The sequence below is a fragment of the Citrus sinensis genome, chromosome 3 (assembly GCF_022201045.2).
Source record: "Citrus sinensis cultivar Valencia sweet orange chromosome 3, DVS_A1.0, whole genome shotgun sequence".
In the NCBI taxonomy this organism is placed as follows: domain Eukaryota; kingdom Viridiplantae; phylum Streptophyta; class Magnoliopsida; order Sapindales; family Rutaceae; genus Citrus; species Citrus sinensis.
The window spans coordinates 5,138,864-5,204,174 of record NC_068558.1 but is presented as its reverse complement, the minus strand read 5'-3'; the positions used below and the strand labels follow the sequence as shown (position 1 = coordinate 5,204,174).

The 65,311-nt window shown below is 34.9% G+C and overlaps 4 protein-coding genes and 1 long non-coding RNA gene across 5 annotated transcripts; 1 reads left to right on the top strand and 4 right to left on the bottom strand.

The window, feature by feature from the left end:
- Positions 1 to 17,766: 17,766 nt before the first annotated feature.
- Positions 17,767 to 20,439, top strand: LOC102616585 (G-type lectin S-receptor-like serine/threonine-protein kinase LECRK4). The gene has a single exon (XM_052438753.1). The coding sequence runs from the start codon at positions 17,849 to 17,851 to the stop codon at positions 20,252 to 20,254; it is 2,406 nt and encodes an 801-aa protein (XP_052294713.1). The 5' UTR covers positions 17,767 to 17,848; the 3' UTR covers positions 20,255 to 20,439.
- A 1,299-nt stretch (positions 20,440 to 21,738) lies between these two features.
- Positions 21,739 to 25,686, bottom strand: LOC102612768 (ubiquitin carboxyl-terminal hydrolase 3-like). Its single transcript, XM_052438755.1, has 9 exons — positions 25,520 to 25,686; positions 24,985 to 25,116; positions 24,849 to 24,887; positions 24,474 to 24,579; positions 24,213 to 24,271; positions 24,002 to 24,076; positions 23,095 to 23,143; positions 22,890 to 22,966; positions 21,739 to 22,123 (listed from the first exon to the last, which is right to left on the bottom strand). Exons 1-9 carry the CDS (start codon positions 25,592 to 25,594, stop codon positions 22,037 to 22,039), a joined length of 699 nt encoding a protein of 232 aa, XP_052294715.1. The 5' UTR covers positions 25,595 to 25,686; the 3' UTR covers positions 21,739 to 22,036.
- Positions 25,687 to 27,772: 2,086 nt separating this feature from the next.
- On the bottom strand, positions 27,773 to 30,735 carry LOC102616294 (probable enoyl-CoA hydratase 2, mitochondrial). The gene is made up of 8 exons (XM_052438754.1): positions 30,445 to 30,735; positions 30,191 to 30,360; positions 29,800 to 29,874; positions 29,435 to 29,525; positions 29,301 to 29,352; positions 28,817 to 28,920; positions 28,610 to 28,686; positions 27,773 to 28,197 (listed from the first exon to the last, which is right to left on the bottom strand). Exons 1-8 carry the CDS (start codon positions 30,671 to 30,673, stop codon positions 28,021 to 28,023), a joined length of 975 nt encoding a protein of 324 aa, XP_052294714.1. The 5' UTR covers positions 30,674 to 30,735; the 3' UTR covers positions 27,773 to 28,020.
- A 623-nt stretch (positions 30,736 to 31,358) lies between these two features.
- On the bottom strand, positions 31,359 to 33,971 carry LOC102616015 (uncharacterized). Its single transcript, XM_025098389.2, has 8 exons — positions 33,899 to 33,971; positions 33,673 to 33,709; positions 33,400 to 33,557; positions 33,282 to 33,318; positions 32,962 to 33,194; positions 32,736 to 32,772; positions 32,380 to 32,648; positions 31,359 to 32,258 (listed from the first exon to the last, which is right to left on the bottom strand). Exons 1-8 carry the CDS (start codon positions 33,926 to 33,928, stop codon positions 31,554 to 31,556), a joined length of 1,506 nt encoding a protein of 501 aa, XP_024954157.2. The 5' UTR covers positions 33,929 to 33,971; the 3' UTR covers positions 31,359 to 31,553.
- Positions 33,972 to 54,421: 20,450 nt separating this feature from the next.
- On the bottom strand, positions 54,422 to 56,130 carry LOC127901437 (uncharacterized). Its single transcript, XR_008053584.1, has 3 exons — positions 55,702 to 56,130; positions 55,362 to 55,425; positions 54,422 to 54,679 (listed from the first exon to the last, which is right to left on the bottom strand). It is a non-coding gene; the product is annotated as an uncharacterized LOC127901437 (long non-coding RNA).
- Between the last annotated feature and the right edge of the window lie 9,181 nt (positions 56,131 to 65,311).

Sequence of the window (65,311 nt, the reverse complement as noted above, 5' to 3'; positions counted from 1 at the left end):
ACCTCACTAAAGAAGAATAACGTTTGGATCTTAGTTGAAAAACCTCCTAACAAGAAACTAGTTGGCAGTAAGCGGATCTTCAAATTAAAGGCTGGAGCTTCAGAGAATGAACTACCAAGGCATAAGGCCAGACTTATGGCAAAGAGATTCACACAAAGAGAAGGAGTTGACTTCAATGAAATGTTCGCACATGTAGTCAAATACAGCTCCATTAGGTTGATGTTGGCCCTCTCTGCATATTATGACCTGGAGCTGGAGTAGATGGATGTTAAAACTGCTTTCTTACATGGCAGCCTTGATGAAGAAATTTTCATGGCACAGTCAGAAGGGTTCATTGAGAGAGGATCAGAGGATAAAGTGTGTTTGCTGAAAGAGCTTGTATGGCCTCAAGCAATCTCCAAGGTAATGATATCTAAAATTTGATGAGTTCATGCTAAACTATGGATATTACATAACCAAATTTGATAATTGTATGTATTATAAATTCATATCCTGTGATAGTGGCATTTACTTACATCTTTATGTTGATGACATGCTTATAGCATGTAAACAAAAAGGAAGAAATAGAAAAACTCAAAGTTGAACTCAGCACTGAATTTGAAATGAAGGATTTGGATGTAGCTATAAAAATTATGGGCATGCAGATAATAAGGGACAGGGACTCAAAGACTTTGTATTTATCTCAGGCTGATTATGTGAAGAAGGTATTGACAAGGTTTAGTATGGAGGATTCAAAACCTGTTACAACATCTTTGTCAGCACACTTCCAGTTATCCAAATCCCTGGAACTAACAACTGATGATGACCTTAACTATATGAGGAAGATTCCATATTCCAGTGCAGTTTGCAGCATCATGTATGCCATGGAATGCACCAGACCTGACTTGGCACATAGAGTTGGTGTCATCAGTAGATTTATGGGGAACCCTGGTAAAGATCACTGGAATGCAGTGAAATGGGCACTAAGGTACCTTCGAGGGACAATAGTAACTGCCATTGTGTTTGGAAAAATAGATGGAGCATCACCTGAAGTTGCTGGGTTTGTGGATTCTGACTATGCAGCAGACAAGGATAGAAGAAGGTCTATTACAAGGTTTGTGTGTACTGTGTGTGGAGGTGCAATAAGCTGGAAGTCCTCACTTCAATCAGTGGTTTCTCTCTCAACGACATAAGCTGAGTATATTGCACTCACAGAAGCTGTTAAAGAGGCAATATGGCTGAGAGGACTGGTATCTGAATTGAGGTTTAAACAAGAAGTTGTTAAAGTTAGTTGTGATAGCTCAAGTGCTATTCAACTAAGTAAAAATCCTAGTATCATGAGATAACTAAACATATTGATGTTAGAATGCACTTCATAAGGGATGAAATTGGCAAATGAGTGGTGAATGTGGTCAAGGTTCCTTCTGAGGTCAATCCAGCTGACATGTTAACCAAGCCACTGCCATCAGTCAGGTTCAAGAACTTGTTGAACTTGATTGGAAGTGTTAAATTGTAATTCAAGTTTACAGTTGCTGATTCAGTGTAGGGGGAAGCATAAACATAATAGAAATAAGGTGGAGATTTGTGAAGCCATAGTTAGTTATATTCTGTTATGGGCTTGTTGAGGTGGCTGGTGAGCTGGCATACAAACGAGAGTAATTAGTAATAACAGCCTGATTCGTTAAAGTGGATACACACGTGAGAAGCATACATATATAAGCTGTCTCTAAGCTAGCTTCAGAACCAGAGAGAAACACTTAAGCATTACAGAGAGGAAACACTAATTGTAAAAGAGAGGTTTTAATCTGCAGTGAAAGTGTTCTTTGTAATCAGCCATTATAGTCAATAAAAGCTCTTGCCCTAGCTGGCATTTTACAGCCGTGGATGTAGGTTTCTCTGTGGAACTGAACCACGTTATTTCTTTGGTGTTCAACTGTTCTTGATGCTCTTGATTTCTTTCTTCTTGTGTTTAAGTCTTGGTTGATTCTTTTCTTGAGTAAGTTACGATATATTGCTCTGTCTTGCATAACAGTTGCCATATATAATAATGCTAGACAATGTTGGAAGAAGAGATTCCCCCTTGCCCTTAGGGCGTATGACTATACAAGAACAAGATTTACAAAAGCTCTCATCAAAGTAAGGAAAGAAGGTTTTCTTGTTGATTTTAATGGCAATACTGGTGGCAAAAAAAGAATACCAATCTTACAAGGAGCAGTTCTATTAGGTAGCTCTGTATTCTTCAATGGACTTTTGCTACTAGCAATATCTCTTCTCGTCTTTGTGTGGCGCAAGAGAAAAGATGCAAAAATCCCTCCCCCACATCAAGAACTTACATTGTCCCCAATGTAAGATAATCAAAGCTCACATAAAAATTAAAGCGTAAGGATAAAAGATTAAAGGCAAAAACTTCCCTGAATTGCGAGCTTTGATCCTCATAACGTCTATGGGCTTGACGGGAATGGTGGGATAAATCCCACACTCTTAAAGTATGCGGCCAAATTCTGCTCCATCTTGTCACAGATTTCGATTCACGCAGCTGGAATGCAGGTCGTAGGCTGGTTGCGGACTATTGCTGCTCGATTGGAGCTTACGGGTACACGGCTGCTGGTTCAATTGCGTGCGGATGGTTGTGCTGCGCGGGTTGGTGCTGGTTGTATTGTGTGTGCGGGTTGGGACTGATGCTGCGAACTGGTGACGCTGGATCTGCGTGCTGCGGTTGTTGCTGCGCACTGGGGGATTGCTGGTGCTGCGTTGGTGACGCTTGTTGCGTTCCGTGCTCGGGCTAGGGCTGGTTCGCGCTGCGCGTACAGCTGGGGCTGATTTGCGCTGCGCTCTTCTGAGGCTTGCTTTGAGGGTACTGCGCTGCGTTGCGCGCTACTGGGCTGCGAGACACGGGATGCTGGTGCTGCGCTCGCGGGATGGTGCTCGATGCTGGTGCTGTGCGTGCGGGGTGGTGCGTTTTCCGGCGGGCTGGTTTGTTGTTGGTGTGCTGCAAGCGGCTGGAGAAGAAAACAAGTTCTGGAAAATTAGGGATTTTGTGAACAGTAAATTTTTAAAAAATTTTTTTTTTGTGATGAATCACTTTAAGACACCAAAAATTTCAGAAGTACTTTTTTAATAAACACGTGGGCACGCCTTAAAACTATTTTACTTTAAAAATTACATAAGTACTTTTTAGTTAAGACGTGGGCACGCCTTATCAAAAATTTTCTTCTGGCCAAAATAAGCAAACACTTTATTTTTTTTAAAAAAAATCTGAATCAAAATTAAAAGAAGTTATAACAAAAACCAAAATAAATAAATCATTTGGGTTGCCTCCCAAAAAGCGCCTTTGTTTTATGTCTTTGGCTAGACACATTTATGCATCAATCTCCATAATTGGGACTCTCGAGAGCCACATCCTCCACAATATTCACCGAAAAATCTTCATAAAAAGCTTTTAAGCGATGACCGTTAACCTTAAAAACTTTGTTAGAGGTCGGACTTCGAATCTCAACTGCACCACGAGGAAAAACATTAGTAACAATAAAAGGTCCAACCCAGCAAGAACGTAATTTACCCGGAAAAAGTTTAAGCTTAGAATGAAAAAGAAGAACTTTTTGACCAACAGAGAACTCATTTCTCAAAATCATTCTATCATGAAATGTCTTCGTCTTTTTCTTGTAAAAAACTTCCTGCACTATAGGGTTAATAACATTCACAAAAAATATTGAATGTTCTTCACTAGGATATTTCATGGCATCATTCATATTGAATTCTATAACCTCTCCATCAAACTCCATAGTGAGAGTCCCTTTATGTACATCCATTTTAGTCCTAGCAGTCTTAAGAAAAGGTCTTCCTAGCAAAATTGGGACAAAATTAGAGGAATTATCATCTTCCATATCAAGTACATAAAAATCAGCAGGAAAAACCAACTCATTAACTTGTACTAAGACATCTTCTAATACCTCATCAGGATATGCATTAGACCTATCAGCTAGTTGAATTATCACGCCAATTTCTTTTAATGGACCAACATTCAAAGATGAATAAATGGAACGAGGTATGACATTAATAGAAGCTCCTAGATCTAACAAAGCCTTTTCAATTTTAACACTGCCAATTTTACAAGGGATAGTAAACATACCTGGATCCTTGCACTTAGGAGGTAGTTTTTTTTGAAGAATTGCTGAAACATTCTCCCCCATGTGAACTTTTTCATCTCCTCTTAATTTTCTCTTAGAGGTGTATAGTTCCTTAAGGACTTTAGCATATCGAAGTATTTGTTTTATAGCATTTAATAAAGGAATATTTACCTCAACTTTGCGAAATGTCTCAAGGATGTCTTTCTCTTGTTCCTCCTTCTTGGATTTTGCAAACCGGCTTGGAAAATGAGGAGGTATCACAATAGGTAAGGGTTTCGCTCTTGTGGGTTGCGCATATTGAGATTTAGGCATCAATTCATTCTTCTCAAGCTCATCTTCTACATGCTTTGTCACTTTCTTACTAGGCTCTTGCAACTCCTTCTCACTTCTAAGGATGACAGCACTAACGTTTTGCTTTGGATTCACCTCAGATTGTGAAGGCAATCTTCCTAATACTTGAGACTCCAGGCGGCTCACTGTAGTCGCCAATTGACTCATTTGGTTCTCCAAGTTCTGAATGCTTGCTGTAGTTGCCTGCTGAAATTATTGAGTGTTAGTCGCAAGTGATTTAACAATTTCTTCAAGAGATATACATGACTTGGAGTTTGACTGTGGAGGTGCTGGTTGTCTTGGTGGATACTGTTGTGGGAATCCTGCGGCCTAACTCCATAGCTGAAGTTGGGGTGATCCTTCCATCCCGGATTGTATGTTTGTGCATAAGGATCATACCTCCTCTGAGGCATGTCTGGAAATTCTCCAACTGCATTGGCTTGTTCAACGAGTTCTTCTTGAAGTGTAGGACACATATCAGTTGAATGACCCATATTGTAACAAATGCCACAAGTCTTCACCCGTTGCATATTACCTACAACAAACTTTTCCACAAGAGAAGTAAGTTTATCTAAACGTTGTTCAACAGAAGAAATATTTACCTCATTCACATTCCTTGAAGTGAGATCTTGCCTGCTGCCAAATTGTTGTGTGTTGGCAGCCATATTTGATATCAGCTCCCTTGCTTGAGTAGGGGTCTTGTTCACCAACACGCCTCCACTAGCAGCATTTATCATACTCCTATCAATTAATGATAGTCCTTCGTAAAAATATTGAATAAGAAGTTGATCAGAAATCTGATGTTGAGGACAGCTGGCACACAATTGTTTGAATCACTCCCAATACTCATACAAAGTCTCCCTAGGAAGTTGTCTGATCCCACAAATGTCTTTTCTGATGTTAGCAGCTCTTGAAGCAGAAAAGTACTTCTCGAGGAACTGCTTCTTCAAACCATTCCACGTTGTAATCGATCCAGGAGGCAAGTAGTACAACCAATCTTTAGCTAACCCATCTAAAGAGAGCGGAAAAGCACACAGCTTAATCTGCTCTTCAGTCACGCCTTGTGGTCTCATACTTGAACACAAAACATAAAACTCCTTAAGATGTTTATGAGGATTTTCACCTGCAAAACCATGAAACTTAGGTAACAAATGAATAAGACCGGACTTTAATTCAAAATTTACCTCCAAGTCTACATATTGAATGCAGAGTGGTTGCTGATTCAAGTCTGGTTCAGCTAACTCTCTAAGAGTTCTTTCTATAGGTGCAGCTCTATCCATCACTTGTTCTTCCGAATCGCTTGATGATTCAACTAAATCAGGCACCGTATCTGTTTCAGGAAGCAAAGGCGATGAGATCGTTGCTTAGCTCGCTTCATCTGCTGTCTCAGCTGGCGAGCTGTCTTCTCAATTTCAGGATCAAATGAAAGTGTACCTGTACGAGAATAACGAACCATACACCAAGTAAAACGTAAAAAGGATTAAATAAACGACACCAATTCCCAGCAACGGCGCCAAAATTTGATGGTTGTCGAATCCAACAAAAATAAATTTCTACTCTAAATAAATTGTGTATAATGATTGAGTAGGGTTATGTCCACAGAGATCGGTAATTATTTAAATCCTTTTGAAACGTAAAATGTAAAATGGGGGAATTGTTGACAATAATAAAAATCAAATTAAAATAACAAGAATGCAAATTAAAGTTGTAATTCAAATTAGAGAAAGCTATGGTTGAAGGAATTAACTCAGCTTGATTCGACTACTGATCATTGATTCAAATATAGATTATTATTACTTATGAATAGACCGGTTATAGCTACTGAGACCCTCTAATAGCCAATCTCTCCTTAACTAGTCGATAACCAAGGTACGACCGTTGGTTATTTCCCTAATCAATAGACAACCCTAGATACGATCATAGGATTTAATCAATTGACAGCCTGAAAGACCAGAGAGACCCAAATCCTAATCAACACATATGATGATTCATTTAAATTAGATTGTTTATTCTCATAACACAACTCACTGCTATGTTATTTGTCACAAACATTAAAATCTTCATACGATGAATCCTTTAATTGACAATAGATTAAGTTGATAATTAAATAGTGGCCAATTACCTAATTAACAAACATAATCATGAAACTAATTCAGAGAATAAACAAATACCCAAAAAGTAATAAAACAATTAAAGCATAAGAAAGATCTCACAGTAGTGATGAATCAAAGCTTCATTATCCTTCAACCAGAAAAATAGGTTTAGTTCTTCATAGAGAGAAGAGAAAAATTTAGATTTATGGTTTCTTTCTTTTCTCCCCAATCCCCCTATTTTCACAATAGATTCCTCCCTTAAATACTCTCTCTCTCCTCTCTTTTAGAATTCTATTTAAAATAAAATACTAATATCTGAAATATTAAATTCCTAATTACAAAAATAACCAAAAATACAAAACACGTTAAACTAAAAACTACAGGTCTGCAGTTGACAGCACGCGCCCACGCCTTATCAACAAAGTTCTTCTGCCGCTCATAATTTCTCCAAGAGAACCATCATCCTTAAACATCATCTTATAGCTCAATTTTATCACCAATCAATAGAATTGCACCTACAAAAGTAAAACACAAGTAAATCACTATTATTAAGTGCAAAACATCGATATTAAGGGAAGTAAACAATGCAAAACTAGTGCATAAATTGCACTCTAACAGATCATCAGAGAAGACAATATGGAAATCAGAATTAAAAGTTTTAAAGCATTTGCTAATGATAAAAATAATTAAAATTAGCTTCAGTATCATCCCCTTGAAATTTTGGAAAGCAGTTTCCAATATTGCGACAGCCCAACTCCATGATTTTTAATGCTTTTAATATATATCCAAAAATTACGAAATTAAATACAGAAAAACTAGACATAGATATATATATATATATAGTAATAAAATTTTTCAGAATTTTCCGAAGTCATTTGGATTACAAAATAAATTATAGAATTGAGGATTGCTGCTGAAAATTGAAAATTTCCAGTACTAGTATTCCAAATTTGAAAAATCAAAACAATTAATATACAATGAGTTATTGGACCATAAACATATGGATAGAAAGATAAAGATGTCTAGTTTAATAAGCTATGAAGTTTTATGCATGAGATTTAACGACAACAGCAACCATATAACATTGAACCTGCACTATTCACGATTTTCAGGATAATGTACACAAAATCATTCAATTAATAACCAAGAATCATACAATAGAAATTCAAAAGATTATAAGTACTTACCTCTTAAGAAGAATTTCACTCCATACTACACCTTTGAAACTTAAAGCTTTTGCTCAAACACTTCTTCAAAAATTTTAAACGCAAATGAGATACAACACCAAGGCTAGGGATGGCAAAAATCCCCACGCGGACGGGTACCTTCGGGGATTTTTCCCATTCGGGGAGGGTATGAGGATAATTTCATACCCAATTTCTTATTCGGGGAAGGGACGGGGAAATTTTTTTACCTAATTTTTTATTCGGGGAGGGGACAGGAATGAGGTGGAATCCCCATCCCCTACCCATTTTCCCATTTTAATTTTTTAAAATTACTAGTAAATAAATAATAAAATTTAAATTATAAATATTGGTAAAAATAAAAAATATCAAAATATTTATATCATTAAACTTTAGGCCTAATTAACTAAATAAAGTCCTAAATTTTTATTTAGGACATTAAAAAGACCGAGTAGATTCTATTAGCCCAAAATTTTTTAATTTTAATATTCTTTAATTATTTTAAACTTAAATCTATTTTTTATTTATTTTTAGATGTTATAATTGCCCACAACGAATCACAATTTTAATATCTAATCTAATATTTGCTCTTGATTTGCTCTGATTTAACTATTGTGTTGTAAAGAGAATAGTCCACATTTATAAAGTGTCCACACCACCATTGAAAAAGTTAATTTTGAATCTAAATTTGATTTTATTTGTAACAATTTTGTATTAGATTATTAATTTGTTCATGATAGTTTGTAAAAGAAGTTTGTATCCCTTGCATGCTGCGTTACTTACTAATTTAATGTATGTGACTTTTGTAATAGATATTAATGTAAGATATATTTCGAACTTTACTTTTATTTGAATTTTTTATTTTAATATGAATAACTCAAAATCGAAACAAAAAAAATTATTAGTTATTCTGGGATTGGGGACTCTCGGGGATCCCCTGTTATTATTCGGGGAGGGGATGAGAATTCTATCAAGTAATTTTGACGGGGACGGGGAGGGGACGGGGACATACGCAAAATATCGGGGATGGGTACGGGGAGATTGGTCCCCTCCCCTCCCCATTGCCATCCCTAATCAAGGCACACACGCAAGCCACACACAAAGAAAATAAAAAAACAACCAAACTCAATCATTAAGCATAATTACTCTACCCGAATTATCTCCACTTACCAAACATAATCATTCAACATCATTACTCCACTCCACCAATTTCTCCACTTAACAAACATTAATCATTCAACATCATTACTCCACTCCACGAATTTCCTCCACTTAACAAACATTAATCATTCACTTACATATAATAAATATAAAACACTCTATTATAAAATAAAGAAATGAAAGAAAAAGAAAAAAAAAAGAAATTTTTTTTAAAGCTTTACACTCTTATCTCATTTTTTTGATAATTTTTGGGCGCTATATTAGGAGTGATTATTGACCTTAGGTTTGTGCAAATCTTGGATGCTTCTGGGATACTGCCTTATTTAGGTATAGACTGTAATAAATTTATTGATGTAGTACGACTACATTGAACATGATCACATATGAGATTTAATTAATTTTGTAATAACTGTCAGACTTATTAAATCTCATAGGCATTGATTTTATTGTAATCTTAATCTTGAGTTAATTATGATTTCATGATTGTAATTGTTATTCCATTTGAATTACCAATGGGCATGACACATACTTGTAGTCTAGATTACCCAGTATTTTGGTGGGAGTATTTATGAGTATTAGAGTTATAGATTAACAATATAGAATTTGTACAACACATCTCTTGATGGGTTTTCGGCACTTGATCATAGAATTCTCTGGCCAGAGTGGGTCAACACATTTAGTATGTTGAAAATGATCATTAGAGAAAACCAGTAAGTATCAAGGAATAAGATGTTATTAAATTGATTGGACAGTTGAGATATCAATTTAATTAACGATGTGGTACAAAGGATTGTGCAGTAAAGAAATCAATGTGGCTTGGAACGAATTATTATTTGAGCATACAATTATGGAAGTCAGTTCCAATCTTTTAATGGAGTAGATTTGGAATTAAATTATTGGGCTAGTTTAATTACTGGCCTAATTATTGTAGCCACTATTGTATGTTCCCAAATGATCCACAAGTTAACTCATTTAATTGACTGCACCATTATTGGGCTAATAAGTAAGATAACTAGATATTTGGGGCAAAAGCCTAAATATATCATTTAGTGGGAGGCTCCATTTAATTAGCTTTTGTGTGAGGGGCCTTATGTTATTTTACAAGGTGGGTCCCCTATAAAAAAAGCAAGTAACGTGAGTTTTTATTTTTGATTATTTGGAGCCTAGGGTTTTCACTAAAGGGAGATATAAAAGGCTTATTTTCTCTAAAGAAAAAAAGAGCAGCCACTTCATACAGATCAGAGAAAAAGATTTTCTCTGTATTATTGAGAGAAAAATTTTCTCGTGCTAGTTGCTTTTGTAGTGATAAAGGCGCCCACACGTCAAGTGTAGATCGAACCTGAATTATAACCTGGAAGATCATTGGTGACACTTCGTGATCAAACAAACGTGGTGGTGATGGATCGTGATCTAACAGGAGTGGTGGTGGCGGATCGTGATCTAGAAGCCTAAATCACTTCAACGGAAAAAGCCAAATCAAATTTTCAACGTACAGTTTCTAGATTACAAATTCTTATATATTATATGAGAACGATCTTCAAAAGGTTTTATAAAAAATTTAAAAAAACCTGATTTTTCCCAACAATTCTTACAATGTGCTGCTCTCATTTAATCAAGAGAGAGGGTATCCACACAGGAAATATTCGGGAATTTTTCCTTTACTCGGCATCAATTTTCACTTTAACAACAAATCATCCTCTTATAGTTAATAGCTAACAATTTTTTTTGCGTTATTAGTGTATAAAGTCCCTGCACAATAATTTTAAATTTCCCTTAATAAGTCAAAGGAGGATACTAATAGCCAGATGCACAAACTCCTTTACTAGAGAATACAGAATGTGGACACGCTTATATCAACAGATAAAAATCATGCATGGCCAAGGGTCATAGATTCGATTTAAACTCAAGAACATGCCACGTTAATCATTTAATGGAAATCATTCTCTTTCTTCTGATTCAATTAATGAAAGATTAGTCAAAGACAAACTTCTTTGATGGACTATTTCAACAATTTGGAGTCCATTGTAATTCATGAGCGAATCATGTTAAACGAATGCTAAGATAGCTACCCTTATTAAATTATTAAACAAAACACTAATTACAGAATTCCAAAACATTAAAAAAAAAATCATTCTCCTTCTTCGGATTCAATTAATGAAGATTAGATAAACATACGTCTTTAAAGTACTATTTCAGCAACCATTTTAATTAATCACCGAATCATGCAAAGCCAATGCTAAGAGAATTTGATAAACAAAACAGTAATTACAGAATTCCAAACAGCATAGCTGAGCTGGCAATTTTGTAACTAACTTTGGCACAGTTGGCAGCCACATCAGCTGTTCTTGTAACTATATTTTAACCACACACATATATAACAGGTTCTCACTTTTCAGTAAACTCACTAGTTCTACTTATTTTCAACTGAAAACACATTACTTTTAATATAGGGTAGATATAAATATGTTAACTTAATTTTTTATATTTAAATTGATGACACAAATTCTGGTTCTTATATCAATTACGTTGATGCTAAATTTCGGCTTCAAAGAACAAAATTATAATTGCTACATGATACCGTAGTCGTAATTATAAAGTGTGCCCGTATTGTAGCTCTCAATATTCCTCAAATACTTAAGTAAGATGTGAGAGATATAGAGTCTTTAATGTAAATTTTAGGTAATAAAATAAAGCAAAAAATACTCCTAATTGGTTTGGCAGAAAATGTTATAGCAAATTATAGCAAAGAGAAAAAAAATCATGGACTCTCTTATCTCATTTTTTTTTATAATGTTTGGGCGCTATATTAGGAGTGATTATTGACCTTAGCTTTGTACAAATTTTGGATGCTTCTGGGATACTGCCTTTTTTTTTTTTTTTTCTATAGATCCGATTTAAACTCAAGAAACATCGAATTCATACATACATAGATCCCAAACCGCACCAAATAGAACCAGGTGGAAATAACTCTCAATACTCGCCGGGATCATCATCGCACGAGTAGAGCGGGGGAAAAGCCTCTCAATACCCGGCATAATTAAACTATCTCGTACGGGTAGAATAACCTAACTCTCAATACGCATGCTCAAAGTCTACAGGGAATGGTACATACATGGTGACTCGCAATCACATCTCATGACTCAATCAAACATATAATATGCATACATGTAATCATAACATGGTATTAAATCATAACATCAAACATAAATGCTGCACATAATACATAATAGTAATAATAGTATCCACTCACAGATCTTTTTTCACTCCAGGATTCGTTGGGCCTGTTATGGGTCTCTGGACTCGTGGATTTCTCTTAGAATACAGGATTAAAAAATTAATAGTTAGAACTGATATAAAAACTTGTACGTATAACATAAATTAAATCGTAACTACTTAGATTTCATAAATTTATTACCCACTAACTCACTTAATATAAATCTAAGTGTCTAGTTCTAATTTTCGTAATATTTCCTCTTAATTCCACTTCACCTCCCACGCTCGGCTTCTTTCTATTTCTTTTCTTTTTCGTTCTTTTTTTTTTCTTCTCTTTTCTCTCGGTTTTTCTTCTTTTCTTCTCTCAGTTTTGTTTTCACTTCGAAAATGGAAACACATATGAGAGCTGCTTTCAATTATTTCAAATTATATATACATGGCCACCAACTCACGAGTGGACCATGCAGAACTTGACATGTGGAGAAGTGGTGAAGCAGGCAGCTGGCTGTTGCTTTTGAAATCAGCCACGTTTGGCTCTTTTTTCTTTTTTCTTTTTTCTTTTTCCAAGCGGTGCATGACATTTTTTGACTTCAACAATAGTCAATAGCTAACAATTTCATTTGCGTGATTAGTGGATAAAGTCCCTGCACAATAATTTCAAATTTCCCTTATTAAGTCAAAGGAGGATACTAATAGCCAAATGCACAAACTGCTTTATTAGAGAATACAGAATGTGTACACACTTACATCAACAGATAAAAATCATGCATGGTCAAGGGTCATAGATTCGATATAAACACGAGAACATGCCACGTTAATTTTTTAATGGAAATCATTCTCTTTCTTCTGATTCAATTAATGAAGACTAGACAAAGACATACGTCTTTGACGGACTATTTCAACAATTTGGAGTCCGTTTTAATTCATCAGCGAATCACGTTAAACGAATGCTAAGATAACTGCCCTTATTAAGTTATTAAACAAAACACTAATTAAAGAATTCCAAAACATTAAAAATTCTCTTTCGTCTGATTCAATTAATGAAGATTAGATAAAAACATACGTCTTCAAAGTACTATTTCAGCAACCGTTTTAATTAAGCACCGAATCATGCAAAGCTAATGCTAAGATAATTTGATAAACAACAAAACAGTAATTACAGATTTCCAAACAAACATAGCTGAGCTGGCAATTTTGTAATTAACTTTGGCGCATTTGGCTGCCACATCAGCTGTTCTTGTCAACTCTCTTTCTCAACCCATTTTCAATTTTCAATAAACTCACTAGTTCTACTTATTTTCAACTGAAAACACATTACTTCTAATATAGGGTAGATATAAATATGTGAACTTAAATTTTTATGTTTAAATTGACTACGCAAATTCTAGTTCTTAAATCAATTATGTTGATGCTAAATTTCGGCTTCAAAGAACAAAATTATAATTGTAAGATGGCACCGTAGTTGTAATTGTAAAGTGTGCCAATGTTATAGCTCTCAATAATCCTCAAATACTTAAGTAAGATGTCAGAGACATAGAGTCTTTAATGTAAATTTTAGATAATAAAATAAAGTAAAAAATACTCCTAGTTGGTTTGGCAGAAAATGTTATAGCAAATTATAGCAAAGAGAAAAAATCATCGACTCTCTTATCTCATTTTTTTGATAATTTTTGGGCGCTATATTAGGAGTGATACTGCCTTTTTTTTCTTTTTTTTTTTTTTTCCATTCAATCACATATATGCGTCAACAAGTCATGATAATAGGCTGCCCATGCGGAAATAACTAAAGGGGTAATATGCAATACTCGAAGAATGCCAAAAACCTTCTTACTTTGTTTAATACTATGGTTAGTAGTTATTGGACAAAAATATAACATGTATTAAATCTTAATTATGCACTTGTGGATGTACATGAAAAAAAAAATTATAAAAAGCTCAGCTTAGCATTGGATATAAAATTTATTAGTTTTAGCTGTTGTTTAGGAGTTTATTTATTAGATAATGAGTTTGGGAAATTTTGATGCTTTCTTTGGGCGGCAGTACAGAACAATCAAAATAGTCTCATAGGGGTAGCTCAAAGCATTAAGCCAGCATACTTCGTGGATCTTTTGTGAAAGAAACAGAAATGGAGTTGTTTGGTGGCTCAAAAAATATCTGAGAGAATGTTCCAGATTTCTTATTTTTATTGCTTAAAACATTCAATTTATAGTCACTGCTTAGGCATCATTATTGTAACTAATTCATAACTAACTAAAATGATTAGCACGAGCTAAGTTTCAGCTAAGTGTACACAATGAATTGTAATAGACTTCAACAACTTATGCTGAGCTAGCAGATGAGCAATCACTTTGCTTACTATCATCTGACGTCATAGGCTTGTTAATATTTCTCGGCTTTAGCTTCTCTTTCTTCTTTGTACGGTGAGCTTCCTTAACATTCCGCATTATCTTTGATGACAAGCACATTTTTTTTTTTCAGAGGTAGCCGAAGATAAAACAATGAGTAATTAAAAATTTGCCTTCGAGGCATGTTGCAATTGATTAATTAAAATAAAAACACAGTCTGCAAATGATAAAAAATTTTAAATAGATGAACCAGAAAAAAGCGGGGTGGATGACAAGACGTCTATTTTAAAATCAATCAGACGAATTGTCGTAATGATGATGATGTCGGTCCATATATTCGACGACAGGACGTCTGCAAGAGAGAACTAAGACGACACATCATATAAATAATAAAAAATAAAGACGATAGTCGTCTAAGGTTTCAATGAAGAAAGGATAACTTTTCGAGACAGAACTTGTGAAATTATGAAGGCCGCCGGCTTCTCTGCCTTGCATATCTGGCATTATATTTACCCATTACCAAATTAAGAAGCTTGTTTTAATTGATGGATGTGAAGTCATTCTTTCTGTCAAGGTGCCGGGCAACATGGCGGTTTCGAGATGCACGTTCAGCTCATAAGCCATACGGATGATTTCAGTTTTGTAAAATGATGATTTTAGTCATTAGAGCATCTGATGAGAGAGTTTTTTGGCTGCTGGCCACTTATGCTACTGGGAAAGAATCAAAGAATATATTGACAAGCTGCACACAAAACTTGACAACATTCTCAGTGAGGAGTTGTATCATCAATGCTCAATAGTTTATTCCTCTGAATTCCTGCTCCGAATATCGCCTTGTTCAAGGTTCTTCATCTAGACAACTTTAAATTAGTAAGATTGTAGTTACTTCCAAAACATTATCAGGATGCGTATTAAATATGCATCAAAGCTAGCTTCCGTTCTTTTCTTTTTTGGGTGAGGGTGGGGGGCTCTGAAAAAAAATTATTGCCAAAAAAAAAATCTGATTCTATAAACTTGTAAATGAATCTTGGTCCATAATCAATTTGGTTTCCTGACTAAAAAATCTAGAGGCCGGATTTGGATCTTCTCTTAATTTAATATTTTCTAATCTTTATAAGAGATTTTGACGCGTAGTAATTAAATAATTCTATTGACAAGATTAAATTTATTCCTAACTTTTTTTAATAATCACAAAGCTTACCCCTTTTGCCTATATAATTCTAAACCCGGCGTTTTGGTCTAATTAAAATTCTAAACTGGCAAACAAGTAAACTGCCGTTGATTTTTTTTCTTTTCATTAGTCGTTCTTTTTTCTTTTTACTTTTCTTCAGTCGTTATTTTTACTTTTCTTTTGAATTTTCCTTTGAGCTCAAAATTGTTTCAAAAAGCCAACTTTCTTCTCAGATTTGTACAGGTGGGACCCGCATATGCCCAATTATTTTTTTTCCCAAAAATGTTGTCGGCACGAAGTCTTTGGGGGCAGTTTAATAATAGGACTCGCCTATGTTGCCACAGTTGCAACAAATCACGCTTTTTTGTCTACATTCAATACTATCGTTGGATGAAATCCAATTGCATCTAACGGTTGAGATGGACACTTTATAATTAAAGCAGCTGGTTGCCTCAAGTTAAAAAACTGTAGCAGACACAAAACACTGAAACAAGTTGTTTTTGGGTGTGTTTTGAGTGGCCATATCGAAATCTTATCCTCAACCGAAAAATTGTAATAGTTTTTTCCACACACAAAATTTCGATAATCCAATGGTTTCCCAGTTGAAGCGTGGTCGTCTCAGGCGGAAGTATATCTGATTTCGACATCAGATAAATTGAAGGAGAAAACAGTTATTACTAAACCACCATTCAACTGTTAATTCACCGCTAAAAAGATGACTTTTAATTTCTGAATCTTGAACTAATTATCAAAAGACTCTTTGCCCTCCGCAGTTATCTGGCGAGTCAATTTGTTTCTTTCCTTTACTTCCTTTTCGAACAGTCTCCATATTGGTTTGGTCAATTCTGAGAGAATCGAACTCCATTACAGCTCGATAAGTGGTTTACAAGTTTAGTAATAAGACCCGTGCAATTTCTAGAGAGATTAGCAAAGATTCTAACCTGCTTCAGGTTTTCAAGGTTGAATTTACAGGCGTCACCACCACCGCTCGGTCATCATCGGCTTCCTTCCTAATTTAGTCCACCCGCTGATTCAAAGAATCTGATTTCAACGCCAATACGGATCTCGAATAGATGCGATTCCATACGACCTTGAATTCAAACCCTAACTGGATATTTGGAGCTAACGGAACGCCATGTTTTACGCAATTTTCGTCTCTGAATAAAAAAGAAAAAAAGGGCCTCCAACAGTTGTAAGTTGCATCTTCAAATCGCCATAAATTAATATAAGCCGTTAGATTAAACTCTGAACCATCAAATAGTTAGATTAGATAAGGACAAAAGCTGTTGTACCGTACAACTGTTGCAACATAGGTGGACCCTTAATAATATTGTAACTTTAAAAATAATTGATTTCAATGATGTTGTAGAAATAATCAAGTATTAAGAGATTAATTAAATATTTGATAAAATTTATTTTTAAAAATATTATAAGTTTTAAAAGCAGTTTAGTAAATCTTACAGTTAAATTATTGTGAGAATGTAAATAAATAAATTAGACATTATGTTAAATAAAATTTATTTATACATTTCTAAATAGGTATGTAAAATATATTTTTACTGTTGACATATAATAATTGAAAATTAAAGTAAATATTTTATTTACTAATTATCTCAATGTATTTGGTAATAATAATAATCTCTTTAAAGTTAATGATTTAATTTTGTAATTAATAAAAATAATTTTAGATTTTTATAATGTATAAAACTATTTCTCAAAGTTTATTATAGGATGAGGTGATCTTATCAAAAATAATTTTTTAAAAAAATTTATAAAACACTAAAATTAACTTTTAAATTTTTAAAATATCTTTTTAAATCTCCCAAAAACAAACGGCCCTTATTTTAAAACTAGTTGGAAATTCGGAATCGAGCTGAATTAATGCCGTGGTACCTACACTAATTGACTTAGCCATCGTATAGAGAGGTGGCAGCCATTCATAACCATTAACTTTGACTTTAATAGTTCTATCAAATTTCCTGGAAGAAGACGTGAAAATGAAAAATTTTACGCGTTTCATTCACGTACGCATAATGAGCAACTCCCCGAAACAAACAAGATTACGATGTTTCATGAATTAACCAACCATGCTTCAAAATCTCTATCCAACATTATTAACGTGCATGTAAATGACTAGTCAATTCAACACCGACATTCACACAGCATTAAGCACCACTTTATTCACAAAACACCATCTTCTTATAATAAATGCAACCCTTCTTCGCAATTGCAATAACAACCGACCATGGATTCTTTGGCTCTCTCTTGTCTTATCTTGCTTTCTCTTCCACTGCTACCATTTTTATCCGCTGCCAACATACCTTTGGGTTCAACTCTATCAAGCACCAGCAACAACTCTTCATGGATTTCACCTTCAAGGGATTTTGCTTTCGGATTTCGCCAACTAAACAACAGTTCGGATCTTTTCTTGCTTGCCATTTGGTTCAACAAAATACCTGAAAGAACCATCATTTGGCATGCCAATGAAGACTACCGCCCAGTCCTAGCTCCCAGAGGATCAACACTTGAACTTACTGCCACCGGCCTTCTGCTTAAAGATCCTGGAGGCCAAGCAATATGGGATGAAAAGCCCAAGAAAATTGTATCAGATGCTGCCATGCTTGATACAGGCAATTTTGTGCTTATAGTCTCTGGTAACAATTCCGATTATGCTTGGCAGAGTTTTAAAAGTCCAACAGACACCATCTTGCCTACCCAAATATTAGATTTGGGTAGCGTGTTGGTTTCCAGGCTTACAGAAACCAACTTCTCCAAAGGCAGGTTTGAGCTCCATTTTTCAAATGGAAGCCTTCAGCTCATTCCTGTGGCCTGGCCAACCCCATCCCAATACCAAAGTTATTACACCAGTAATACTTACAGTGCCAATTCTTCTGAGTCTGGTAATCGGCTGGTTTTTAATGAATCAGCTGACATATACATAGTGAAAAATAATGGTCAAATTGTCCAATTGCCACAATGGGATCGAGTACCTCCTATTGCGGACCACTATTTTCGAGCAACATTGGATTTTGATGGAGTATTCACAGAATATGCTTATCCAAAGAATTCTGCTCCTAACCAAAGCTGGTTTACTATACAACGTCTTCCTAACAACAAATGCAGAGCTATATCTGATATGTTAGGTAGTGGTGCCTGTGGCTTCAATAGCTACTGCTTAATGCAAAATGGGAGACCTTTTTGTGAATGCCCTCCAGGGTATTTATTTGTGGATCCAACTAACAGATTTAGCGATTGCAGGCCGAATTACTGGCAAGGCTGTGGACCAGATGATGGATCTAGAAACGCAGAAGAGTTGTATGAAATAAGGGAACTCGCTGATGTAAATTGGCCTTATGGAAATTATGAAAGGTTGGAACTTTATAGTCAAACAGAGTGTGAAACATCTTGCTTGCATGATTGCTTGTGTGCTGTTGCCATATATGAGCATAATAGATGTTGGAAGAAGAAATTGCCACTCTCTAATGGGTGGTTACAGGGCGCCGGAGTTTCAAAAGTTCTCTTCAAAGTAAGGAAAGGAGGTTTTCCTGTTGATTTTGATGGCAATACTGGTGGCAAGAAAGGAATACGAATCTTAAAAGCAGCAGTTCTATTAGGTAGCTCTGTATTCTTCAATGGACTTTTGCTACTGGCAATATCTCTTCTCGTCTTTGTGTGGCGCAAGAGAAAAGATGGAAACAAGGTCCAACATTCAAGTATTTCCGAAACAAATGTGCGTTTCTTTTCGCTCGCTGAACTCAGTGAAGCAACAAATGGGTTCAAGGAAGAACTAGGGAGGGGTTCTTTTGGCATAGTTTACAAAGGTGTCCTCAAATCCGCTTCAGGAAATGCTGTAGCAGTCAAGAAATTGGACAAGTTGGCACAAGAAAGGGAAAGGGAATTCAAAACTGAAGTGAGTGCAATCGGCAGAACACATCACAAGAATCTTGTCCAGCTACTTGGATTCTGTGACGAAGGTCTTAACCGGCTTTTAGTATATGAATTCATGGGGAATGGCACCTTGGCTAACCTACTTTTTGCAATTCCAAGACCTGACTGGAGTCTAAGAGTCAGGATTTCCCTGGAGATTGCAAGAGGGCTTCTGTACTTGCACGAAGAGTGCAATGTCCCCATCATCCACTGTGACATAAAGCCTCAAAACATACTTCTAGACCAAGATTTCACTGCAAAAATTTCTGACTTCGGATTATCCAAGCTGTTACTCTCTGATCAGTCTCGAACGCGCACCGTGATCAGAGGAACTCGAGGATATGTGGCTCCAGAATGGTTCAAGAATGTACCTGTCTCGGCCAAAGTGGATGTTTACAGTTTCGGTGTTGTGTTATTGGAAATCATTTGCTGTAGGAGAAGTGTGAAGATGGAACTGGAGGAAGAAAGAAGTGCAATACTAACAGACTGGGCTTATGACTGCTATGTTGAAGGAAGACTAGATGTTTTGGTTGACAATGATAAAGCAGCTATGGCTGACAAATCAAGGGTGTGTAAATGGTTGATGACAGCACTGTGGTGCGTTCAAGAAGATCCACTAAAAAGGCCTACAACAAAGATGATCGTGCAAATGTTAGAAGGTTATCTGGAAGTTCCTAGTCCCCCAATGCCCCCACTTCATTCACTGCAGTTAACTGAAAGCTGAAGCCACTAGTAACTAGCAAGTGCATTTTACTATAATTTTATATGTAAACGTTTATGGTACATTTGCTCTGTATCCTAAACCAGTTGGGGGGATTGTTATTAGCTTGTTTAAGTTCTATATATTGATAGAATTTCAAAAAAGAAAAAAAGGCTATAATAAAAAATGGAAGTTTCATTTTAAAATCACTTGATGTTTAACCTCAAAGCAATTTTCAGCTGGAAAAAAAAAAATTAAAAGAAATGAAAAGTGAGAATACATAATTTTAATTATTTATCGAGATTGTCACTTTCCCTCTAGTAGAAATCAACTTTTATTACCTCGTCCTAATGTTTTCATAATATCATGTCCCATCTAGATATAAAAAGTTAACAGAATACTAATTTTTACCATACACACACAGACAAAATTCATATAATAGGAAATGTAGATGCTTGGAAAATGTAAGTTTCTATAAAATTCTTTTAAAAAATATTAACAGTGTTAAAATTTATAATTTCTAGAAAATCTACCACATTAAGCTACAGTATTCACATTATGTACACTACAATATTTACACAGGGATGGAGATCGGTGCCACCTCTATAGTTATTAGGAGCTGATAGTTGCTGCTGAGATAGATGAAAAATACAATAAAGACTTTTTTTATTATTATTATTTTGTATTTTTTCAGTTTTAAAGTTGTCTGCTATTATAGTTTTTTTTTTTTTTTTGTGGGCATACACTTGACAAGATATCATAAAATTATTTAACTCTTACATTTTTCGTTAACTTTGTTTAAAGTTAAGACAGCCGTAGATATTATGAAAAGTAAAACACTAGGGGGAACTGGTGAGTAGTAAATAAGAGTGCTTTCAAAGGAAGAAGTGGGAATCTTCCTTATTTCATGAGCGACGCGGTTGTCGCAGAGTTGGAACCCGCATTAACTATGGGAATCCTATTTGGGCGAGGAACCACTTACCTTCCTACATATAAACAAGTCTTATCAAACCTTTGGAAACAAAAAAGGGGTTTATTAAGTCAATTTGATTAGGGTTAAACTTAGGAGAAATAGATTTTTTTTCTTCTTTCTTTGGATGCACGGCCATGGGATTGCAAAGTCGAAGGGCAAGAAGAGTTTCAGAGACTAATGGATACCAAAACATGCAGGTCAACAAGCTTGCTGTGAAGCCAAAGAAAGATACCAAGGTTGGAGTGAACAGGAAGCCTGGTAAGAGGATGGTTGAGATCGAACCGAAGCTCAATTTTGAAATCAAGCTCTTGAAACTCGCAAATAAGCTTGTTGAGCGCGATTGCAACAAAACTACTACTAAGAAATTATAATTACCACATATTTTTAACTTTTATTTTTCTTCATAGTTATATGCTTTTCTTTTCTCTTTTTTTTTCCCCTCACATAAACTATAACTGTTAACCACCTCACTCAATACCAAACAAGGTCTTAATAATCTTGGTGATGTTTTAATCGGCAGAGAAAAGAATAAGCCTTGTTTCCAAATCCAAATTTGTTCACCCATTTAAATTTAACATCAGCAGAAAATGTAGCATAACATGCATGCTGGCACTCCCAAGGTGTAAAATGAATCTGCTCTAAAACTGAAACATAGCAACCAGAATTAACATGCTGTACCATCTGAAAGTAAAGCCACCTAAGTCGACCTACAACCATCACTGAACTAGTTTGTTTGCAGCATATGTGGATGTGCACAAACTGAAAACCGCAGTAAGAAGCTTTATCATTTGCAGGAACTTAATAAGCTCAGATTCTCAACATTAAAATGCACCTCAAGCTTTCTTCGAAAAGGCAATTACATTGAAGTTCAGTGATTCAGGATTTTTCTGGATCATGCCCTTTATCACTTTAACTGCATCCTGTAAAAAATAAATAAATAATAGATAATATTAATAATCAAACTTGAGAGTAAAGTACATGTGAAATACTATGTAAGAAAACTGCCAAAAAAGAGCTACAACCGTCACTTTCTGCTTAAGGTTAAAGATGAAAAGACACATTAGCAAGTTGAACCTCCTTGACTGTAGTTCATTAAACAGAAAGATGCTTATCCAATCAGGATAAAATTTGTTATACTTGAAACCCAAAACCAAACCCAACCTTGTGCAACAACTCAAACCCTAGCCCAACAAAGATATTGATGGTCTAAACTTGCTTCAGAGATAGCCCTACAGAGTAACCAATATTTCTTCTCTCCTTTTTCTTTAAAGAAAAGTTCACTTAGTTTTAGCCCTGTTTGGTATTATGGTGTCGCAACTTTTAAACCACCGCTATTGTAGAAAAAAACTATAGATATGAAATAAAAATTAATAGCGTGTAGTAATGTTTACTTTTAAATAATTATTTTGACAAAAATAGTAAAAACATTATCGATTTTTCATCATTCAAATCAACTTAACTTCTAAATCATAGTAGTTAGTGTTTCCCAAACACTTAAGATTTTAAGATACAGCTGCCCAACCTCAATACTAAATATGACCTTAAGACTATTGATGCCTTTTCATTTTCTTATATTTTTTTCTTTCTCAGATCCAAAACTGAAGAATTTCTTTACTTTGCTTCTTTTGGGATCTAAGAATCTAAAGAGGGTAGAAATACACAGTTTTATAATGCCAATTACCATACCAACAATAAGCTGCTTGGAGACGAAGCACCATGAGATATTGGCCCCGACTTCCTTCCATCAAGTTCATAAAGTTCCCCTACATAGAAGATTTTGATAAATACAAAAGCATAGATAGAATTTCTCAAAAGCTGGTTAACAGCTGAACATTGGCTAATCAATATGAGAGGGAAAAAAATAAGTCAACTATCGAAAGGAAGCATATACCATCCACACAGGTGAAGCAGATAAAATGATCATTCACGTCATCGGTAGCCTGTAAATAAGAAAATGGTAAGACAAATGAAAATAAACCAATTACAACTTACGATATTAAACTAATTGGAGCTTACGGTGTTATACATCATTTGATAACTAGGAAAAAACAGAAGGAAACAGAAAAAAAGAAATTGATTGACGAACTCTTACCAATTAAAAAAAAAAAAAAATTAGGGGAAAAATTATATTGATTGGTGAACTCTTAATTCCACTTTTTTTTTTTGGGGGTGGGGGAATCAATGGTTCTATAGCCAGTAAAGTATATCCTCAACCACCAGTCCAGTGCATTTAAATCTACATTTTGAAGCTGAGCATGAAACTTCACAAAGACGGCGATCAACACTTGTCAAATTTTCATGTCACCTTTTATATAATAACTGCTAAGAAAGTAATTTGACCTGACAAATCACATTTTCACAATTAGACTCCTACAGTCCTATACTGTAGCACCCAAACCTTACTTGATAGTGCCAAATAAAACAATAAGATATTTCTTAGAGCCAGCTTCTCATGGGAATTTATAATGGGTCCTTTAGAAATCAGTATAATGCGTAGTTCATATAGAATCACACTCACATGGATTATTAACCTATGCACACAAAAGCATGAGGGTTGTAATCACTACCACAAATATGAATCAGCAATTTTCACTTCCAAAATCCCAGCTTTATGAGAATGTCTAATTTAACAGCCAAGCTTCCATTTGGTCACAAAAGCAATACATTTTAGACAAATTTTAGCTTATATTCTCACGAAGATGTAATGCCCAGCCATATGATTAACAAATTTTAGCTTATATTCTCATGCCATACTAGTGTCCTTACTGATAATAATGAAAACAAGCATTTGTAAATACCTCTGTGTCACCAGCTGAAGCTGCTACCGAATGAGCAACTTCCATTTCCTTATCATTCTCAAGAAATGCTGCACGCTGCAGAAAGCATATGAAAAACTCATAGCAATTAGAAGTGAGAAATGAGAGGAAATAAACAATATTATTCAAAGTCAACAGATAACTCTAGGGGTGGGAAAAAAGGAAAGCAGAAATAGAACCAAGAATGAATCACCTCTTGTGGATCCAAGTTCGCCGTGGACTTGTAAAATTTATCGAAGAATGAATCAGCTTCTGCAATAACAAGAAAAAATGTAAAGGGAAGCAATGTACATGACAATACAAACAAGCACTTGGCTGATAACTATGAGCATTTAGAGGTACCTTGAATGCAAGAAAAGCTGCATGCATTACTAGCATTTCTAAAGTATTTGTATTGCCAGCACCACTGCTACACTAGCAACACTCAATTAAAGAAAAAGTAAGCACATCTTACGAAACTTGATTTCCGAAGTGACGTTCCCAACAGCATGAAGAAGTCCAATTGTTCCACAAGCATTTCCAACAGTTTGCTTCATGAAATAAACATTCTTGCTAAATTCCTACAGAGAGAAAAAAAGAAGAAAGTGGAGTGAAGTTGTGCTCCACAAATAGAAGTGAACGACAACACCAGGCGCATTTGCTCAGTTAGAAAACAAAAACAATTGATCAACCATGATAAGAGGAAAACCAAGAGACTTATAACCAAAAAATAACAGAGAGGATGCAAAAGATATGTATGTATTCATAATTAAAAAGAGATTATTTATGATCAAGAACAGCATAATAAAGCAAAAGTAACTACATCCTATCATCACACATTCACACTCACCTTTTTGTCATTGTCCTGCAACCTTCTTTCTTCTTCACTCTGAAGAAATCAAAATTTGAAAAAAAAAAAATCAGCAAACAAGTATATACTCGTAAAGCATACCAAGTATAAAGAAACAAATTTGGTTTTAACAGACCTGTGCAGTTAAGGGATAAAGAAACAGCACGGCAAGAACAGGTTGTGGAACCATTGCCAAGAGCTCATCATCCAAGCCATACACATCATAGCACTCTGCCTCCTCAGCTGGAAGACCAAGGCCCCAAAGGAACTACAAAATAAAAAATATGAAGTAAACTAAACTAAGAATACTCTTCACAAACAGAATAACCCTCTATCTCTATGTGGCCATTTTGTTTTAAAGTAATAAAAGCAACAACTCATAACCATAGATAAGCAGTTCAATAGATACTTTCTTTCATTTTTCTCAGTAAACAAAAAGGGTGTCTTTCAAACAACTTCCAGAATCTATCAAATTTCAAATTTAAAAAAAAAAAAGAAAGGAAAACCAAAAGACCAAATAAAAAAATTACTCTTCGAAATTGTTATGCGATTAATAACAATAATACAAAAATTCATTTCAATTCTCTTCTTTAGTGAACAAACAGCGGATGATCTATAAACTAAACGAGAAAACCAACAAAATAGAAAAGAAAAGAAAAGTAGAATAATACCTGGTTCATGACATCGGGATTAGCTTCAAGAGGAAGCCACCTCTTAGCTGAAGGACGCTCGTCTACTGCTGCCATTTTGCTTTCTCTTTAGCTAGATCAGAAGAAACACCGAATAAAAAATAATGTCGTCTCCTCTTCTTTATTCCTTTTATATAGGTTTCGTGTACCTTTTATTTCTGGGGGAATATTATCGGTCTGACAAAAATACCCCGTCTTTATTTATAAATGGCTGGAATCGAACACGGGCCGTCAGGACACGTGTTCGGGTTTTTACGGAATAACAAATAATAATAATAATAATAATAATTGTTAAGTTTAAATCTAAATTATGAAACTAAAACAAATAAACAATACAACGGACTGATGAAATAAGATGCTTGTGCTGTGCTTATAAAATAAGTTGTTGATTAAAAAAGTAGTTTGGTATTTAGTAAATTGTGCTATTGCGGTTGCTGAAAGTTTGAAAAGTAGAGTATATGCATTTAATAAATTTTATTACGAAAGTATTGTTTTATTATATAATAACCAAAATAGATATAAGTTTTAATTGCTTTTTATTTTTAGAGTATGTTTAATAAATTATTTAGACACATCTTTTTTTTAAATATATAATATAGATTAAACTTTAAAAGTCATAATTATGAAATTAGAATATGAACTTATTACATCAAAACTAGAGAGAATGTAGGTGGTTACGGTGATAATATGATATATGATGATTTATATATAAAAATTTATAGATAAGTGAGATACAATTGTCTTTTTATTAAAATATAAAGTTATAATAGGATTTTTAAAAAGGTGTGATAGCTTATTTAATAAACTGCTTATGAAAAATAACCCCCTACCTGTTTTTAAAAGCTCCTGATAAAATGAAGAAAATTATGAAATAAACTGTTTTTACAAAGTTTACCAAACTAGGGGTGGGCGTTTCGGGTTTCGATTCGGGTTGTTCGGGTTTCAACCCGTTCGGGTTGGAGAATTGAACCCAATCGGGTTGAAAACGCCAACCCGAACCAAACCGAACCGAATTTAATTCGATTCGGTTCGGTTTGGATTGACAATTCGGATCGGATTGGATTGATAATTCGGGTTACAATTTCGGTTCGGGTTAGTTTGGATTAGTTCGGGTTCAATTATCAATCAACAACAACAAACCCACTTCAAATAATTGAATAATTGTCAATCAATTAATTAAAAATTTACAATTTAATTAATAGCAACAGGCTGTTAAAAACTTAAAATTCGATTCGGGTTGTTGCCATCAACTGCGTGCAAGTCAGCAAGTTACAGCGTCGCCGTCGGTAAGGCAAGACAAACCTTAATCTCGGAGGTCAGAGCAGCTACAGCGTCGGCAGATCGAGACTTCTTGGGCTGAGTGGGACGCGAGCTGAACGCACAGCGCAGTTGCGGGCGAGGCGTGCTGGCTGACGCGAGTGGGCTACTGTGAACGGGGCTGCTGGCTGCTGGCTGCTATTGTGGCCTGTGAGTGTTGTCGTCGTGGGAGGCAGTGAAACGATGGAGCAAGAAGGGGGAGGGAGTGAGACGATGAGGCCGGTTGGTGTCTGTTGGAGCTGAACGGGGCTGCTGTGGCTGCTGCTGAAGTGCTGATGTCGTCAGCCACAGTTCACAGAAAGTGAGAACTGAGAAGTGAGAAGAGGGAGCAAGGAGGGGGAGGCCGAGAGGGAGAGATTTTTGTTTGGGGATTTTTCATTTTTAGGGATTTTTTGGTTTAATTAATGTATATATATTTTTAATTTAAAAGCTAAATCTTAAAAAAAAAAAAAAGCTTCAACCCGAACGGATTGAAGCTTTGAATCCGTTCGGGTTGCATGAGTTAACCCAAACCGAACCGAACCCGAAATAAATTTCGGGTTCGGTTTGGTTCGGGTTAACCCGAACCGAACGCCCACCCCTATACCAAACACTATTTTTATCAAAAATTATGAAATAAACGGCTTATTTAATTACAACCGCACTCCCAAACTGGCTCAACGTCAGCGGCAACCTATGTTAAATTAATGAAATATAATAGTTGACAACCGTTAAATAAAAGAGAAATTCAATCCAGCAAGTTGAAATAGATTCTTTATTATGCTTTTAACTGATCAAGGGAAGGAAGGGAATGACGCTAAAATGTAGTATTGTTGATGTGCGTTCTCTTTCAAATAGAGATTTGTTAGATTAATCTCAAACTACAAAAACAACAAAAAGTAAAGAGACTGACTTTGATGACAATGATAAAAATTAGGCTACCACAAAATATACAGCTTCAAGCTACCCATGAAGGCTGAACATTAAATATTATTGACATTGTTGATATTACATTTGAAGCCTGTCCAACTTCTGCAGAGGAATTGCTTATGAGCCCATTATTGTTAATATTACATTTGAAGCCTGTCCAACATATGCAGTGCGAACTGCTCATGTGCCCATTATTATCGCGCCCAAGAAAACCTGTCCAGATAGATAAAGGGCTATTGGCAGCGTTCTCTTTCTCTCTATGTGCCGGTGTACTTGGGTTTCCGCTTCTCGGCAAATGCAGCCAAGCCCTCCAACCGATCCTCTGTATGCAAGGTCCCAATGTAGCACTCTTCTTCCAGTTCCAATGCCGATGCCATATCCACCTCCAATCCCTTAGTAATAGCCCTTTTAGCCATCCTAATGGCGATCGGACCCTGAAGAACAGAACCAGTTGTTACTTTGAACTCAAAAATTCAAGTTTGTTATTTCTCCCATTCAATAGCTTCTAAGCCAGATCTACTTCATCACATCAAGTATAATTTGGACAGCGAGAAGTTACACCAACCAAAAAGTAAATATACATACACCAAGTAATTGCAACTCTACAGGCTGAAGGTCTTCTAAAAACTTCCGTGCATCTAATATAGTCATAATCGTATCTCTGCCTAAATAAAGTTTTCGAACATGCATGATTTACCACACAATGACATAATTTTAAAATCATGATGCCAAAAATTCAGGTAAATGTGCTCAAGTTCTGGCTGCCGAGAGATTTTTGACAGTATTGAAGTCATATAACACACCACATGCTTTTCCCTACAAGAGAATTCTGAAGACAGATTGTACCTTCTGATTTATTTCCTGAGCAATTTCAAGTGCCTTCAACTGAGCTTGACCAGCAGGAACACAGTAATTGACAAGACCTGCAGCATGGCACTCTTTCACTGGATATGATGCATGGCAGTTTTACTGCTACTATGATCTTTAAATTTCACATAAATGCCAACGTAACAAACACACACAACATATATCAGTTGGTGCAATTAAACACACCTAAAGACATTGCATCTTTGCCACTAACTTTACGGCCAGTAAATATAATATCTTTTGCTACTGATTTTCCAACTAATCTTGGAAGCCGCTGTGTCCCACCCGCCCTGTCAGAAGCCAGAATCACATGAGAGAGTGACCTGTCACTGCAACTGCTTTTGAAACAAAGTATTCACACAGAAATATAACTGCCCAAAATTGTCATATGAAAAGAAAGCCACTCAGGACCAAAGTCCACAGTTCGAGCCTCATTGGGGGTGGGGGGGAAGGAATGGGATGAAATCCAATGATCCTCTTAAAATAAAAAAAGAAGACCACTCTCCTCAGCCAAACTAATGATATAATTAGTTCTAAAAAGTCTCAACTGCGATTGCAAGAAAAAGTACTTATGGGCATTTACAACTGATATAAATCCTTGCCACCAAACAAAATGCAGGAACTATGCAATACAACTTTACCAAATGTGAAACAAGATTTCAAGCATTACCCAGGAATTATAGCAAGTCCTGTTTCAGGCAAGCCCAATAGTGCTGCTTCTCCTGAGTAATTAGAAAGGAGAGTCCAATTACACTTTTATTCTTTTGACCAGAAGAAATTTGTAAATGAATAAATTGAACCTACCACAGATGCGAAGATCACATGCTAGTGCCATTTCAAGTCCACCACCCAATGCTGCTCCATCAATAACAGCAATGGTTGGAATAGGAAGTGCCTAGATGAGAAGTAGCAATTATAGGCAGTGATATAAACACAAGTTATAAAAATTTATGAACATGAACAGAGTATAAGTGATAAATTAGATACATCCACATCATCATGAAATGACCATAGTACAGACTGACAGTGGATAGAAGCATGGAAGCACTAATATTAAATACACACACACAGACCCCCCTTGCTCTTATGTGTAAATACATAATTCTCGTGCACACAAGTTATCTAACTAGAAACTTATATAATAGTGGGTGATCAATCAAAGTCACAACCTCTAAGAAGGAGAATGTAGATCGCAATGTGTTGACATAAAAATGAATCTCAGATGGACTCATTTGCCTGCGTTCCTGCAAATCCCACCAAGGCAACAACAGTTAAGCATGTGTATGTCAGCCATAATATTCATACAATCCTTAAGCGAAGACAAAAATATGAAATTAAAAAAAAAAATTATAATGACCAGATCACGAGCCTTGAGCTGCCACTCAACAACTAATTGTTGACAGAATAAAGACTTGTCTACACTGCAAATTCCAATTATCACAACTAAACTCCATTTTTCCTTTGACCTATTGTTAAAGCATCCTAATTAAGACACAAGTTGCTTCGATTCTATTTGCTCAGCAAAAACAAATAAATCAAAAAAATTATTAATAACAGTACCTTCAAATCAGCTCCAGCACAGAACACTTTAGGAACCGAGCTACGTATCATGACAACATTAGCAGAGGAATCCTCACTGATAGTTTCAAATGCATGCTTTAAGCCTCTCAACATATCCGTTCCAAGCGCATTTTTTGCCGCAGGTCTGTTTAAACTAACCTCAATTATTCCTGTTCAATCACAAGCTTGAATCAGCGACTAATTTATCAGTCAACAAATAAAATTTATTCAATCAAAAGTATAAGTGAAAGTACCGATATCAGAATCGGAGATTCGCTGAAGCTGGACCGATTCGGAGGAAGCGGAATCTAGAATGAGAGTTCTGCGGCTTTGGTACTGATGAAACTGAGAAGTGTTGATGTTAACAATATTTTCAGAGATTAATAAATTTAAAAGTGGCTGGGAAGGTTTGCACCAATGGGTTTTAGATTTTTTGACGCAGTGATGTGCAAGTGTTTTCGTTAGCTTCGTTAAAGCACTCATTGTTGACTGAAAATTGATCCCACGCGAGCACACCAACGACGACGACGAAGAGACAGTTTTGATAGAGCGAATGAGCGATGGATAATCAGGCGGAGAAACGTGGGCCGTGGGCTATAAATTTTATGGGCTGCAAACTGCTTGTGCAATCATAACGGATCGGCGCAGTTCTCTCTTCAGTGAAACTTTGCAAGGCCTTATAGTAGCTAGCTAACCTAGACATAAATTCTGTCCCAAGATTTGTATAGAAAAACTAAACAAAATAAGATTTAATTATATCCAAATTTCTTGTTTTTAGAGGTGTTCAAGGTGTATATTTTCTCATCCATTAAATTTTTTTATTCTTTACTTTTATGATCGGTTGAGATGTACATATAATAAGATACAAGAGATGATATTTTGTATTAAAGATTTTCTTTGTTGTGTTGTTAAAATTATTTTAAAAAGTATATTTCATCCCATCATTGACCTCGAGGTAGTGAAAACCATACTATTTAAAATGATTTTTTTTTCATTTTTAAACATAATTGAAAAGTTTGAAATAAATAATTATTAAAATACGTGATATCTATTTGTAATTTTCCCGACAATTTTCATTCAAATTGAACAAGTTTTTGCGTAATTGCTTGCTAGTTGCTGGTATACTAATAAATCTAAACCAAATCTTGTACTGCTTGATTGACTCGTCTATGTCTAGTCCTTTCCAATTCAAACTCTTGAATGAGGGAATGAAAATTAACATTTCATCTCTACACTGTTCATACACAGTAGCATAATAAGGATTATTTCATTTATATTCTTTCCAATTCAAACTCTTCTAATTGAATAATTAGCTTAAGTCGCTCCTAAGCGTCAAAGACTTCTCCCAACAGTGATAAGAGTTCTATACTCTATGAATCCATCGCTCAAGACGACGCTGCTTCAGAGGAGGACCAAGACCTGGCTTACCCTTTTGAGGACACCTCCATTTTCCAGTGACCTCTAAAGCATCAGAGTTCTGATAATTGGTCGTTTCTATCAATGCCTTTCTTCTATCAACAACCTTTTCACCAGCAGGCGAAACACTTCTATTATTCCTTGAACACTCTAATAAAATCCCTGGCGACATTTTCAAAGAATCTGCATTTGCTGTTCTTGTACTCCCATATTTCCTTGTTGCAACAAAACCATTTTCTGCAATTCCTTTTTGATAATTTTCCTTGTCATTCCTCCTATGAGTTTGTTTCCTAGGCGAAGCTCCACAATCTTGAGCCAACTTAGAGTTACTCGTAGGTGATAAAGGACTAACTTCTTCCATGAACTTCTCTTTGAAGTCTGTCGTATGGAACGAGTTTGTTTGAGGTTTATCCTTCTTACTGCTTAAAATTCCATTGAGATTCCATGACACAGAACAAGCTTCTTGGGACAATTTTAGCTCCAATTTGGAGATTGAACCTTCATCATCAAAGCTTAGTTCTCTAATATCTTTGGATGGACTCGTGACATTGCTTTGCTGTGCTTTACCTTCCAAGAGGTCTTTAAAAATCTTATCAGATTGTATCTTATTCTGAGAAGACGAACTTCTTTTCCCTCTAATCCTATCAATTCTCTGCAACACGACCACGAAAGTTAAAATATGACTTCCACAAATATGTGAAATGCTTTCCCTCCTTAATAACAATTTTAATTTTCTTTTGGAACAAGGAGATAGACAGATACAGAAAGTGTACCTTACAAACCTGTTTCTGCTCACGAACTTCAATAGAGCTATTATGTCTTGCGAAACTATAACGCTCTTTCTCCTCATCAACCTTTTCATCTCCACTTCTAACTTTTCTAATTATGGTCAATTTCTCTTCTGTCTCTGCATCACTATCTTCAACAACAAATTTTTCTGGTTCCATTTCTAAATGAAGAGAATCTTCAAATTGATCACTTGTATCCAGTACAGGAGATCCATATGCATAGCTTGAGAACCAATTTTTGACATCAGGAGGTTCTAACACAAGAATAAACAAAAGCAAAATTCACTTCTGCAAAATTACTGAACAACCAAATAAGAATTTTCAAAGGCAGCAATTCTAACCTGTGAAGACAGTAGATGGACCCATTGAATCCAAAATCTGAATCAACATCAATGTGTTAGATATAAAAAACTTAGCCCTTTGCAGCTGGTTTTTATGGCTGTAGTTGTGAAAGTAAATCAATAATGTCTAGTTACAAGAAATAATGTTGGATACACCTTTAAATTCATAAGCTAGAAAAGGTAACAGAATGCCAAAAAGGCAAAAGAAATATAATCATAACTTTACCTTAATTGAGGGCTTTTCATCAGGCTTATCATCTCCTAAAGAACTATCACTCTTAACATCAATTTCTCTAGTTGCAATCATATTCTCTTGTCCTTTATGGCGTTCTCCCACAAGAGACCCTTCCTTTTCACATTCACTTCCTTCAGAAACTGAATCTTGAACATCATCATTTGTATCCAATACAAAAGATTCATAAGCATAGCTTGAAAACCAGTTTCCAATGTCAGCAGGCTCTACCAAAACGAGAAAAAAAAATCACATCTTCATGCAACCATCGAACATTCGAACAAACGTCATAAATGAAAAGAAGCAACTCATACCAGAAACCTGGGAGGGCAAGCATGAGGAATCCAGAATCTATCACAATAAAAATAATTATTAGATAAAAGAGACTCTAACCTTATGTATGATTACGTAAATGCATTCGGTTTCAAGTACCTCACTGGTGATAAGATGATTTTCTGTCTCTTTGGTGCTTTCTTTGGAAACAAAACATTCGCTATCTCGAGTAACAGGATCTTTGAATCCATCAATTGTGCCCAATACAGGGGATTCATACTCATAGCTCAAGAACCAGTTTCTAACATCAGGCGGCTCTAAAAACCCCCCCCCCCCCCCCCAACAAAGAAGCAAAAGCAAAAATAAATAAAAATAAAATGAAAGGGCAATTTCATAAATTATGAAAACCAAATGTAAAAGAACTGTACTAACCAGAAGGAAGCGATAGCGGAGTTGTGGAACCTTGAATCTGTGACAATGAAGATCGTATTATAGAGTTCAGAAATTTCTATCGTCATATGTATTTATGGAGAAATAAAGGAATTATGGGGAATTCGAAAATAACCATTTAATTCGTTCATTTTCCTGCGTTTTCTAGGGAACCAAACAGGAAGCAGATGATAATGATTAAAATATGTAACGGCAGAATTATCCGTACCTGAGAACCGAGTTGATTTGGATTTTCCATCAGATCTTTTTTTCTCTCCCTCTGAGCAGAAGGATAACGGTGATAGCAACATATTTTTGTTTATTATTTAATTTTTTTTTAATTTGAATTTCGCGGGCGCAAATTGGCGCCATATTTTCGACAAATCGGGTGTAAAGTTAATTCGGGTGGTGAGGTAACCACCAAAATAGAATGGGCAGGGGCCGTGGGCCTCCTATAATTTTGTGGGTTTTTTCCGAAAGGAAAATTATATCAGGCTTGCGTTGTTGAAGTACAAATTTTAAATTTTAAATAAAGATTAAGATGTTGAATTTTAAACCGAATTTAAACAGTAATTAGTTCATATTTGTAAGGCCCAATTTATAATTAATAAGGATTTAAAAGAAAATTTAGTCCTGATTAATAACTAAGTATGGTATCAAGACGACTAGTTAAATCCTAGTTGCACTAATTGCGGTCCAGAATATTTTTTTTTAATATATATATAATTTTCATTTAACTGAAAATAACGAAAAAAGGAACGTAGCCCCAGGCCACGGCAGCAGCCCATTTCACTTTAGTTTCAATTTGCAACCCATTATTTTAATTTAAATTCAATTAACAAATGTAATTAATGAAATTAAATTAGCAAATTATAATTTTCATTTAACTGGATCCCTTAACGAAATGGAAAAATAAAAAATCAAGATAATCGTGACAGATCAGTATTTTATCAGCAACGATTTGGCATGCATTTTTGTCCCAATTAAACAATCAGTACAATAACACGTCATTCGATTTAATAGATTAGAATTGACAAATCATTTACACATTGCCTAAGTGAATTTAAATAAAACAAAATCATTCCTGCGGCAGAAATAATATTTCTATGCAAAATTTATGGAAAAATTTTATTTAAGAATCATTTACATAATTTTTTATTTTCTAATTTAAACCACCATGAAGGTATGGGTTTAGGTTAAACCTCTATTTATAATATAAATCAGATAATGAAAGTAACATGAGGAGGGGAACATAAGCCAAAACTTCCCAGAAAAAATAAAAACAAACAAAAAGAAAGAACTAATAAAACAAAATCAATTCGAACATGTGAGAACTTGAGATCATCTAAATCTAGGATGCCAAATAAACTAGAAGGAAGATCTCCAGTGCTAAAGAATCGCTGATGAGTTTGGTAAGTACATGCCCAATTGGCCATAGAGTCAGTGGCAAAAGTACCCTCCTGAAAGTCACTGCTAATAACAATAGAAGGACCAGAAGATAAAGTATGAATCTGACCAAGGAGATAAACATATCCCCACCACACCTAACAATGGGAATTAGCCCAAGAAACCACGATGGTCGAGTCAGCTTCCACCTCCAGAACATTAAACCCCAGCTGAGCAGCAAGATCCAACTCTTCAAGCATAGCCATTAGCTCAGCAAACAGTATTAACTAGTGCCCCAAGAAAGAACCAAAGGCAACTAAGACTACTCCCCAGAGATCACACAGAACACCTCTAGTAGTAGACATACTAGGGTTGCCGATACAACAACCATCCATACTCAACTTTCGCATTTCTTGAAGCGAAAGCGACAAGGAAAAAATGGGGTAGCTGCTTTGAAAATTGATATGTCTAAGGCATATGACAGGATTGAGTAGAACTTTCTTCAAGCTATGATGCTCAAGCTGGGGTTTGATGCGATGTGGGTGGACTTAATTATGCTCTGCGTTTTTACTGTCCGGTATAGTGTGCTCCGTGAGGGTAAGGTGATTGGTCCGATTATTCCTTGCAGAGGTCTTCGCCAAGGAGATCCATTATCTTCGTATTTATTCATTATTTGTGCGGAAGGTTTAAACTCATTAATTTGAAGGCAAGAAAGAAATGGCTTGCTTCATGGAGTCAAATTTGCAAGAGGAGCTCCCACGGTGTCTCATATGTTTTTTTTTTTGCAGATAATAGCTTCCTTTTCTTTCGGGCAAACATCAACGAAGCTTCCTTAATTAAGCATTTGCTGGTGGTGTATGGTGGAGCCTATAGCCAAGTGGTTAATTTTAACAAGTCTTCAATCTCATTTAGTGCTAATGTGCTTGAAATTGGAACTCGGCAAGTATGTGATATTCTTATGGTTACCACCACCACTAATCATGGAGCCTATTTTGGCCTGCCATCATACATTGGCAGGAAAAAGAAAGAAGTCTTCAGATATATTCGGGACAGGCTCTGGCAAAGACTTTAAGGGCGGAGTACGCGAATGCTCTCTTGGGCTAGCAAAGAGATTTTACTAAAGACTGTGGCACTTGCTATGCCTAATTATGCTATGAACATTTACTTGTTGCCAAATGAGTTTTGTAGAGAATTAAAAGTGATGATGAATTCCTTCTGGTGGCGTAGCAATCACAATGGAGGGAAAGGGATTACTTGGGTTAGATGGGAATATTTGTGCAAACCAGAGGGTTGTGGTGGTCTTGACTTTAAACAACTTCATCTATTCAACATTGCGATGCTAGGAAAACAATTGTGCCGATTATTAACCTGTCCTGATTCTCTTATGGCTAAAATTCTTAAAGCTTGCTACTATCCACGAACTTATGTTCTTCGAGCTTCTTTAAGGCACAATCCCAGCTATGTGTGGTGTTATATTTTGGCAGCAAAGGACATGGTGATTCAAGGGAGTAGAGTGCAAGTTGGCAGTGGACAGACGATTTCCATCAGTAAGTATCCGTAGCTTCCAGATCTCAATGATGGCTTTATTTCTTCTAATCTTAACGAGGAGCTTGCTACAACATCTGTCAGTAGTATAATGATGTCTAACTAACGAGTATGGGATTATGATGTGGTTTCAAACATTTTCAACTCAAGAGATAAAGCATTGATTCTGCAAATTCCTCTTAGTTCCCGCCGAGATAATGATGTGTGGTATTGGTTGGCTGACTCTCAAGGTTGCTATTCAGTTCGTAGCTGTTATAAGCTATTAACTTCTACTACCCTTGATTTTTTTGCAGGTGTATGGCGAAAACTGTGGAACTTGAATGTACCGAACAAGGTTAAGAATTTTATTTGGCGAGTTGTAGCCAATGTGTTGCCTACTGCAATTAATTTAATTTCTAAAAGGGTGGATATTCCCTCTACTTGTATTGTGTGCAATGCTTATGAGGAATCTGTTATACATTCTTTGATTGAGTGCAACTTTGCTAAGTCTTGCTGAATCTCTTCTCCTATGGGTTTTATTGGCCACTGCTCTTCTTTCTTAGATTGACTTGATCACATCTTTACACGTTGCAATAAAGATGAGTGCAATATTGTTGTAATGCTTTGCTGGAGGATTTGGATTAATCGCAATGATAGAGTTTGGAACAACAAAGCTAGCTCAGCTTATCAGGTTCTTAACTCAGCTGGACATCTTCTTTATCCGTGGCAAGCAGCAAAGAAGCAATTGTATTATGTTAATGATGATGTTCCCAGGCAGGTTTATGGGGCATTGTGTTGGGAGAAGCCTAAGTTTGGTTGGGTGTCAAGTGTAATGTGGACGCATATGTTTTTGCATCTCAGGGAAAGATTGGGTTTGGTTGTGTGTTTCGAAATTCAGAAGGATGTTTCTTGTCAGCACGGTGTGCTGGTATGGCAGGAAATTTTGGAGCTCAGAAAACTGAAGCTCTTGACATCTCTGAAGCTCTTAGTTGGCTTAAAGGGTTGCAGTTTCCTTGTGTTATTATAGAGATGGACTGCCTACAAGTGTTCCGAACTTTGGTTGAGGAGTTTTCAGGTCCAAATGGTTTTGGATTAATTATCGAAGAATGTCGAGCTCTAATTATGTCTTTAGGAGAAATGCAATTCTCGTTTGTATGTCGGTCTGCGAACTTTGCTGCTCACTTTGTTGTAAGAGCAGCAAGTTCTATGTCAGGTCCCCAGGAGTGGAATTTCGTTCCACCTCTGTGGCTATTAAATAGTCTGTAATTCCTTTTGCTTAATGAAATCTTTTCCATTTCAAAAAAAAAAAAAACAAAATAAAGGCAACTCAATTTATAATCAATATACTTGGAAAAACATAACATTGTAATGAAAAAAATTATTTTTTAATAAATACAGAGGATATAATTGACTTTGTACATATCAAATCTATTTTTATTATTTTGTATTTTTATCCAACCACTGAATTTATACCACATCCGTTTGTATAAAATAAACTTTTATAAGAATTTGTAACTCTATCATCACACTATCTAATATTTCATTGTTTATATTGTTTATTCTTTAATGAAAGGTCTAAATATGGAATTTTGAAAAAAAAAGAAAGAGAGAGAGAGAGAAAGCAAACAAATAAGAGAAAATTAATAGGCAAAGAATCCTAAGGTAAATAAATAGTATTCAATTAGATTCTTTTAATAGATTACCAAAATAATAACAAAGATAACTATGCAAAAGAGCAGACAGATAAGAACAATACTACCACAATTAAACTCTTTTATACCATAACTAAATAAGGATAATGATGATAATATTATTAGATTTCTTTCCTTACAAGGAGAATTGTGTATATGTGCAAAAATGTCAAAAACAACTAGCCAATCAGTATTAGGACTAATTACCACAATTAAACTCTTTTATGACATAACTAAATAAGGTAAAGATGATAATATTATTAGATTTCTTTCCTTATAAGGAGATTTATATATATGGGCAAAAATGTCAAAAACAACTAGCCAATCAATGTTAGGACTAAAAATTAGACATACAGATTTTATTTATTTTTTGGTAAGTATCAGAATATGCGTATATGAATCAAACCAAGGTGTCTTATTAATTAAATGTCTATTTTAAGAACTAAAAAATTATTCACTTATAAAATTGAGATATAAACTCATAGTACACATTGAGAAATGTCATGATAAATAACGAAGAAAATTGGTATTTATTAACAATACTTTGTTATACTGTCACATTGTTGACTACATCTATTATGATAAAAATTTATCGTCTTCACTTTATATAATTGTAGTACTGGACATAAGAATTTAAATCATATTAGTAAGCAATTGCCGTATCAGTAATTTTATGTCCATTACTATTACTATTTTGAACAATTTTGAGTGAAGAACATAAAAAACAAAGAGTAATGATATAGTCACAAACTCTTGTACAAACTTATTTTGTACAAACTGATGTGGCGATAATTCATTGGTTGAATTAAATATCCCTTGGTCCCCATGATTTATTTCTATTATTTTATATTTTCATTCAACCAATAAATTAATGTCACATCAATTTGTATAAGAGTTTGTGGCTGTATCATCACTAAAAAACAAATCATTGAAAAATCATTTACTACACATAAAGGAAATATTACATCTCCCACTAGCAACCTTTAACTTCTTTATAACTCCAACTATCTCACAAGAAATTATGATCCATAGTGTTTCCATTAATTTCATGGAGTGATTATGTAACTATAAAAGGAGAGCTCATCTCTTTATTTTGTATACAATTGGAATGAACAAAATCAATATATAATATATTGCTCTCTCATTTTATTCTTTACCTTATATTGATTCTTTATTTTGTATTGCTGGCTAATAGCTTTTCTAATACAATCAATTTTTTTTAATATGTTAAGGGGGCCTTATTAGTTAGTGTTACAAATTAATGAACCGAGCTACTTACGAAAAATAGAGCGTGACTTCTTAAAGTCATGTTCATAAATGTCGTTTCAAGTTTTTAGATAAAATTCAGTAATAAAATTCATATAATTAATATAGGCCTATTGCTATAATGAAGATAAACAGTATAAACTAACAAACAAGATCTAGTCCATCATAAGGTTATATATTCATGGTACCAACTAAATTACAAACTCTTATATATATTTATTTTGTATGAATTATTGTACCATGATTAGTAGTTGAGCTAATTTTTTCATAAAAAAATTATTTTTTATTTCAATTAAAAATTTTATATGTCCCAACCAACTTGAATATTGTAAAAAAAAAAGGCTCAAAATTATAATTTCGTCATCAAAATCACCTTAAATGAGTATATTAAATCTAAAATTATCTAATAACACTAAAGGAAAATCAAATTCTTTTTGTAAATTACATTTACCTTTGTTGGGTGTAAAGTCTAGCTGTGTCACTAGGCATGACTGTATTGGTTATGTTCCACATAATTTACTTTAACCAATATAATTATACCATATCAATTTGTACAAAATAAGTTTATAAACATAATTTATTTTAAACAATGTAGTTACAACATATCAATTTGTACAAAATAAGTTTATAAATTCTTATTATACAATATTTTTTTTAACGCGATCACATTTTCAAATACAGTGTGTAGCGGAAAACGAATGATTCTTAGGGGAAGAAATCTAAAAATAATATTCTTCTTTCGCTTGCGATTTTCACGCTATTTGCCTCGTGTCTTTCGCTTTCATATCTTTCCCCTCTATATATTCTTCTTACCCGTCTACTAATTGTACTTTCTCGTTCTTATTTTCTTACTCCTTCTTACTTATTCTCATTTTCCACCCTTGCGATTTGCAATCTAAAAAAAATTTCTTTGACCACTAAAACTTATTAGGAACCTCCATTGCTACCAAATAATTTCTTAATTTTTACCTTTGATTACATAACTACCATTTTTTTTACTATTAATTACAATTTTTTACATATGTCGATTGCTCGAGAATGAGAAGATTTCAAGATCTACAAATTCTAAGTCATTTTGGTCTTCCTAGGGGTTAATGGCCAGTGATTCTCGGAGATCGGTACTTGAAACGCCGAAGAATATTGCTTGCATGTCCAAATTTTAAAGTGGTGGCCTCCTTTTAAATATCTTAGGTAATACGAATCAATGTTTTCCTTTCAATCACTCTTTGAAATATATATATATATTGCGTTTACTAATTCGTAATCAGAATGGGTTGAATCGGAATAGGCTAGAATGAGAATCATAATTCATTATTTACCTTAAATGTACGAATCAGAACCGGAATAAACTATATTGTTATTAATATGTGGAATAAATTATTTCAAATTACAAAAATATCATTTAACTTATTATTGTCATTATTTTTATTATTTATTATATGAATTTTCAGTCCAGTATTCTGAACTATAACTAAGCTCTGGAATTGGATTGGGGAGTTAGATTGACCTTTACCTTATTTTGTTTATTTATTTATTTGCTACACGTGGTGCTGTCCACTAAGTGCAGCAAATTATGACCTTTGGATGTGTTCCACAACCCAATCCGATTCCAGACTTAGGGTCAGTTTGGTAATGCTGCAGGTTTTAAAATAATTGTTGTTAGCTGTGCTGTAGAAATAATCAGCTGTGAAGAGAATCAGTTAAGTGTTTGGTAAATTTTATTTTCAAAAATACTGTGAATTTTAAAAGCAGTTATGGGTGTTTGGTCAATTTTATTGTTGAACTGCTGTAAAAAAATAAATGACTAAAATATACATAATATAGGATGAAATTTACTTATACATATAAACATGCTGCAAGAAAATAAATTTACTTGCACTAGAGAAGTTTTGATAGAACACAAAATATGAAGAAATAGGATAAACGAAAGGTGTGCGTTAATTACCATAAAAATTATTAAAATATTGATTTTATTTCCAATTTAAATATGGATAATTTCGGGTTTAAGTAATAATTGTAAGGATATTTAAGAAATTATATTAAAGGATAAAATTGATTCTCAAAATCAGAATCTAAAAGTTACTCATTTTTTGCTTTTCAAAATCAGCTGTAGGAAGAGCTGATTTTGGCAAAAGTGATTTTGATTTTTTTTTACCAAATACCAAAATTAGCTTTTAGATTTTTAAAATCACTTTTAACCCTCTCAAAAGCAATCTCAAACGGGGCCTTAGTTTCTATGTATGAATGTATGTGTGCCTATCAAAATTGCTAATGTTCATTAATTATTTATTTTATGAAAACATTAATTAAAGAAGCAATTAATTTTACATTTTCCCAAAAGGGAATAGATTGCATGAACGGTTATTGTTACTGGTTAAGAGATTAACTTTGTCATTCGATCTCCCAATTTTTTCCTGTTAATCCCGAAACCAAATTTTGCTAAACTAATAATTTATATTAAATTATTATAATTTAAATATGATTTTCTTTTTGAGAAGCACTAATAATAAACTATAGGAAACCAATAATGTAAACGTATAAGATAAAATAAAGATAAAAATTACGGTTAATTCAATCTGTCAGCATAACTATGTTTTAATGGTTAGATTATTTTTAAAACATATTCATGAAAATATAATTGATAAACACACGCAATACTACAGTGATAATCTAAATATACTTTTTACAAATATTTCAATTGAATACAATAATCTGGGGAAGTAAAGTGGAATCGAGCTGATTTATTTAGATTAAATTTTTATGAAATTTTATTTATTTTAGTTTTTGTGAAGTAATCGGTTCGGTTTAAGAAAAACTTGGGAGTATTCATCACTTCATTCTGTGTGTTCTCGTATAATCAGTCCAGTAAATACATATTTTACAACAACCAGTTTTCATTTAACTTGGGAGTATTCATCACTTCAATTTTACAGGGTCCATGGGATTACAAAGGAACAATGACGCCGAAACTATTCGCCCAAATCGAATCTGCAAGCGCTGGTGCTGAAGCTACTAATAATCAGCTGTATGTGTCATATTTTTCATTTCAATATATGTCTGCCTGGAACAAGTTCTAATGCGAATCTGATCGACTTTCAGGCTCCTGGTAAGCTTAATGTTGAAAATCTTGTAATTCAAACCGCCAGTGCAACCGCCAGCGCAGGTATGCGAATCTAATTTTCAGGCTCTTCGTATGCTCAATGTGGAAAACCTTGTAATTCCATCGGTCCCAGAACTTGTCCCAATGTGGATCAACAAGTATGGATTTACCCACATTGAGAATAACCTGATGACGGAATTAATCAAGTATAACACATTGATGTTTCCAACCGCCGTCAGATTACCCAAGTCCTTGGTGACACAAGCACCCAGGAGAAGATATATATGCTGCAGCTTGAATGCACACTATGTGACAAAGTTCATCCGTTCAAGCCATTCCAGCAGTGGCGAATCCAAGATTTGATCCCTAGTATGAAAATGAATCGAGCTGATTCCACAAGAACGAAGGACAGTCCCGGTTCTCGTCGTATAGTACCTGCAATCGAATGCATTTGGCAAAGGCAAAACAATAAAAACATGTTAATAAAAATCCCTTCTTGTTGTCTATGTGAATGCAAATTATGGTGCTCTCGTGCCCTGATCCCAGAACAGAGAAAACAATTATGCGATCATGTTTTAAAAAAACAGAGAAGAATTTTCCAAAAGAAGAAAAAAATCACTTTTTTAATCAATAAACAGAGAATATAATTACGCAGCATACCTTCTCGTGTCCGCCGCATTCGTTGATCTTCGCAGAAATAATATAAATTTTTATTTCCCTATCACAATGTATATATATTTTGTCAAACATAATTGGTAGTACTTGAAATTCATACTCAATGAGAAAGAAAATTAAGATTAAAGAAATACCGATGCGTAGCTTCAACAGAAACATTCTGGTAAATCGCTAATCCGACGTAATTCAAATATCTTGATCTCTCTTCTATACTAATAAGAAGAGGCCACACTTTTGTTTCATAATCAATATGAAACGCGGTGAAGTATTTGAATAATTCAAATAGACTCTCCATTCAATAGCTCTCACTGATTTTTAAGTATTTTGAAGAGCATATCGTTCATCTGGTTTGTTTGGCAAAAGCTTTGGAACTGTACGAAAAGGAAAGGGAAGAAGATAGGTTTATAAAGAGAGATGTATGCTTGTTAACTGCAACTTGAGAGATTGTAAGTGGCAAATTTATAGTGAAGTGTAGCCATTTATTATTATTATTATTATTTATTTTTTAGTCTAGGAATAGCTAAATATTTTCTCCAGTAGTATTACGTATCTTAAATTTTGTAGAGTGACGATACAACCATAAACTCTTATACAAACTTATCTTGTACAAATTGATGTGACATTAATTCATTGATTAAATGAAAATATAAAATAATATAATAAATCATGTGGACCAAGAGATATTTAATTCAATCAATGAACTAACGTCACATCAGTTTGTACTAAATAAGTTTGTACAAGAGTTTGTGACTATATCATTACTCTTCTTGTTTTTCACTCAAGAGATTTTACCAATTAAACTAGCTTGCATCCAACCGATTTTATTGTCATTCAAGAAATTTACAGTACCGGTATTACAACTTGAGTATGGATTTTAAAGAAATGATCTAGTGGCAATCACCAGCATAAGATATGATAGAACACCGTATAAATAATAATAATAATAATAGGGTTAGCGATCCTAATAATTAGATCTTAATTTGTATTCCAATTAACGTCGCATACCAATAAATGAGTGACACGTATAATTTATTTGTGCGGGTTTAGTATTTTATTGTTCAAACTCTATAATGAAATAACTAAATATTCAACTCATAAAAAGGAAAATATATAAGAGACAACTAAAAGACATAAAATGATGGATAAAGACAACTGTCCAAAAGGGTGTAAGGGATAAGAATAATATTAGTACATTTAAACTCTTTCACGAGAGAACTAAATATTAGTACAAAAATGCTAATATTATCGGATTTTCTTTCCTTACAAGGAGGATTCGGTATGTGCAAAAACGGTTAGCCAATTAATGTTAGGACTGAAAAAGAACCCAAAGATGGATAAGGACAACTATACAAAAAGTTGGATGGGATAAGAACAATACTATTACAGTTACACTGTTTTGTAAGAAAACTAAATAAGGATAAAGATGATACAAGTATTAGATTTCTTTCCTTGCAAGGAGAATTCTATATATGGGTGAAAACAACTAGCCAATTAAAATATAGATTTTCTTTCTTTCTTTTTTAAGATATAGTAAGAAAAACATTTGTATAAATTAATGTGGTATAATTTAATTAGTTCAACTAAATAATTGTTGGTTTACATGATCTATTTTTATTTTTCTATATTTCATACAACAAATAAATGTAGATCACATCACTTTATACAAAATAAATTTGCTAAAGAGTTAGCAACTCTATCATCACTTTTTTTGGGGGGGGGGGAAGGTATATGTAATGATATGTACATGAATCAAACCATGTGTCTTATTAGTTAAATTTCTAGTTTTGAGAAAAAAAAATTATACAATTATATAATTAAGATATAATCATTTGCGTACTCATGTGACACAATGAGAAGATGTTATAATTAATGCCACATTATTTACTACATTAATTATAGTAAAAATTTTACATTTTAAATTTGTAAGTGTAATACTGAACCTAAGAATTGAACTCTGATTAAGTATCTCTAAATATGGAAATTTGAAAAAGAGAGAGAGAGAAAGCAAACAAATAAGAGAAAATTAATAGCCAGCGAATCTTAACGTAAATAAATAGTATTCAATTAGATTCTTTTAATAGTTTACCAAAATAATAACAAAGACAACTATGCAAAAGAGTAGACGCATAAGAACAATACTACCATGATTAAACTCTTTTATGCCATAACTAAATAAGGATAAAGATGATAACATTATTAGATTTCTTTCCTTACAAGGAGAATTATATATATGGGCAAAAATGTTAAAAGTAACTAGCAAGTCAATGTTAGGACTAACTACCACAATTAAACTCTTTTATGCCATAACTAAATAAGGATAAAGATGATAATATTATTAGATTTCTTTCCTTATAAGGAGAATTATATATATGGGCAAAAATGTCAGAAACAACGAGCCAATCAATGTTAGGACTAAAAATTAGACATACAGATTTTATTTATTTTTTGGTAAGTATCAGAATATGCGTATATGAATCAAACCAAGGTGTCTTATTAATTAAATGTCTATTTTAAGAACTAAAAAATTATTCACTTATAAAATTGAGATATAAACTCATAGTACACATTGAGAAATGTCATGATAAATAACGAAGAAAATTGGTATTTATTAACAATACTTTGTTATACTGTCACATTGTTGACTACATCTATTATGATAAAAAATTATCATCTTCACTTCATAATTGTAGTACTGCACACAAGAATTTAAATCAGATTAGTAAGTAATTGCCGTATAATTACTATTACTGTTTTGAACAATTTTGAGTGAAGAACATGAAAAACAAAACATTGAAAAACCATTTACTACACGTAAAAGAAATGTTACCCTGATCTTAATGTGTGTAATAATTAAATTAATTACGCAAGACAGAGGGAAAATTTAAATTCATTACAGATTAAGGAGTTCAAAACATAAAATTGATGATGACTTTTTACCATTGCCTTTTTTGTTTTTTTGGGGGATTGGGGGGGGGAGGGGGGGGGGGGGGAATGCCGTTGGCTTTTTAAAATTGCATTGTTTCTAACATTTGACCAAATGCCTGTAGCCTAGCTACCATTATAAGATAATAGCCAATCAGTTTTTTTAATATGTCAAGAGGGCCTTATTAGTTACTGTTACAAATTAATGAACCGAGCTACTTACGAAAACTAGAGCGTCACTTCTTAAAATCATGTTCATAAATGTCGTTTCGAGTTTTTAGATAAAACTCAGTAGTGAAATTCATATAATATAGAACTATAGCTATATGAAGATAAATGAGTATAAACTAACAAACAAGTTCAAGTCCATCATGAGGTTACATATTTATAGCAGCGACTTAATTACAAATTTTTATATAAATTTATTTTGTACGAATTATCATGTCATAAATAGTAGTGGAGCTAATTTTTTCATAAAAATTTATTTTTTTATTTCAACTAAAAATTTTATCTCCCTGCCAACTTGAATAATATACAAAAAAAAAATGCTCAAAATTATAATTTCGTCATGAAAATCACCTTAAATGAGTATATTAATTCTAAAATTATCTAATAACACTTGAGGAAAATCAAATTCTTTGTGTAAATTACATTTACCCTTATTGGGTTTAAAGTCTTGCTATGTCACTAGGCATGACTATATTGGTAATGTTCCACATGATTTACTTTAACCGATAGAGGTACATCTTATTAATTTGTACAAAATAAATTTATAAATTCTTATTATACATTTTTTTTAACGCAATTACATTTTAAAATGTTGTGCGTAGTGGAAAACGAATGGTTCTTGGGGGAAGAAATCCAAAAACAATATTCTTATTTCGCTTGCGATTTTCACGCTATTTGCCTCGTGTCTTTTGCTTTCATATCTACCGCCTCTATATATTCTTCTTACCCGTCTATTAATTGTACTTTCTCGTTCTTATTTTCTTACTCCTTACTTATTCTCATTTTCCACCCTTGATTTTTCTTAATTTTTACCTTTGATTACATAACAGTCATATTTTTCAGTTTTAATTACAATTTTTTATGTTGATTGCTCGAGAATGAGAAGATTTCAAGATCTACAAATTCTAAGTCTTTTAGGTCTTCCTAGAGGTTAATGGTGATTCGTGGAGATCGGTACTGGAAACGCCGAATAATATTCCTTGCATGTTCAAATTTTAAAGTGATGGCCTCCTTTTAAATATCGTAGGTAATATGTGAAACGACCCGCCCCGAAACCCCCCAGGCGAGTCTATCTAGTTACATCAAAACAGACTTAAAAATAATATTATACGTAAAGAATCTGCTGAAAATTCGACAGAGTCTCCTTTATATATATAACACTCCCAAAGTACAAATATGAATATACAACAAACTCCAGTGCTCAACATACTCAACCAAAAATACTGAGTTATATAATATACAACCCCAAAAGAACAAGATGACCAAGATGTCCCAACAAAAACATTTATATACTCTAGCACCATCACGTGGCCAAGACTCAAAATATATACAGTCGCTGGGTCGGTCTGGTGTACCTGCAACCTCCTGGTGAGGGGGGGAAAATATAATAAAAACGGGGTGAGTTTAAAACTCAGTGAGATCAGTGAGTGGATAGTAGGTTTGAAAATTAATCTTTACTTTAAAAGAAATAAGCATATCCAAACACGGTTTCATTAAACCATAAGTGAGAAATCAGAAATAAATCATTAAATATTTAAATTAGATTACCAACCATAGAAATCATATCACCAAATCATATCGATTTCACAAATCTGAAAATCATATCTCATCATATCTCTGCATGCATAATCTAGTCCCCAAAGGACAAAAGCGCCCAAGCACACGGCCCAAAGCCTCTGTGTGTACTCAGACAGGCCCCAAAGGCCTCCTTACAATCAGAGCGCGCACCTCCCTTATTACCCTTCAGTTTGGCGGGCCTCCCTTATTACCCCTCATCTATATCACTGTACTCATATTCACATACCTCTTTACCACATTTTAAATCATACCACATTTGAATCCACTTTTCTTAACTTTCAAATAATATCACACTTTATTCAAAATCGATACGCAAAATTATTAACCAAACATTTTCATATAATATCAACAAGTGAATAAAATCCATTTCGAGAAATCATTAAATCAGCACATTTAAAAATACTTATTCCGCAACCATGCTTTACTATCATAATTAACTCTAAAAATAAGTTTCGTATATTCCACTCACAGTGACGGTGTTCACAGTCGGTTATCGTCTACGTCCGCGGACCGGTTCTCGCTCGCGGATCCTCCTAAATCAAGGAAACGACATAATTATTCTCCGTAAATCGAAATTCCGACTAAATATATGCAATAACTCGAAACGAACATTTATCCATAATTAACAACTCCCGTGACGATAAAATTACTAAAATGCCCTTGAGTCCGTAAATCATTAACATGCTCCGAAATCATAAATCACCGAATTATCCTCGAAATCGTAATTACACCCAATTCACAATTCTATGAATTACTAAAATATCCACAGGCTCAGAAATGACAAAATTGCCCTCATAGTGTGAAATTACCAAAATGCCCTTGCCGGTCAACGGTCACCGGAATTTGGTCAACGCTGGCCAGGAAGCTCAAATCTTAAAGTGCCAATCACGCTGAGTTCAATGGTACCGGCGGTGAGCTCCAACGCGCGGCAACGACGCCGGAATCTAGCTCGACAGCCGTGAGTTCCAACAATCGACTGGCAGCAAAACGACGACTCTCGGTGCCTATGAATGGTCGGAAATGGAAGAGGGAGTCATGAGGAACAAAATCCAACCGGTGGTGTCACTCAAAACCGGCGAAAATCTCGGCGGAGTAAAGTGAAGCAGTCGCGGGTTTCAAGCTTCGATCGCCGGCGTTCCGGTTCGTTTTCGGCAGTGAGGATGGCAGGGGAACGACGGTAGGCTTCTAAGCTTCAGATCGGTACCAAGCTCGGCCAAAACAGTGGTCGGAAACGTGAAATCCGTCCGGGTTAAAGTCGCGGGTCGGGTCGGATCCGGCGGGTCAAGATCGGGTAAGTTGGCAGCTTCTCTCTCTCTGTTTTACACGTGCATGTGTTTCCTCTGTTTCCAACATATTCCTTTGCTTATAAACTCTTTCACCGCCTCATGCCATTTTACATTCACAGGTATTACAATCCTCCCCCCTTATAAAAATTTCGTCCTCGAAATTTACGTACCTGATAAGAAAAGATAGGGATATTGAGCTCGCACTAAGTCCTCGCGCTCCCAGGTAGCCTCTTCCTTTGTATGATTCTTCCATCGCACTTTTACTAGAGGGATGGTCTTAGAACGTAGAACTTGGTGTTTCTCTTCCAGTATCTCCACCGGTTCCTCTTCGTAAGTCAAATCTTCCTTCAACTGAATTGGTTGCTTCGACAACACATGACTCGGATCATATATGTACTTCCGGAGCATCGAAACATGAAACACATCGTGGATTCTGGATAACTCGGGTGGTAGAGCTAATCGGTATGCCAACGGACCAATACGCTCCACGATCTCATACGGCCCAATATAACGTGGACTTAACTTCCCACGTTTCCCAAATCGAAGCACCCCTTTCCAAGGAGATATCCGTATGAAAACTCTATCACCAACTTCGAATTCAAGTTCCCGCCTACGTTTGTCTGCATAACTTTTCTGTCTATCTTGAGCCACCTTTAATCTATCCCGAATCAATTGTATCTTCTCGTTCGTATCCTGGACTAGTTCTGGACCGAATAACCTCCGCTCACCAACCTCATCCCAACATACTGGAGTCCTGCATTTTCTACCATACAAAGCCTCATATGGTGCCATCTCAATACTAGCTTGATAACTGTTGTTGTAAGCAAACTCCATCAGAGGTAAATAATTGTCCCAATTTCCTTTAAATTCCATAACAAGCTCGCAACATATCCTCTAGAGTTTGAATAGTTCGCTCTGACTGTCCATCAGTCTGTGGATGAAAAGCTGTACTGAAGTTCAACTTGGTGCCTAAAGCATTTTGCAAGCTAGTCCAGAATTTAGAAGTAAACCGGGAATCTCTATCTGAGACTATGGACACAGGTACTCCGTGAAGTCGAACTATTTCAGCCACATAAATACTTCCCAACTTGTCCATCGAATAAGTGATCTTGAAATGTAAGAAATGAGCAGATTTTGTAAGTCGATCTACAACCACCCAAACACCATCATGTCCTTTCTGAGTATGTGGAAGTCCCGCCACAAAATCCATAGTGATGTGCTCCCACTTCCACTCTGGAATAGGAAGCGGCTGAGAGCACCCTGCAGGCCTCTGGTGTTCAGCTTTAATCTGTTGACAGACCAAACATCGAGAAACAAATTCTGCTATCTCTCTCTTCATGCCCTGCCACCAATAATGATCTCTCAAGGTACGGTACATCTTCGTACTACCAGGATGCATCGCATAGGCTGAACAGTGAGCTTCTTCCATAATCTCTTTTTTCAAATCTTTAATATCAGGTACACAGAGTCTATTACCCATGAATACAATTCCATCCTCTCTCACCATAAAATCGGTTCGTAAACTTTTCTGCACATCCTCTTTTAACTTCATTAACTGTGGGTCCTGAGCTTGCATATGGTGAACTTTGTCAATCAAAGTCGGCCTAACGCGGAAGTTAGCTATCAAAGCTCCACGATTGTCAGTATTCAACTCGACTTCCAAAGATCTCAACTCGATCAACAGAGGTACATATTTCACTCGCAAGTGAGCGATAGAGCTGGAAGACTTTCTACTTAGTGCATCAGCCATCACATTTGCTTTGCCTGGATGATAATCGATAGTGCAATCGTAGTCCTTAATCAGTTCGATCCATCTCCTCTGTCTCAAATTCAACTCCTTCTGAGTAAACAAATACTTCAAGCTCTTATGATCGGTAAAAATCTGACATGTTGCTCCATATAAGTAATGCCGCCATATCTTGAGTGCAAACACCACTGCTGCTAGTTCTAAATCATGTGTTGGATAGTTTTGTTCATGCTTCTTAAGTTGTCTAGAGGCATAAGCCACCACTTTCCCATGCTGCATCAATACACAACCCAATCCCTGCCTAGAGGCATCACTGTAAACCATAAATCCTTCATTACCAGATGGAAGTGTAAGAACTGGTGCTGAGGTCAAACATGTCTTAAGTTCTTGAAAACTTTTTTCACAGTCATCATCCCACTGGAACTTAGCATTCTTTCTGGTTAATCGTGTCATAGGAATAGCAATCTTGGAGAATCCTTCCACAAATCTACGATAATAACCAGCTAACCCAAGAAAACTCCGAACCTCTGTGACATTTGTAGGCCGTTCCCATTTCACAACTGCTTCAATCTTTTGAGGATCAACATAAATACCTTCAGCTGATATCACATGGCCCAAAAATACGACTCTGTCCAACCAAAACTCACATTTGCTGAACTTGGCATACAACTGCTTCTGTCTCAAAGTCTGTAAAACAGTCCACAAATGCTCTGCATGCTCCTTCTCGTTTCGGGAATACACCAAAATATCATCAATGAATACAATCACAAACCGATCTAGGTATAGGCTAAATACCCTGTTCATCAGGTCCATAAAAGCAGCTGGGGCATTTGTCAATCCAAATGGCATCACTAAGAACTCATAGTGCCCATAACGGGTTCTGAATGCTGTTGTAGGAACGTCAACATCTTTAATTCTAAGCTGATGGTAACCCGAGCGCAAATCAATCTTAGAAAATACTTTTGCCCTTTGGAGTTGATCAAACAAGTCATCAATACGCGGAAGTGGATACTTATTGCGTACCGTAACTTTATTCAACTGCCTATAGTCGATGCAGAGTCTAAAAGTCCCATCCTTTTTCTTAACAAATAAGACTGGAGCTCCCCACGGGGACACACTAGGTCTAATAAACCCTTTCTCTACCAACTCTTGCAATTGAACCTTCAGTTCCTTCAATTCTGCTGGAGCCATTCGGTACGGTGCCATAGATATTGGAGATGTTCCAGGGACTAAGTCAATAGAAAACTCAACTTCTCTGTTAGGTGGCATTCCAGGAAGTTCATTTGGAAAAACATCTGGAAATTCTTTAACTACTGTAATATCCTCCAATCTCAATTCTCGAGCTTCTGTATCTATCACATGAGCTAAATAAGCTGAGCATCCTTTTCTTAACAACCGTCTTGCACTAATAGCAGATATAACACATGAGGGTAGAACTCTGCGCTCCCCACAAAATTTCACCTCAGCTTTCCCTGGCTTTTTAAACACAACATCCTTTTTGAAACAATCCACCGTAGCATAATGAGATTCAAGCCAATCCATACCCAAAATAGCATCAAAGTCATAAATCTCTAAGGAAATCAAATTCGCCTCAAATTCATGTTCACCCATTCCAATCATACAATCTCGATACACACTCTGAGCAAGTACTGACTCTCCGGTAGGTGTACGAACAACTAATTCGCAATCTAGCAGTTCGGGCTCTCGCCCTATATGCATAGCAAAAGCACGAGAAACAAAAGAGTGTGTAGATCCAGGATCAATAAGAATATGAGCCTCGCGGCCAAGGATAGATAATATACCCATAATAACTTCTGGTGCAGCACGTGCCTCCTGCTGCGTCAAAGCAAAAACTCGAGCCTGAGTATGAGGTCGACCAGACTGACCTCTCTGACCTGAAGCAGTCGTCTGACCCCTAAAGGTAGATGTAGAACCTCCTGTCTGCACTCCTCTCTGACCCTGAATCTGGCTAGAGTAAGGCCGGTACCGTGAGGCTGTCCCTCCTGTAGAGCTATCACCCTGAGATAAAGTAGGGCAAAATCTCCTGATGTGTCCAGGCTGACCACATAAATAACAAACTCTGTCTCCAACACGACATTGGCCCTGATGATTCCTGCCACACGAAGGGCAAGAAGTTAGCTGGAAACTCCTAGAACGATCATCACGATATCCCCCGCTACTACGGTCGTACTGTCCCTGAGTCCTGGTATTACTCCCTACCAATGGTTGTACAGAACTATGACTAACAGCTTGTCTCGAGTCCCCTCTGAAGCCTGTACCCTGACTCCTTTGCATACTATCAGAATAACTCGTAGGAATACCCCCTCTCTTGGGCGGCCTACTACTAGAGTCACCCTCTGCCCAGCTCTGGCTACGCTTTTGCTTCAGTGCATGAATTCTACGTCCCTCTGCAATACTGTGCTCTACTCTCCTGGCTGCCTCAACTACCTCCCCAAACTCAGTATATCGTGATGCAGTCACGGTGGTACGAATCTCAAATCGGAGGCCATCCTCGAACCGTCTGCATCTCTCTCTCTCATCACCGACTACAGATGTAGCAAATCTAGAGAGATCTAAAAATTTCTTCTCATACTCCTCAACTGTCAGGGATCCCTGAACCAACCGAAAGAATTCACTCCGTTTAATATCCTGATATACAACAGGAAAATAATGATCGTAGAATTCCTTGCGGAAAATAACCCAAGTAATCGCAGCATGTCCCTGATATCGTCTCTCCACTGTCTGCCACCAATGGTAAGCTCTATCCTCGAGCAGGAAAGTGGCGAAGGATAATCTATCATCTTCTGGACACTTCATCACATCAAAAATACGCTCTAACTTAACAAACCATGACTCAGCCTCAGGTGGTTCTCCGAAACCATTAAAACTCTTCGTCCCTAAACTCCTCACTCGCTCAATAGTATTTGCATTACCGACATGTGCTTGAGTCTGATTTTGCACAACTGTAGTCATGATTTGAGCCAGCCTATCAAATGACTGCTCAATATTCGGGGCATCCCCCGGTGTCTGTTGTGCAATTCCATGCGTAGAGGATTCAACTATCCCCTCATTCGCGGGTTCACGTTCCCCCGCAGGTACACTACCAGAAGTCAACCCAGCTATTGGCCCAGTACGACCACGGCCACGGCCACGTCTACTACTACGACGAAGCATGATGGTGCCTACAAGAGATAAACTCTGACTTTAATAAAGATAAAACTTATTATGATTAAGACAGTAAAGTCTACAGAATCTAAAACCATGCTCTGATACCAACTGAAACGACCCGCCCCGAAACCCCCCAGGCGAGTCTATCTAGTTACATCAAAACAGACTTAAAAATAATATTATACGTAAAGAATCTGCTGAAAATTCGACAGAGTCTCCTTTATATATATAACACTCCCAAAGTACAAATATGAATATACAACAAACTCCAGTGCTCAACATACTCAACCAAAAATACTGAGTTATATAATATACAACCCCAAAAGAACAAGATGACCAAGATGTCCCAACAAAAACATTTATATACTCTAGCACCATCACGTGGCCAAGACTCAAAATATATACAGTCGCTGGGTCGGTCTGGTGTACCTGCAACCTCCTGGTGAGGGGGGGAAAATATAATAAAAACGGGGTGAGTTTAAAACTCAGTGAGATCAGTGAGTGGATAGTAGGTTTGAAAATTAATCTTTACTTTAAAAGAAATAAGCATATCCAAACACGGTTTCATTAAACCATAAGTGAGAAATCAGAAATAAATCATTAAATATTTAAATTAGATTACCAACCATAGAAATCATATCACCAAATCATATCGATTTCACAAATCTGAAAATCATATCTCATCATATCTCTGCATGCATAATCTAGTCCCCAAAGGACAAAAGCGCCCAAGCACACGGCCCAAAGCCTCTGTGTGTACTCAGACGGGCCCCAAAGGCCTCCTTACAATCAGAGCGCGCACCTCCCTTATTACCCCTCAGTTTGGCGGGCCTCCCTTATTACCCCTCATCTATATCACTGTACTCATATTCACATACCTCTTTACCACATTTTAAATCATACCACATTTGAATCCACTTTTCTTAACTTTCAAATAATATCACACTTTATTCAAAATCGATACGCAAAATTATTAACCAAACATTTTCATATAATATCAACAAGTGAATAAAATCCATTTCGAGAAATCATTAAATCAGCACATTTAAAAATACTTATTCCGCAACCATGCTTTACTATCATAATTAACTCTAAAAATAAGTTTCGTATATTCCACTCACAGTGACGGTGTTCACAGTCGGTTATCGTCTACGTCCGCGGACCGGTTCTCGCTCGCGGATCCTCCTAAATCAAGGAAACGACATAATTATTCTCCGTAAATCGGAATTCCGACTAAATATATGCAATAACTCGAAACGAACATTTATCCATAATTAACAACTCCCGTGACGATAAAATTACTAAAATGCCCTTGAGTCCGTAAATCATTAACATGCTCCGAAATCATAAATCACCGAATTATCCTCGAAATCGTAATTACACCCAATTCACAATTCTATGAATTACTAAAATATCCACAGGCTCATAAATGACAAAATTGCCCTCATAGTGTGAAATTACCAAAATGCCCTTGCCGGTCAACGGTCACCGGAATTTGGTCAACGCTGGCCAGGAAGCTCAAATCTTAAAGTGCCAATCACGCTGAGTTCAATGGTACCGGCGGTGAGCTCCAACGCGCGGCAACGACGCCGGAATCTAGCTCGACAGCCGTGAGTTCCAACAATCGACCGGCAGCAAAACGACGACTCTCGGTGCCTATGAATGGTCGGAAATGGAAGAGGGAGTCATGAGGAACAAAATCCAACCGGTGGTGTCACTCAAAACCGGCGAAAATCTCGGCGGAGTAAAGTGAAGCAGTCGCGGGTTTCAAGCTTCGATCGCCGGCGTTCCGGTTCGTTTTCGGCAGTGAGGATGGCAGGGGAACGACGGTCGGCTTCTAAGCTTCAGATCGGTACCAAGCTCGGCCAAAACAGTGGTCGGAAACGTGAAATCCGTCCGGGTTAAAGTCGCGGGTCGGGTCGGATCCGGCGGGTCAAGATCGGGTAAGTTGGCAGCTTCTCTCTCTCTGTTTTACACGTGCATGTGTTTCCTCTGTTTCCAACATATTCCTTTGCTTATAAACTCTTTCACCGCCTCATGCCATTTTACATTCACAGGTATTACAATATGAATCACTGTTTCCTTTCAATCACTGTTTGAAATAATACATGTAGTGAATCTTCAGTCCAGGATTCTGAACTATAACTAAGCTCTGGAATTGGATTAATAATACTGTTTCCTTTCAATCACCTTTACCTTATTTTATAAAAATTGCTAATGTTAATTAATTATTTATTTTATGAAAACATTAATTGAAGTGGCAATTAATTTTACATTTTTTCAAAGATTGCATGAACGGTTATTGTTATTGGTTAAGAGATTAACTTTGTCATTCGATCTCCCAATTTTTTCCTTTTAATCCCCAAACCAAATTTTGCTAAACTAATAATATATATCAAATTATTATAATTTAAATATGATTTTCGCTTCGAGAAACACTAATAATAAAATATAGAAAACCAATAATGTAAACGTATAAGATAAAAATTATGGTTAATTCAATCTGCCAGCTTAACTATGGTTTAGTGGTTAGATTATTTTTAAAATATATCCATGAAAATATAATTGATAAACACAAGCAATACTACAGTGATTATCTAAATAAACTTTTCAACAAATATTTCAATTGAATACAATAAACTGGGGAAGCAAAGTGGAATCGAGCTGATTAATTTAGATTAAATTTTTATGAAATTTTATTTATTTTAGTTTTTGTGAACTAATCGGTTCAGTTTAAGAAAAACTTGGGATTATTCATCACTTCATTCTGTGTGTTCTCGTACAATCAATCCAGTACATACATATTTTACAACAGCCAATTTTCATTTAACTTGGGAGCATTCATCACTTCAGTTTTACAGGGTCCATGGGACCAAGATTGCGAAGATTCCACTTGTCGGAACCCGTGAAAAGTTCAGAAGCGGGGACTACAAAGGAACAATGATGCTGAAACTATTCGCCCAAATCGAATCTGTAAGTGCTGGTGCTGAAGCTACTAATAATCAGCTGTATGTGTCATATTTTTCATTTCAATATATGTCTGCCTGGAACAAGTTCTAATGCGAATCTGATCGACTTTCAGGCTCCTGGTAAGCTTAATGTTGAAAATCTTGTAATTCAAACCGCCACTGCAGCCGCCAGCGCAGGTATGCGAATCTAATTTTGCAGGCTCTTCGTATGCTCAATGTGGAAAACCTTGTAATTCCATCGGTCCCTGAACTTGTCCCAATGTGGATCAACAAGTATGGATTTACCCACATTGAGAGTAATTTGATGACGGAATTAATCAAGTATAACACATTGATGTTTCCAAGCGCCGTCAGATTACACAAGTCCTTGGTGACACACGCCGCAGCTAGCGCAGGTCTTTCTCTATTTTCATAAATTTTCAAGCTCCAGCACTGTTTCATCATCTGTTTGACACACTTCTTTCAATTTCTTTGCTCTTTTATGTACAGCTACGAAGTCTGATGAGGCAAATAAGAATGGTACTGGGCTGGTTCGAGGAAAAGGCTACGAAAAGCTTGCATTTTTTGACTTGAACCTTGAACCCCCTAAAGAAGATGACGATGCTTGAATGGAAATGATGTAAGAAAGAACAAGTTCGTCATACGCCATTCAGGAAGTGGTGCGGCAAGGGCCAAAATATAGAAATCCCAAAATATAGAAGTCGTATAGTTCCTGCGAACGAATGAATTTGACAAAGGCAAAACAATAAAAATATGTTAATAAAAATCCCTTCTTGTTGTTTATATGAATGCAAATTATGGTGCTTTCTTGCCCTGATGGCAAAACAAGAAGATAATTATGCGATAATGTTTTGAAAAAACACAGAAGATATTATCCAAGACAAAAAAAATCACTTTTTTAATCAATGAACAGAGAAAATAAATATGCAGCATACCTTCTCGTGTCCGCCGCAATCCTCGGTCTTCGCGCAAATAATATAAATTTTTATTTCCCTATTATAATGTGTACATATTTTGTCAAACATAATTGTTATTGCTTGAAATTCAAACTTAATGAGAAAGAAAACGAAGGATAAAGAAATACCTATGCGTGGCTTCAACCGAAACATTCTGGTTAATCACTAATTCGATGTAATTCAAACACTTTGATCTCTCTTCTATACTACTGCTAAGAAGAGGCCACACTTTTGTTTCATAATCAATATGAAACGTGATGAAGTATTTGAGTAATTCAAATGGTCTCTCCATTCAATAGCTTTCACTGATTTTTAAGTATTCTGAAGAGCATATTGTTCATCTAGTTTGTTTGGCAAAAGCTTTAGAACTATAAGAAAGGTAAGGAGAGAAGATAGGTTTATGAAAGAGAGATAATATGCTTGTTAACTGCAACTTGAGAGATTGTAGGTGGCAAATTTATAGTGAAGTGTAGCCATTTATTATTATTTTATTATTATTTATTATTATTATTATTATTATTATTATTATTATTATTATTTGTTTTTTAGTCTAAGAATAACTAAATACTTTTTTCAGTAGTGCTCCATACCCTAAATTTTTTATTCTAAAAAATTATTTCAAATGATGTGGCATTCATCAATTAGTTCGTGAAATAATTCAATTAATTCACTTGGATTTTAGAAAAAAAATATTAACTACTTAATGAATGACACATCATTTAAAATAAAATTTGGGATGTCTATCATTACTCTACTTTCTCACTCATATAGCGACGTTTGAACTCACAATTCTTATTTTTCACTCAAGACATTTTACCAAATAAACTAATTTGCATCCAAATGATTTTATAGTAATTCAAGAAATTTACAATACTTAGAGCATCTCCAAAAAACTCTTCAAATTAAATTCTAATTCTTATTTGAAGAGTCATATCAATATTAAACACTTTAAAAGACACGTTAATTTAGATTCTTTAAATAAGATTTGTTTCTCACTCTTCAATATTGTCGAGTGAGTTTCTCCCTCTTCTATTAATACTTTATTATTATTTATTTAAAAGATAAGACTACAATAATTATTATTTATGTTTCCTTTCAAAAATATAACAGCAATTTAATTTAATAATGAAATGATTTAATTAAAATAATATTAACTTATTCTTCTTTGATAAGTCTTTTGGAGGAGATTGTATTTTTTCATATATTTATTTACCAGATCTGTAAGTAAATTGACATTTGAAGAGTAAAATCTAAAAAGTCTTTTGGAGATACTCTTATATTACAACTTGAATATTCATTTTAAAGAAATGATTTAATGGCAATCATCTGCATAAGATATGATAGAACACCGTATAATAATAATAATAATAATAATAGGGCTAGCGATCCCAATAATTGGATCTTAATTCGTATTCCAATTAATGTGACGTACCAATAAATGAGTGTCACATAAAATTTATTTGTACAAGTGTGGTATTTTATAATTCAAACCCTTTAATGAAATAACTAAATATTCAACTCATAAAAAAGAAAAACATATAAGAGACAACTCAGAGACATGGATAAAGACAACTGTGCAAAAGGGTATATGGGATAAGAATAATACTAGCACATTTAAACTCTTTCATGAGAGAACTAAATAGGGATAAAGATGATGATATTATTGGATTTTCTTTCCTTACAAGGAGGATTCTGTATGGGCAAAAATGGCTAGCCAATTAATGTTAAGACTAAAAAAGGAACCCAAAGAAGGGTAGAGATGACTATACAAAAGGGTAGATGGATAAGAACACTACTGTTATAATTACACTATTTTATAAGAAAACTAAATAAGAATAAAGATGATAAAAATATTAGATTTCTTTCTTTGCAAGGAGAATTCTAAATATGGGTGAAAATTACTAGCCAAATAAAGTATAGATTTTCTTTCTTTTTTAGTAAAAATAGAGTAAAATACCTCTAGTATAAATTGTGTGGTATAACTTAATTGGTTGGATTAAACAGCTCTTATTCCACTGATTTATTTTTATTATTTTGTATTTTCATTTAATTAATGAATTTAAACCATAGCAGTATGTACAAAATAAATTTGTAAAAGAGCTTGTAACTTTGTCATCACTTTTTTTAGGCAAATTTAATAATATGTAAATGAATCAAACCAAGGCGTTTTATTAGTTAAATTTTTGTTTCTAAGAATTAAAAAATTATATACCGATAGAATTAAGATATGAATATTTGCGTACTCATGTGACACAATGAGAAGATGTTATAATGCCAGATCATTTACTACATCAATTATAACAAAAATCTCACATCTTAATTTTGTGAGTGTAGTGCTGCAACTAAGAATTGAACTCTGGTTAGTCATCGTTATGAGATTTGCAATATTAGTATTTTTCGCGCATTATTATCATTGTTTTGAAAACTTTTGAACGGACATAAATAACAAAATACTCCTAACTCATGTATTGCGTACGAAAATAATACTAAACGTATGTACTAATTAAGTATCTTAAATAACGAAAATTTGATTTGTTATGAGGAATTTCCCTTTACTTATTTCCATCAAATTGCATGGACATTGACGTTAATTTTTTTTCTTTTATTTTTTGGTTCCTTTCCAGAGCTTCTAATTTTTAATTAAGAAGATAAAGTGAAAATCTTTATTAAGAACTTTAAAAACATAAAACTAATAGTACTTAGCGATTTGGTAGCATTAGATTTTTAAAATTGTATTATTATTTTTAACACTTGGCCAATGCCTGTAACCTAACATTATAAATTTACAATGCCCATAAGTCTTTTTATGTGTAAGAGTTGCAAATTAATAAACCGAGCTAATTACGAAAACTAGATCCTGACTTCATAAAATCATGTTTATATGCGTCCTTTTATAAATATAACTCATTAAACAATTCATATATAAATAATCAATATAGAGCTAAATAATGAAGATGATGTAAATGAGTAATAGACTAATAAACACGCATTATGGGGGTTTAATTTCATTTCTCAATGTGATTGAAGGCAGTAAGTGGTATATAAGATTTGTAAAATCTAGAAAGGGTAAAATATGGACAATGCTATATAAGATTTGTATGAAATATGAGTTGTAATCTGAGTAATAGTCTCATGTAATTAAAAAAAAAAAAAAAACTCTTCAAGTACATCTTAAGGTTATGTAGTTATGAGTAATAATGGAGCTACAAATTCTTATACAAACTAATATGACATAACTAGATATTGATTAGATCAAAACATGCCGCAGTCCGCACGATTTATTTTAACTAATATGATTGTGCCAAGTCAGTTTGTATAAAAATTTGTGATTCTATCACTATTTTTACAATTTTTTTTTTAGGAAAGAAATGCAAAAATCTAATTCAACACTTTCCATGAAATATATTTCAAATTCAATGCCACAAAGACAAATAGACTTGCATGCGATTTACACGCTATTGCCTCATGTCTTTCTCTTTCGCATCTACTCTATATATATTCTTCTTTCTCTTTCGCATCTACTCTATATACATTTTTCTTACTCATCTACTCGTTTTCTTGCACTTTCTCTCCCTCATTTTCTGATTCCCTCTTATTTATTCTCGTTGTCCACCCTTTAGCCACTCGCAATCTAAATAAAATTTTCTTCACTGCCATCAAATAATTTATTCATTTTTTATTTTTCATTAAAGAACTATTTTTTTCACTGTTTAAATTTAGTATACCGATTCTTTGTGTATGAGAAGATTTTCTAGATCTGAAAATTTTAAATCATTCTTGACGATCCGTAGTTAAAATGCTGAAGAAATTGCTTGCATTTTGAGAATTTAAAGTGGTGGCCACCTTAAAAATATCTTAGGTAATATTTCTAGACAATCGCTATTTCAGATATTATATATATATATATATATATATATATGAATGTGTATGTGTGTGTTATGCATGAACTGATAATGTTAATTTACTTTATGGAAGCCACAATTAAAGTTGAAATTTTAGATTTTCCCCAAAACAAGATAAACCGATTCTGTTTGGTTTGGTTCATTTCTATAAGCTAGTTATCGAGTACTTTCATAATGATTATTTTAATAAGAGCAATGCTAGATGTCCCACGTCATAAGTCCCAATCTAGAGAAATTTTAAAATACCTCTGATGTATTACAACCAATTCATGCATGTATGTCATGTGTAGTTGAATTTAATGTAATTACCATTTGCATGATGGTTTTTCAAACTAAATGCACACATGTCATAACATTATTTACTTGTTGTATGGCTAACATGGTATCTCTGATGTATTCTAGAATTTCTCCCCAATCTGAATCCCAACTAATGTGGTATCCATCCATTAGATAATGATTAAGTAATTTTACTAGCAATGAAATTTATCATCCAATAGATAAATGATACATAACATTGACACTCAAGTTGGGATTCAAATGTTGATTAATTTTATAAAAAAACATCTTATTTTTATTATAATATTGATCCCAAACATTATTGTTATAATAAACATCTTATTTTTATTTACTTTGATTAATTTTTGTAGTAATGTGAGTCTAATGCATGAATTTAAAGTTAATGTAGTATAAATCTGAATAGGCGTTTCTAGTCATTTACGCATAAAAATGTTTTCACAGCAGCATGGAATTATTTTGACTAATCTAAGATTTGTTTGTAATCGCTATTGAGTTGATCATTCTTGCATTACGAAATAGCATGGAATTTCCACTATTCACAAGAAAGCACAAACACAAAAGGAGAACTATGCAATTACATAAATAGTTACTAAATCAATATAAATGAGAAGCTAGCTGTTCTTTTTCTACTAGTTATGCACTTATGATTCGAGATTTCAGATAAAAACTGCTAATCTGAACAAAGAAGGAAATTAAAATGGAAACGTATCAGAAATATATGCATGATTTCGAGTTTGATTTGAGTGTTGCATATATATATATACACATAAAAAATCATAGGCATGATTTGATATTTTTATTAATTTATTAGCATTCTACACCGGCATTTACTTTTGTCTATGTTTCAGTTATATTTTTACAGTAACCAAATTAGCAATATGAGGGAGAGGAAACAGAAGAGAATTTTAGAAGTATCAAGCAGCTCATCAGAAAGCCAGGATTATGATTCCAGCTATTCTGATCCTGACTACGTAGCTGGAACAAGTTATCAAAGGAGCTCTCGAAAGAACTTCAATATAAACCCGTGCATTAATAATCCAAACCAGGCTACTGAGTTTGGAAGTTCGAGAAGGAATAGTGGTGTTGTTGCAACAAGAAGAAGAAGGATACTGCGTCGAAGGCCAGGTGCATCAAACAAGAGCAACAGGGGAGTGTTTTCCAAGAAAAGGACAATACTATCATGGATGATAGACCTGGGGATCATTTTCGAAGGTATGAGAGTTTGGTACATCCGCGATAAAGAAAAGATTATAGAAGGAACCATTAAGAGAGACGGTGTGCGTTGTAATTGCTGTCATAAGGTGATTACTGTGTACGGGTTTGAAGAACATGCCAACGAAGGTCATGTTAAGGAGCCATATGCCCACATCTACTTAGTGGATTGGGGATGTCATCTCTTGGGTTGGATTTATTACAAGGGGTTACTGCGTCCGGAAGAACTGGCACGCTGTGGATTTAACCTTGTTGAGCCTCAGAAAGATGCTTCTGACTTGAACGATGATGCCTGTATGATTTGCGCTGATGGGGGTGACTTGATTTGTTGTGAGAAATGTCCCTCTACTTTTCATCCAGATTGCATGGGCATGAAGGTTGGATTTTGTTCATTTATTGTTGGTATTATTATTATTTTGCATATATAGTTGCAAAATCTTAAGAAATTGGAGTGAATGCAGAAAATACCGCAAGGAGAATGGCTGTGTCCTTTCTGCATTTGCAAATTTTGTGGTACTGGCGGGCCAGGTGATTTGCACGAATGCAAACAATGTCAAAGGAGATGTAAGGTTTTACACTTGCTTAATTTCTTTGTGATAAGAGCAGTAATTGAGCTACGTAGCTGATGTGAAAGAAAGAGAACAGCTTCTTTACTCACTAACACACATAAAATTTCAATGTGGAAATTAATTGACAGTACATCATTAGAAAGCACATTTTGAAATAGCACTATTTGGATAGTGCCGAAGTTCTAAGTTCTAACTTATATTCTTGATACAGATCACCTGGACTGTATTAATTCTCCAAGACAACCATCTAGTCCTGATTCACCAACCAAATTTTGTGGGAAGAGTTGTGAAGAGGTATTTGTGAATTCTTTATTACACACATTCATGGGCATTCTTTTTTTTTTTAAATTAAAACACCTTAATGCATGCATGTATGCTTTAATTTCGAAAAGGAATTTGTGAACAGGTTTTCTCGGAGATCCAAGAGAAGCATTTGGGAGTCCGAAAAGAGCTTGCTGATGGATATACTTGGAGTCTTGTCCAGATGAAGCTAGATCGGGACCCACATTCGAATGGGGAGATTTTGCATGAGATTACAATAGGCAACTCAAAAGTTTCTGTAGCATGGACGGTCATGGAAGAAATTTTCATGCCAGTTATTGACCGCTACACTGGTATTAACATCACTCAAAGTGTCATCTACAATCGAGAGTAAGCGCTTTAGATCCTTCCGTTAAATCTTTCTGTCACTCTTGTTCATTCAAGAAAATGCTTACACATAGCCTTTTCCTTCTTCTAAATTCTCTCTTTCAGGTCTAACCTGAGGCGGGTAAATTTTAGAGGTTTTTACACCGCTATACTGGAGAGGAATGATGAATTTATCTCCGTGGCATCAATAAGGTATGATTGCTACTGGCATTTCATGTGTTCTGGTATGATCCAGTACATATATACATGCGTTTTGCAGCTACATGCTTTCGTTTAACTTGGAGTATTCACTTTATTTGTACAGAGTACATGGGACAAAGTTTGCCGAGATGCCATTTATCGGAACCCGTGAAAGATTCAGGGGAAGAAGAATGCTGCAGAAACTGTTGGCCCAAATTGAATCAGTGAGTGCTGATGCCTTAAGCTACACCCAGCTGGCACTGTGTCATATTGTTCATTTCATTGTGCTGAATAACCTTCTGCTTAGTCTGTTTGATATTGGCATTTGACCTTCTAAA

What these genes read in the sequence shown, in the direction of transcription:
- LOC102616585 (XM_052438753.1), top strand. Translation starts at nt 17,849, where the DNA reads ATGGATTCTTTGGCTCTCTCTTGTCTTATCTTGCTTTCTCTTCCACTG.
- LOC102612768 (XM_052438755.1), bottom strand. Translation starts at nt 25,594, where the DNA reads ATGGCAGCAGTAGACGAGCGTCCTTCAGCTAAGAGGTGGCTTCCTCTT. An exon ending in ATCCCGATGTCATGAACCAG is followed by an intron (nt 25,117 to 25,519) that starts GTATTATTCTAC and finishes TTTATTTTGTAG; the next exon opens with TTCCTTTGGGGCCTTGGTCT. An exon ending in CTTCAGCTGGTGACACAGAG is followed by an intron (nt 23,144 to 24,001) that starts GTATTTACAAAT and finishes TCTTATTTACAG; the next exon opens with GCTACCGATGACGTGAATGA.
- LOC102616015 (XM_025098389.2), bottom strand. Translation starts at nt 33,928, where the DNA reads ATGGAAAATCCAAATCAACTCGGTTCTCAG. An exon ending in CTTGCCCTCCCAGGTTTCTG is followed by an intron (nt 33,195 to 33,281) that starts GTATGAGTTGCT and finishes TCGTTTTGGTAG; the next exon opens with AGCCTGCTGACATTGGAAAC. An exon ending in AGCAGAAACAGGTTTGTAAG is followed by an intron (nt 32,259 to 32,379) that starts GTACACTTTCTG and finishes GTCGTGTTGCAG; the next exon opens with AGAATTGATAGGATTAGAGG.
- LOC102616294 (XM_052438754.1), bottom strand. Translation starts at nt 30,673, where the DNA reads ATGAGTGCTTTAACGAAGCTAACGAAAACACTTGCACATCACTGCGTC. An exon ending in AATCTCCGATTCTGATATCG is followed by an intron (nt 30,361 to 30,444) that starts GTACTTTCACTT and finishes GTGATTGAACAG; the next exon opens with GAATAATTGAGGTTAGTTTA. An exon ending in GTGCTGGAGCTGATTTGAAG is followed by an intron (nt 29,875 to 30,190) that starts GTACTGTTATTA and finishes TGGGATTTGCAG; the next exon opens with GAACGCAGGCAAATGAGTCC.